General features: G+C 35.3%; 1 protein-coding gene, 1 non-coding gene and 1 pseudogene across 5 annotated transcripts; 2 read left to right on the forward strand and 1 right to left on the reverse strand.

Moving 5' to 3' along the window:
- Nucleotides 1-25,087: 25,087 nt before the first annotated feature.
- LOC107031070 (pre-mRNA-processing factor 39) lies at nucleotides 25,088-41,487 on the forward strand. 4 transcript variants are annotated; one of them, XM_015232273.2, is made up of 14 exons: nucleotides 25,088-25,267; nucleotides 26,082-26,535; nucleotides 27,031-27,134; nucleotides 28,114-28,343; nucleotides 28,958-29,125; nucleotides 29,656-30,007; nucleotides 30,496-30,639; nucleotides 33,876-34,028; nucleotides 34,121-34,237; nucleotides 35,477-35,557; nucleotides 35,644-35,793; nucleotides 37,935-38,231; nucleotides 39,328-39,444; nucleotides 40,988-41,487. In XM_015232273.2, exons 2-14 carry the CDS (start codon nucleotides 26,097-26,099, stop codon nucleotides 41,111-41,113), a joined length of 2,478 nt encoding a protein of 825 aa, XP_015087759.1. In that variant the 5' UTR covers nucleotides 25,088-25,267; nucleotides 26,082-26,096; the 3' UTR covers nucleotides 41,114-41,487. The 4 variants fall into 4 exon arrangements, with proteins under 4 accessions (XP_015087759.1, XP_015087760.1, XP_027775330.1 ...); XM_015232274.2 differs by having other exon boundaries at nucleotides 26,086-26,535; XM_027919529.1 differs by lacking the exons at nucleotides 25,088-25,267; nucleotides 26,082-26,535; nucleotides 27,031-27,134 and adding an exon at nucleotides 28,653-28,810 and having other exon boundaries at nucleotides 28,202-28,343.
- A 2,093-nt stretch (nucleotides 41,488-43,580) lies between these two features.
- On the reverse strand, nucleotides 43,581-47,675 carry LOC107031068 (annotated as a pseudogene).
- Nucleotides 47,676-61,085: 13,410 nt separating this feature from the next.
- Nucleotides 61,086-61,192, forward strand: LOC114074113. Its single transcript, XR_003574595.1, has one exon. It is a non-coding gene; the product is annotated as a small nucleolar RNA R71 (small nucleolar RNA).
- Nucleotides 61,193-62,387: the final 1,195 nt, after the last annotated feature.

Here is a 62,387-nt window from a genome sequence, read left to right on the forward strand (position 1 = left end):
TATAACAATCATGCCTTTACAGGGCACAGTAATCCCTGATTGCATATAGGGGGCGTAACAGTGACCACGGTCCGTCCGATCGTCCTATGAAGGTCTAGTTTCCTTGATCAATCATATATGAGTACGCAACAAGAATTTTATACGATCCAGGATAAAATCCAAACCACAACAACAATGTTCCCAATAGATTTCAGTCTTTGACACTCAAACAAAGCAACTGTGGTGAAATCCGTTCAATAAATTAAGTAGATTCGGAAAAAAAAATCAGCTGAGTTATATTTAAAAAGGTAGGTCAGATCCATTGAGTTGGGTCAAAAATTCATGTGGACTAATACTTTAAACCCACGTGTTTAATTTAAAATTTTAGTTATGTCATATTATAATTCTGTTAAAGAAGGGCATTTTTAATCTTAAAAATAACTTTAAGGACATTTTTGATCTAATAGGTGGAAGGAGGGCATTTTTAATCTATTTTCGATACGTTAAGGGCATTTTTTACCCTTTTCCCAATAGAAAGAATAGTGGTAATAGTGAACGGAAGCTGGTAGGATCCACAAAAGTTAAATTAAATACGCAACACAACAGAAATGAAGAAGAACTATTTTATATTAGAATGCGATAGCTTTTATCAATTTGAAAGTCTAAAATGCTTCCATTATAATGTCAAAAAATTCCCTAATTTAATGTGAATGTCAAGAAGCACACATGTTGACGAACACATGTGTGCTTCAAGACTCTTATACTATAGTAAAAAATATAATAACACTAATAAAGGAAGAGAAATTAGTAAAGATTGTTATAATATAGTTAGCTCATAAGAAAAATTAGTAAAGAATGTTATAATATAGTTTGCTCATAAGTGAGCTGATATAAAAATTTATTTGTCATTTATTTTTTTTAATTTCAATTTCAAATGGCAAATAGATGTGTTAGTGAAAAAACTTACAAGATAATAAAATTGCAAGATTACAATTGAAAATAAAATGAAGAAAGTAATCTCTTCAGGCTGAGGCGCGGATATCTCACACTCTTTAAGGAGATTCAAGCCCACTGCAGCAAATGTTTTCACGGGTCCAGCAGTAGTCCTCTTTGACTTGTCCCCTCCAGGATACAACAACCTTCACAAAGTATAACTCAACAACTCTGGACAAGAGTTGAGTCCAAAGCTCCACAAAAAAGAACACCTCCCTTCAACTAATAAGAACTCTCTTTTAGACTAACTCTTTCACTCTTTGTTTTCTCTTATGAATTGTGTGTATCAAAAACCAAATGAAGACTACCACTATTTATACTACAAGAAGTCTTCCTAGCAATGAATAGGAAGATAATGGAGGTAGTAAATAGTGAAGATAATGGCCTTAGGAGATTCATAAGTTACATAAGTTACAATGGGAGTTACATAAGTTACATAGGTTACAATGGGAGTTACATAGGTTACAAAGAGTAATGGAGGAATTAAGAATGAAATACATTGATGGATAACCAATGCTAATGGATGATGTAGAAGTCATCCATTCCAATGTTCATTCTTATAACTCCAAAATAAAGCAATTTAATATGTTAAATATTAATATTAAAATGCTAATAACCTAACAAGATGTAGCAATGAAACTGAGGTAGAAATGAAATATATTGTTCTTAATTTAAGTAAAACTAAATAGACTGGAAGTAACATTAGGGCTATCAGTAGGATAGTTCATTTGGTTATTTTTTTTAAAAATTATATCATTTCAATTTTTCAGCTATTTTATAATACATAATCAAAATTAAAATTTTGAAATCATCACAATCCTAATTTATGTGACACAAGCAATACAAAATTAGCTTTTTCTTGTTGTCTTGTAGATATTTTATATTATTAATTATTGTAATTTAAAGCATTTTTTATCTAATTTTTAATAATATACGTTATTTTCTATATTCGAGAGTTAAATCAATTTTTTTGTGTCTTTTATATAATTATTGTGATCTTTAGTGAGTTTTAGGTTATTTTTAAATAATATATGTTACTTTTTCAGTCTCATTTATGAAGTTGAGAGTCAACTAAATTTTGATTAGCAAATAAAGATTGACATTCACAAGAATGATATTTAAAGAACTTACGATTGGAGGTACTAATTGAAGTTGGCCCCAAATAATTATGCTACTTACTACTCCTTTCCACATTTATTTATCATGTTGCGTTTTTTCAAAGTCAATTTAACTAATTTTCTAATTTAAATTAGATTATTTCATTTTTATATTTTAACAAAAAAAATAAAAAATACTATAAATTACAATTTTTCACATATCAATATGATTGAAAAATATATCGTAAAATATTAGTCAAAATACTTATAATTTGAATCTAAAAAAAATATCATAACAAATAAAAGTTGACAAAAAGTATGTGATAAAACTTAAAATTGGCGGTAGAACTGGCAAGTGAAGTGTGCCGTTAGAGAATAAATGTGAAAAACTTACCATGTATGTTGAATGACAATTGAAGTGGGCCATAAATGAATGTGAATAAGCAAGCAAGCATGTTAATGGAGTGTTGCTTGCTTATTCACATTGCTTAAATAGTAATGCTCGTGTTGTGCATGGGCCCAAACGTCAAGATTAAATTTTAAAATTGATTTACATGTTTTAACTGTCAATTTGTGGAATATATATATATNTTGTCAGATTTTTCTTTTTAAGAGTAAAAAATATGAATTTTGATTAATATTCTAAGTATTTTTTAATCATATTGAGATGAAACATATTGCAACTTATACTACTTTTCATATAGTTTTTAAATGAGCAACTTTCATATATAGCAAATAAAAAATTTATATTTGTATGTTATAGCAAAGTTTGCATAATTGCGCTCCATAGCAAACATAGAAACTGTATAATTCGCTATACATATACAGTTGAAGCAAATTGTATAAAACGAAGTGTATAAAACAAGAAAGAGAAAGACAATTGGGCAGAGAACTGTATAAAAACAAAGTGTATAAAACGAATTGTATTATTATAAGTGTATAGAACGATTATATACAATTTGAATTTGTATAAAATGAGAAAGAGAGAAAGACAAAAGAGGCTTGACAAGGAATATACAATTGAATCGAATTGTATAAAACGAGAAAGAGAGAAGTTAGATACAATTTGAAAATTGTATAAAACGAAAAAGAGAGAAAGTCAAAGAAAACTATGAAGGGGAGTATTTTTGTTGTATAATTATAAGTGCATAGGACGAAAATATATGTACTTGCATGTGTATATACAATTTTCTCACGCTTGATACAAACAGAAACGCAATTTATACATTTCGCTTCTGTTTGTATAAATGAGAAAGGCGAGGGTGGCGAGCGAGATTTGGGAGAGTGGCGAGCGAGATCTCGAAGAGGGGAGATAGGGGAACAAAAATATATGTATTTTTACAATTTTCTCTGCTTTATACAATTAGAAACAATTTTTATACACTTGTGTTTGTATAAAAAGTGAGGAAGCGAGCGAGAGATTGGATGAGAGTGGCGAGCGAGATATTTGGGAGAGAGGCGCCTAGCAATTTTTTGCAAACGTTTGCTATGGAGCACAATTAAATCAAACCCTAGCTACTCCATTTATTTTAGGTTATTAGTTTGCTATTATATACAATTTTCCCTTTTTGAATATATAAAACTTTTATCTAAGATATCGAATTAATATAATCTAATTTAGCCTTAAAAGTTAGAGAAATTTTTCAAAATGTCAATATTTTAACATTTAAGAGGGCTCATAGCAACACTTTCAATATTTAGTAAAAATGTCAAATTTTAGTTTGTTATGTATCTTATTTATGTTTTTATTATTTGTTTTTATAAAATATAATTATTTAATAACAAAAGGGAGAAAATCAAGGGAGAGAATATTTTTAAAAAAGGTAAGGATCACTTAATTTTCTTATCAGTTACATTTTCAAATAAAATTTAAACTTTGTTCTTTTTTTTTCTCTAGAATTTTTATCTTTTTGAAATTGTATTCATTCCACAATATATTCTGTTTATGTAAATTATAGTTTTTTATTAGTTTGTATTAATTTCAATAGGTATGCCGAATGTATCTATATAGTCATTTAAGAAATATATTTGTATTTATATTTTTTTTCCCTATATAGTTATTTTTTCTTCAAAAATCTTGTATGTATTCATTTCAATATGTATTTTATTTGTATTTGTATTTATTCTAGTTTTTATTTAGAATTTTGTATAATAATATATAAAATACAAAAAATTAGTATGATGAAAAAGTGAATGAAATATAAAATTGAAAAGAAATAATTGAATATTTGGTGTAGCCAATCTTAAATAAAATATATAACTAGTTGACATACCTTTAGAATAAATACAAATTAGAAAAAAATGTCAAATTCAGAAACAATGCAACATAATTTTTGAATGAATACAACTATTAATTGTAAAAATACATTCTGACTAAAACAGTATCAAAATTCAATATATACTTCCAAATTTATGAATACAAAAAACAATAAAACTATGAAATACAAAAATAAATACTAACTGTGGTAATTGACATAACTATCACAAAAAAAAACAGAATTCAAAATGAATTAAATAAATGAAACACAATTCCAAATCTATGGATACAAAATACAATAAAACAATGAAATACAAAAATACATACTGACTAAAACAACAACAAAATTCAATATACACTTTCAAATCTATGAATAGAAAAAACATTAAAACTATGAAATATACACAATCAAATTCATATAATGTGTTACATTGACATAATTACATACAAAAAAAAAAACAGAACACAAAATACAATAAATATATGAAATACAAAAATAAATACTAACTATAACATAAAAAAAATTCCACATACACTTCCAAACGCATTGTAACATGAATTTTTTTGAATCTTAAAAATTACTAAACAAATTAAACAAAACATGCAAGACACAGAACATGCAAAAAAAAATACCTCTTCTCCAACAAATTGATCTTCTTCAGCTTTATGGTTATGAATTTGTATGGAATTTTGCACATTGACGGATTCAGCCATTTTTCCCCGTCATATATGCTCCTTAGATTTAGAAGGAGAGCCTACATTGTTGTTTAATTCTTGAGTGAAAAAAAAATAAATGATGGAAAATCGGAAGAACTTTGATTATTTTGTCCAATACCTCTAGTAACTCTCTTGAAAACGTCCATTGAAGAAGAATTATGTAGTCTCAAACCCTAAAAAATGTTTTAAGAACAACAACAAAACAAAAAAAAACACTAAAATCAGTAAGTAAATAAATAAGGAATCTGAAAAACATAATACCCAAATCAATGTTAATCTTCAAATCGAATCTTGCAACGAAATTAAATAAGAATAATAGAAAATATGAATATATTGAATCGAAAATCTGTGAAATTGATTTGGAAGAATGTTAGAGAAAGAAATTGAAAAGAAGCGTAAGAAAAGAGAGAAAAATTTGTGGATTTGATTAGGAAGAAAGTAAGAGAGATAAATTGATAAGCTTAAGAAAAGAGAGAAAAATTAAAATAACATTAATATCTATCCAATTACATAAATATAGGAAAATGTGTAATCTATGAGAGAGAAAAAAGAATGTAAATAATGAGAGAGAAAATATTAATAATATCAGAATAATTATTTATTTTTAAAATAATGACATTTTTGACATGTTTACTAATATTATTAAAGTATGGATATTATCACTAAATAAGTTGGTTTTTTTTGACTAATTAACTAAATTTCCCTAAAAGTTAATCAAATTAACTTTAAAAAACGCAAGATGACACCTAAAAGGGGACGGATACAATAATATTTAAGATACACTTAGATAATAATACAAAAGATATTGTAAATTATATTTGCTATATAAATAGTATCTTTTAAACATAACTAATACATAATATTTTGTTACACAATTTATATAGTATCTTTTAAATACGACTAACAATATTTTGTATCTCAATTTATATAGTCTTTTTATCTTGATTTAACATTTTTGTGCGTAATTGATTAAGAAAGGAAGTTACTTCTACTTTCTATTGAATATACATTTATATATAAGGTATTAGGATGTATGATATAATTTTATGAGTAGATTAAGTTGAAATTAAACAAATTGTAATAATCGATTCATCACACGCTATATTGAAATCAAATTTAAAAATATCAAATTATATCGAATTAATTTTTAAAAGTCATTCTCTATTCTATGAGTATATATAAATTGAAAATTTGAAATTAAGTTATATTTACCGATTTACCATATCGCTAAAATATTGAAATCAAATTTAAAAATATCAAACTATATCAATTTAATTTTAAAATGTCATTATTCTCGATTCTAAACATAAAATGAACAAACTATAATTATCGATTTACCATATTACTAAATATTGAAATCAAATTTGAAATGAAAAAGTAGGTTCCGCACATGATTTGAAGTTTGAAATGAAGATACGGGTCCCACACATTATCACAATATTGTGCTGCAAATGAAATTCTCCTTGAAATGAAGAGAGTTAGCAAACAGGTGAAGCACACATGTTGACGATGTGTTGCCTGCTTATGCTAACTCTCACTTATTATATACACATATATATATATACATATATATATATATACATATATATATATATATATATATATATTGTTCGCAACAAATTTTCATAAGTGAGGAAAATTAACTGCAAGCAAAATAAATAAAAGAAAAATGTGATTTTATTAATGAATCGTGTGAGTACAATTCGGTTGTTCTCTTGATTCTTCTCTTTTAAGTTTCTCTGTGATTTGAGGGCCTTCAGTAGCGTATTTCTTGAATGTAGGATGATGTAGACCTCCTTCAGATGTATTTGATCTCTAAGAACGTCAGAAGCGCTTCGTCGTTGCAAGTTGATCTCCGGAAAGAACTTTGTTGATCAATCTTTTTAAGAGCTATGTAGTTGATGTTGTAGCTTATGTAGACCTCCTTGAGATGTACTTGATCTTCGAGAATGTCGGGAAGCACTTCATCGTTGCAAGTCAATCTCCGGGAAGAACTCCGTTGATCAATCCTTCGAAGAGCTATGTAGTTGATGTTGTAGCTTTCTCCAATTGAAAAATGTTTGTTGAAGTCTTTCTTCCTTTCTCTCCTTTTGAATGTCATGTACATCCCCTATTTATAGTTGTAAGGGGTTGGGCAAGGTTGCTTGTGATTGGCCAAAGGATGTCATTTTGACACTTGGCGCATTGTGATTCGTTCTTGCATTTGACAGGACTACCACCTCATTTGGACACGTGGCGTCACCTTGTTGGTCTCGGATGCTTAGTCATTGTGACACGTGGCGTGGGTTTGGACTTCAAGGTGAAATGGACCTTGGACTTGAATTTAATAAAAATGAACTTATTTATTTGTAAAACTTATCGTTCTTGGTGACATATCCAATGAGGTAAGCAAATCCTTTGTGAAAGGTTACATTACACTGTCTTCCTTCGAACTGACTACGTGCATCTAAAGCACCTTTTACTAAGATCAACAGCGCAGAATCGTCTTGAAAACAGCAGAGAGGAGACTACACAAAACGAAGAAAGTAGAAAGAAAGACAACAGAAACAGAAAAAAAATTAACCGCAAAAGCAGACGATTTGGACCTGCCGTTTATACCAAATTCAACCCAAATAAACATGGATTTAATCCAAACTTTGTATGAGTTAAATCCAATAAAATCTGTGTGTCTACAGATGCCCCCTACTTCAAGCCTTGTTGAAGTGTAGGTTTGCCGATACTTAGTGACAAGACTTGAAGTATTCATGAATGTGTTTTCATTTTTTTAGACTTGTCAACATGTAGGCTTGTTGAATTTGTCGACGAGAGTTGAAGTCTTCATGAATGTGGTTTTTTTTAGACTTGTCAACGTGCAGGCTTGTCGAATTTGATGACGAAAGTTAAAGTCTTCGTGAATGCATTGTTGAGAATTCAAGAGTATTTTTTTCTTGTCATCGCATTCTAACTAGGTCACTACAAATGATTTGTTTGTAGTGATCTCAAAATTTTTTTGTTTAAACATTTTTGCTTGACAACCACGTGGATCCTATATATTAATTTCAAATGGATGGGTCTAGTGAGTAGTAACATTGTGTGATCTTCCTTTCAAGGTGTGAGAAGAACAAGAAGATTGATTGGATCTTGAATCAAATAAATGGAATATTAACTTTCCTTTGGTTGATTTTGTAAGAATCATTCTTGACATCTCAAGACTTATTGCTTTCTTTTTGAGTGCTAGCAACTTCCATTTAGATGGTAGAATTAATATGATTTGCTTCTTCCAATTTTACCAAAACTTTTCTTGTACAAGAAATAAAAATTGTTCAAAGGAACTTCTATATAAGAATCTCCCATGTACAAAATTTTGATCAAAGAATCATTGGAAAAATAATTATTCTAACCAAATCAATGTGGAACTCCAAATTTTGTGTCTTCTTTTCTCAATTTCATGCAGTCCCACAAAATTTCATTTTCTTAGTGTAGAAATGTTTGAATGATGAGCATCTTCGTTTGGAAGAAACAAGATTCGTAGTACTGCAACCTATCCAAAAATCAGCCTTAAACACCTTCCAGATTGTTGGGAATCAATTTTTGAAGTCGAATCCCAAATCTGTCAATTTTTCTCACAGCTATGCGCGATCTAGCCAAAACATCAGTTTCTTAGTGTAGGAACATTCAAACGATGAGAGGCTTGATTTTGGAGAAACTAGACTTCGAGTACTATGACATATCCAAAAATCACAGTTAGAAACATTTTTGATCGACGGGAATAAATTTTTGAAGTTGGATCCCAAATCTGGACGTTCTTCTCACGGCTATGCGTGGTCTCGCCCAAACACCAGTTTCTTGGTGTAGGAACATTCAAACGATGAACAGATTGATTCTGGAGAAACTAGACTTTGAGTATTACAACATATCCAAAAATCAAAGTTAGCTTTCGGATTGACGGGAATCGAATTTTGAAGTTGATCAAATATGGAAATTTCCCTCATAGATTTGCGTCTTTTGGATTTTTCTTGTTTCTCTTTCTTGAAGGTAATGGTTGTGGTTTTGTATCTTTATTTTGCATTGACATGTTTCTTAAACAGGGGAGATTGATTTTCAAGATCCATTTTGACCGTAATTCAAAACTTTGTGCTATTGGCACCGCTATGTCGAACAAGATTGTTGTGCTGCTGCTCATGTTTGTCATGTCATATTGAAGTGTCATGCGCTTACTACATGTGTTATCATAAGTATATCAAACAATAAAAATTGAAAACTTTGTGCAGTTGGCACCGATGGCTCCAATTTTATTTTTTTTCAGGTTTCCAAAGGAGAGTCACCAATCTTGACATCTTGTCAGAAAGATGTAAATAACATTCGTAATTGCAAAGGAACATGTGATGTACCTACACTTCTGATTGTAGTTTTTTCATATTACAATTTAGCGCGGCATCTACCTTTTCAAACAAGGATTTGGCAAACAGTCATTTAGTGTTTCAGCTTAAACCTTCATCACAGAGTTGGTTGAGAAAATCGACTTCTTAGCTTTCATTGGATACTTAGCCAGACACTACTTGGAGAATTCACAATTCTTGCGGCATTGGTGGAATCCACTTGTCACTTCGAAATCAGCTCACAATTTTATCCTTCTCGACTTTTCAGCTTGGCGCGTCTGTACTATAAAATTCACAACACAAAGTAGGAGTATTGAAATTGTGATTTTCTTTTTCCAATGAGAAAACGACTCAAAGAACTACACTATCAAGTAAAAATCACGACCAAAGACTTTATAGATTGGTTTAGATATCGCTTCAAAGTCACCTCACGGTTCTGCCTCGCTCAACTATTTAGCTTTAAGAAACTGTGAAAGAAAATCTATAACTTGGTGTAGGGACCTAGAAATGATCTGATTCTTATTTCATTGGAAGTGTTTATTTAGTTTTATTTTTTTCCCACCTTCAGAAGAATAAAGCATAGGCATTTCGACTAGTGTTAGAATTTTCTGAAAGGGAACTAACTCACAGAAGTACAACATATATAAAAATCACGGCCAAAACCTGTACGGATTTTCACAAATATGTCTCCTCAGTTTAATTTCGAAATCTGATGGTCTATTTCGCAGCTTTGAGCAGTCGTGGTAGAAACTTCATAACTTGGCATAAAAACCTCTGAATCACAAGCCAATTTTTACGTTGCGAAGTAAACTCCAAGAATTACAGTATATGTGAAAATCATGGTCAAAACCTTTTTGGATTTTTACAAATGCGCCTTTGAAGTCATCCAAGATGTCTTGCTCAAATCTTCTTCTTTGCTCATTTGTGACACATTTGAACTCATATGCTAGCTATATGATTTTAAAGAGCTAGTGTGAGGATCCTGCAATGACACGAAATCTTTCTTTTTTTACTCATTTGTGTGAGCTTAGAGTGATTACTCCAAGCGCCTACGTACCTCGGTGAAGAGGATCAAATCATATCGTAGTTCAAAATGATGAGTTTTATTTTTTTGGACCATACACAATTTATCCTCTTGCAGGCCAGGAGTAACATGTAGTTTATGCTCATACCTTAAGGAGCGTTGTAACTTGTAGTTTAGGCTCGTATATTGAGGAACATTTTAGGGAAGAATTCCATCAATGTAACTGGTCTTCTAACCTTTTGTGATGAAGCATTAATGTACTTCACTTTGGAGTTGGATTTCATGCTTTCGCATTGCCGAAGTTGATTCATAATTGATTTTGTGTAAACTTTTGAAAGTAGGAGTTTAGAAGTACCTTGATGCTTCTGCCTTTTGCGAGCGACCAAAGTCCAAGTGTCATCACTCTCTTCATTGAAGAAGGCATCTACCTTGGATATGCTTGTTGTTTTCTTCAAGGCGGAAACTTCAACCGGTTCAAAGCTCCCAAACTGCAGTATGATGCTCTTCAATTTTTAGTGATGCCACAGGATGTAGAACTTCTAAAATTGAATCATAATCTAGTTTGACACTAGCATAGTTTGTCTCAGTTATCCCACCATCGTCAATTATGATCTTTCCCTCTTGTACCAATGTCATGATCTTTTCCTTCATAGTGAAGCATATTGTGATGTGATGCCCGATGATGCAGCGAAATTTAAAATACATAAAATCATCAAATTTATTGGAATCTTCTGGTCGTTTTTGACACTGAGAGTGCAATGACTTTCTTGGTTAGCAGCTCGTCCAGAATCGCAGGAACGTCAGAGTCTGGAAAGGGATACTCTTTTGCTTGTAACTTCTTCAAGGTAGATTGATTTTTCACTTCTCGCATTTGATGATGTGCTACAATCTCTTTGAAATTTTGTCTCCCAGAGGCTTTCATAGAAGTTGAGGCTTTCATAGAAGTTGTGGTTACCGCCATGGACTCATTAGTTGTGTAGTCTAACGACTCTTTGAATTGTATATCTTCTTTTGTTTTTATCAATGACATGTGATGTCTTTCCATGGCTTGCAATGCTCAAATCCATGTCATGAGCGTGCGTAGCTAATTCTTCAAAAGTTTGAGGCTTAATCCCTCGAAGGATATATACAAGGCTCCAATGCATTCCTTGTCTACAAATTTCGACTACAGAGATTTCAGAATGTTGATCCTTGCAATCTAAGCTCGACATTTGCCAACGATTGATGTAGTCCACAACGAGTTCACCCTTACCTTGTTTTGTGTTTGTAAATCCCATCATGCTCACTGTACGACGGGTACTATAGAAACGATTGAGAAATTGATTTTCTAGTTGTTCCCAACTATCAATTGATTCAGGCTACAAGGCCATATACCAATCAAAGGCGTTTTCTTTTAAAGAACGGACAAACTACTTAACAAGATGATCATCATGTGTACCGGCGCTGCTACAAGTCTCGACGAAATGGGCAATATGTTGCCTTGGATTTCCCCTTCCATCAAATTGCTGCACTTTTGGTGGTTGATATCCAATTGGCCCTAGTAGTACCCTCGATTCACTTAGAATACGGCTTTGAATATCCTAAGGAACTTTTTAACGGAACACCATATTAAGATTTAATTGTGTTTGTGATCATATCTTGTAGTTCTTGAACTGTTAAAGTGAAAACTGAAGCAGACTGTTTTGCGCTTTGAGAGTCAACTGACTTGTTGAGAGAATCAATATCAACTTTCTCTTGAGTTTTTAGATTGTTATGTGACTCTCTAGAGTTTTAGAGATCTAACTTGCTCATAAGTTGCGCGATTTGAAGATTTTTGTCATCGATAGACTTCTTCAAGGCTTTAATGGTTTGCTCCATCATTGCGAACTTCTCGTCCATGTCAGTTGTGTCAACCATAAAGGAGTTATCCTTTGTTGAAATTGAAGAATTTGTTGAACTTTTAGATTCACCAAAGTTGAAGCAAGATTGAGAAAGTTCATCAAAAAATTTTGCCCCCAGGGATTGCAGTTTTGAGTATTATTCGAGACTTGCTCTTTCTTAGAATCTCTATAGAGGTGAAATATTCAGAGCCATTCAAGGCAATTGTCTTGAACTCGCGTCCAGTGATTGGATCAACATCACTAAAATCAGAAATGTGGCAACAGTAAAATCATTGCATGAAACATCATTGATCTTCTTGAAGGCCATGCAGAGTTGAACTTGTTGTTTTTTTATTTGTAGGAGGAAGAGATGAAGAGAAGAATTGGTCCCACTGGGCGTTCCAATTTGTTCGCAATAAATTTTTGCAAGCGCGGAAAATTAACTGCAAGCAAAATAAATAAAAGAAAAATGTGATTTTATTAATGAAATGTGTGAGTACAATTTTGTTGTTCTCTTGATTCTTCTCTCCTAAGTTTCTCTGTGATTCGAGGGCCTTTAGTAGCGTATTTCTCGAATGTAGGATGATGTAGACCTCCTTCAGATGTATTTGATCTCTGAAAACGTCGGGAAGCGCTTCGTCGTTGCAAGTTGATCTCCGAAAAGAACTCTGTTGATCAATCCTTTGAAGATCTATGTAATTGAGATTGTAGATTATGTAGACCTTCTTGAGATGTATTTGATCACCGAGAACGCCGGAAAGCACTTCGTCGTTGCAAGTCGATCTCCGGGAAGAACTCCACTGATCAATCCTTCGAAGAGCTATGTAGTTGATGTTGTAGCTTTCTCCTATTGGAAAATGATTATTAAAGTCTTTTCTTCCTTTCTCTCCTTCTGGATGTCATGTTCATCCCCTATTTATAGTTGTAAGGGGGTGGACAAGGTTGCTTGTGATTGGCCAAAAAGATGTCATTTTGACACTTGGCGCATTGTGATTCGTTCTTGCATTTGACAGGACTACCACCTTATTTGAACATGTGGCGTCACCTTGTTGGTCTCGGATGCCTAGTCATTGTGACACGTGGCGTGGGTTTGGGCTTCAAGGTGAAATGGACCTTGAACTTGAATTTAATAAAAATGGACTTATTAATTTGTAAAGCCCAAATTTAATCATTCAACCCAAATAAACATGGATTTAATCCAAATTTTGTATGCATTAAATCCAATAAATTTGAACGTATGCTTGACTTATGAGTCTATACACACAAGCCATGGGGCTTTATTCATAGTTCGTTAAGTGATTCATACATTCCTAAGATTATGTAGTACAAGACTTATGTATGGTGTATACATGCCAAGATCTTGATTTTGATCTAAGTAGGTGGCATTATTCTTTGATATTTTGTTCACGTATGACTTATGTATCAATACGGAAGTTTGGGCAAGGAAACCCAAGTTCGAATCACTTGGATAGCATTTACATTTTTCATTTATGTTATTTTTAATCTCCATGACATTGGGACTCAAGATTGAACCCCAACATTAACATTATAAATTTAATTTTCTACTTGGTTTCCCTCTTAAATTGGCCGAAGGGTTGTGGGTTCGAACCCCCACAACCTCTTCCATTTTATTCTTTAATTTTTGCTAGGGCATTGGGAGGTTGTGGGTTCGAACCCCCACAACCTCCTTATTTTATTTTTTAATTAAGTTCATTAGGCTAGGCGTTTTGGCAGTGAGGTTGTGGGATCGAGCCCCCACAGCCTCACTTTGTTTTCTTATTTAATTTTGTCATTCTCCTTTCCAACCTTGAGGTCGTGGGTTCGATTCCCACGCCTCACATTTTCTTTTCTTTACTTTCTGTTCCTTCACTCACTACCTGGAGGTCGTGGGTTCGATTCCCACGCCTCCCATTTATTTATTTTAATTCTTGTTCTCTTCCTACTAACCCAGCAGACCCAATTTCGATTCCCCAGCCCCCTTTTTTCTTTTTCTTTCTCGCGAAATCCAGTAGCCAAAGGGTGAGGTCACAGGTTCGAATCCTGGTGGCCTCACCTCTTTCAAATGTATTAAATTTCCAGATTTCAACCCCCTTTTTGAACGAAATTTAAAGTACACTAAGCTGGAAATTTATTCATAATTTTTAGCTTTCTTTCATCAACCTTTTCATGTTAGTTTCATAGGGCATCTCACCAAGCATTTAGTGCACTGTTAGGTGTAGTTTAGTAGTTACATTAGTCAAGTGTTTTCACTCAAAATTTGTAACTTCACACACCATATGAACATCACATTGTGCACAGCTTTAGCACATAAAATATAAGAATTAACATGCCTTTACACGTCCCAAAACATTGACTACTTCACTGCCACACATTGCACACACACATCACCTTTTTCACATGATTTCGAACAACATAATCATCATTCACACAATTTCAAACACGCATAAACATAAACATCACGAAAACACATTTTATCCCTACTTTGTACCAGCAAACATACCCAACCTAAAGTTCAATGGGAGCTAATGAGAGAGACATGAAAAAGGGGGAACAATCCTAGTTTTCGGAATGAATATCTTGAATCTTATGGGGTCTCTTGGGAAAGGGACCAAGAGGAAAGAAACCCATACCTTAATTAATGTTCAAAAGATGAATTTTCTGCCCAAAACCCTCTCCAAAATCAGTCCAAGCTTCCTCAACGTCCACACTACTCGACGGACAACTTCTCTTTGCCTTAACGTTCTTGGTTAATTTGTTTTTCTTAAAATTATGTGAGTTCTTCAAGTGTGAAGAACCCTTAATATTACTTCTCTTCTTTGTTGTTTTTGGCAGAAACCAACGTGAGAGAGAATGATGAAACGTGAGAGAGAGATCGTGAGAGAGTAGTCTAATAATATGAGTTTTAGTTTGGGAATTAGTCAAGCTAAGACTCCTTATTAATTTAAATAAAAACCTGATTTAATTAGCTTAGTGAAAGGACCATTATGCCCTTAAAATATCAGATTATAAACATTAATTAAATCACCAACTTGTTGCTTCTAATGGGGCTCGAACTCGGGTAGAGTGGCCCTTGCAAAATTGACCATTTCGGGTCAACCTGAGCCTAATTGGTTCTTTATTTAAATTAACTAATTAATTAATTAATTACTTAGAGTAATTACGATATTACCCTTGGCCTGGAATAGACCATATTACCCCTGGGCCATCAAAACTTAAGATTTCTTCTTTTTAAGTCCGGTAAAGACTTCTTCGATTAAATCTTCCTTTTCGAGAGCCTTACTTGGTTGGTTCCAACATTTCGAAGCTCAACTAACTCCCCAAGTTAGTTGGCTTGGTCGTAGTAAGGGTTCTGAGGTTTGGTTCTACGCGTATCAATCTGTGTGAACCTTGGTCTAATCGCAAGCATTCTTAACACCTTAAGTATTTATCTTATTGGGTTGTTATAAAAATGCAGGGCAATGAGCAAATTAAATTCACTCGCTCTTCCAAGACAATACCATAGGCTAATTTTTTCTCTCTAGTCGTTTTTTTTTAATTAACTTTTTCGGTCATTGGAGATAAATTACTAAAGCCCAAACAAAAAATTGTTCAGCCAGTGGCCCCAATAATAAAAAATACAAATAAAATGAACTCCTAAACTCTATCCTTTGTTGACTAGAATTTCGGTGTACTTTCTTCCGACCATTCATCTTCCTTTAGCTTTGTCGGAAAGTGATGCCGCTATATTGGAGGTGAGTTTCTCGTCCCACCATTATTCTTCATCATCTTTTTAATGGTGTTATTGATATCATACACTTGCAGATCCAGCGGTTGTTGCGGAGTTCCAGCTAACAATAACTCGATGTTCCACAATCACAGTCGTTTGTTGCTTCGGAGATCAACCTATAAGATATGCGTAGCTTCCTTTTTCCTTTGTAAATGTTGCTTTCTATCTTCAAGAATAATTGTTTGCTTGATGTCATGAATGTTGATGTTGCCTTTTTATTGATCTATTCATTTTCCTCAAATTTGGAAATTGATTTTTGTCCATGTTTATGTGCTTTCTGATTTTACTTGGTATCTCTTTGAAGCTGTGATATTACACTGTTATTTGTATCTCCATGACTTCATTAGCTAGTGCATCCCCAACCATGTTCCCTTCCCTATAAATGTGCATTTGAGAACTGAGTTGTAGTTTCTCCTTTATCTTTTCAATCCTTTCCACCATCTCCCATGCAACTTTCCATTGCTTTAGAATCATCTTTTTTACAACCAGTAAATCAGCCTCTATAATGACTTGTCAAAAACCTTTCTCATAGAAGTAGTTCAATTCCTCATAAATGGCTAGAGCTTTTGCTTTTGTGTTGGTTGTCATCCCTATGTCCCTAGCCTTAGTAAACAGTATATCCCTTGTGTGGTTTCTTAGACAAAAACCATATGATCCCATTCATGGGATTCCTCTACAGGCTCCATCGGTGTTACATTTTAGGCTTCCTTCTCCAAGTGGACATTATGTTATAGTGTGGTAATACACATGAGGTCTGAAGTTTGTCATGAGCCGAGCCAACACCCCGAAAGTGACACGACATTCAAGAATTCAAAGAGCCTCATAGCATTCATAACGTTCGATATAAGGAAAATGGTACGAAATTAAAACTTTTCCTTAAGTCCATACAATCAAAAACTTCATTTAAAACATAGCAGAAGTCTACTAATCTCTCATTTCCATCTATACAATGTCTTTGAAACAAAAGTAGGGTCACAATCCTTTGAAATCGAAAGTCATAAACAAAGTTTAGAAATAGTCTATTACAAGAAAAGACATGAAACATCAAATACTTGTCCTCAGATCCATGTGGACATACCAACTACCAAGTCTTGGAGAAACTCAATCCAAGACTTTGAACTAGAGAGTAAGCAACTCATTTGTCGATACCTACATTTGTAGTAAAGAAAGAGAAATATAGGTTAGCATAATTAAGTACTAAGTATGATAGCCATGCTAAAATCATGCTTAAAAAGTACATTTTGGTTGGAAACCATCCATATGCTAACTTTTGGGAAAACTTCATGAACATAAGCATAAGAGGCATAATATACAAATATAACCAACATACAAGTCATATATTCACATTAGGACATAATCAACATATAAACCACTTCATCACATTAAGTTTCACCTTAAGTAACCCTCATGCTATACTTTGTGCAATGTATGAATGGCGTCCCATACGACCATCCACACCAAGTACCACATCAAAGTCACCAAAAGTGAACTTATGATCATTCATAAGTTCCATCTTTACACAATACTCATACATAAGAAACATAAACATTTCAAAAGTCATATCAATACATTAGGACCATCATCTAGGGTAACCCTAAGTCATACTTAAGCAATGTATAAATAGCATCTCATACCACTACTGACATGAAGTACTCCTTTGAAGCCATCATATATAAGACATATTCATATTCAACCAGTCAAGACAAGGAAGTAACTCATAATACAATCCAAGTAATGCATGCATCATTTCATTAAGTACATAAGTCAACCTATTTCATTAACTTCATTAAGAGAACCTTCATTCATTACATATTAAGTCAACATTCTTATTAGCATCATTGATGTGAGGCTAAAAATATATATTTTAATTATTATTTAAATCACATTTATTATTTATAATTATTCTTTTTCAGCATGAATTTAATGAATTCTATTGAATAGTTTATTTTATTTGTAGGAATAAATTGGAATAAAACTGAAGAAATTGGGAGCTAAAACGAATTAAAGATGAAAGATTGAAGAAGGAAAAAAAACAGGCAGCTTAATGGATTAAATTGTCACGACTGGGGTCTAGACCCTAGCCGAAACCGGCGTCGTTGACCTCTCAGAGGTCGCAGACAAGCCTACTTACGTCATCATTACATTCGTTCAGTTAATTTTAGCGGAAAAATTGGAATTTTTTGTTTTTTTTGAAGTGTACATAGACTTCATAGTTATAGCATGCATACGCGTATAAAGAAGTTCATTACTCATGTATATTAACCATATAATAAAGGATCATTCAATCTTGAAATAATAGTCTTATAGCATAAGTAACAATTGCCAAAATGGCACCATTACATAAGTCTGAACAAAATAGGAAAGAAATACTAGTGGAACATGCTCCACTAGCCTAAACCTATTACTAAGCTAGAAACACAACGGCAGGCATCCTCGAATACATGAGGACCTACCAGGTTCGGATGAAAAGCTCTGATGTCCGAACAGTTGTAATGAAGGTCTTCAACACCCTCCTGACACGTAAAATAGTATAATGTATGGGATTAGTACACACTTGTACTAAATATGGATGTATTCAAGTACACACCAAGGACATACATGATTAAGAAGAGCTCTCTCCTAATGATATGAATTGTGGAAAGCCAAGTCAGTCAGACTTGCCAAATCAGATTAGGAAAGTCATGATATGAGAGTAACATGCATAATCATTCTTTTCATATTGCACTCAGCACATAACATATTTCATATAGCATATACATATATAACATATCATTCGTTTATATACCATGAGGCCTTGGAATCACAGATTTAACATTAGAACTCCCCAAATGAGGGCTCAACATATGGGACCTCAACTTGGGAGACTTCTTTAGCAAACACAGAGTCTGCTTCTTTCATTCATATGTACGTCACATTATTCATTTCATTCATTCGTAGGCTGATATAAACACCAGCTATACCTAGGATAAAGTTTAAGACTCTAATCGGGATCATGAAGTGCAATGACCAAGAATGACCTAATGTCATTACCTGAATCTGGTTTCATCTCCTGATTGTCTTGTACATACATCTTTAGTATCATTCATTTCATTATCTTTCATACTTTGAGAAACTTCAACTTTAACCGACATAGATCATGTGAGCATTATGAAATCTGGTGTCTTCCCCACACCAAAAAGAGGTGGAGTCACTGGCCAAGGTGAAACCAAAACATCCCTAGCTCGCTTAGGTGGAAAACCATTGGCTAGTTCCCTATGTTGGCAGCATAGTTCAAAGACTAGGAGATTTAGGGAGACCCATACCCACCTTGGTGGACAGTCTCATCTCATGAGAATTATGTGAACCTCTGCCCTTCCCAAAAAAAGGCATCACCACTCATAGCTAGCCTATCGGTGCTCCGTTTAAAGTTCCTATTTACATTCAACTCATACATCATCGAAACTTGCTTCTAGCATGAGGTAGTCATAGCTCATTAGATGATTTATCATCTCTTCTTTACGTATTAAGTGTGAATTGTCCTTACACTTACATATAGAGTGTGATTAAGACTTGTCTCTTAATATTCAACACTCTCTTAGGTGAGTACTTTTGGTGACATTATATTGGCATAGGTACAACTTGTCTCACTTACACTAGCCTCATATTGTGGTGCCAACCTGTTCTTTCTTAACATCTTTTCATTTCATCTTTACTCACCTTTCATTATTTGTTCATCGGTTAACATAGATATGCTCTCTTAGAAATTGCATTTAGTGACATTTGCTTTTTAGGCGTAGATGCAGCTTGTCTCACTTGCACTAGACTATCATCATGTAGTCACTCTTTTCTTTACATATTAACTATGAATTCATTCTTAACACTTTCTTTTGGAATATGCTTGGGACTTGAATCTACATCATTCTACACTCCCATATGTGAGTACGTTTGGTAACATTTACTTAGGCTTGGTTAAGACTTGTCTCACAATTCATCTTACCCTCTTATCATGTTGTCACCATTTTCATTAGCATCATAGTTACTATAACTACTCACCTCATTACGTGAATGTTCACTTCTTAATCTTACTATTTACTCATGGTAATACCCATTTCGGGTCACTCATATTTGGCTAAGTGTTTCATGATAATCTAATATGTTGTGTAAGACTTATGCATTTTACACATTCAGCCAAGAAACCCAAGTTCAATCCCTAGTGGTTGCATTTTATTTAATTATAGTCTCACAATTGCAGCCAAGAGGACCCATGTTCGAATCCCTTGGGCAACACTTTATTTTTAATTATTTAAAGTGCTAAGTATCTCTATAAATTCGGCCAAGAAAATCTGAGATCGAATCCCAGTGGCCTCACTTTTTATTATTTTGTGTGTCTCACAATTTCAGCCAAGAAGACCCATATTCGAACCCCTTGGGCAGCACCTTATTTTTTTATTTATTTTATTTTGGTGTGAGATTTATGTATCTCACACCCTTGGCCAAGGAGCCAAGTTCGAGCCCCCTCCTTCTCACTATTTTCTTTTTCTTTTATTTTAAGGCTTCTTTCAATGAGCCGGGTTCGAATCCCCTCTATCTCCCTATTTTCTTTTCTTTTAATTTAAGGCTGATTCTTTTAGTGCTAGGACCTTAAGGTCATCGAGATTCACCCCCAAATTGCAGCTACTATTTCCCTTCATCCATACTAGTGACTAGCCGAACCCATGTTCCATTAATATACAATTTTAATTCACTTTCTTACTCTTAGTCTAGGCGTTTAACTCATAGTTTTACATATACTTTTAAATAATTCATTAAGGACCTTACTTTCACTTTCTTATTCATGAACATCACAATTTCTTTTTGCATGTTAAACACACAACATTTAATATCACATGATTTACCATTTTCTGCAAGTGAACCGTCACAATACAAATTACGAAAAATCAGCATGTTGGTGCACACATGACATTCAATATTCGGACGTAGTTAACAATTCATAAACAGTCCAAAACACACACATTTCACACAATCACAATCATTCCTAAAATCATCTATCAGAGGTCATACCAACGCATGCATCAATTCGTTCATAGGATTTAATGACAGGGGCATGCAACGGGGACAACCTTAGTTTTTCGATTGGATTTAAACTGAATCTTAGGGGGCTCTTGGGAAAGGGACCAAGAGAGAAGAAAACCCATACCTTTTCAGCCTTGACAACCAGCCACAACCACACGCCCCAGCCCACACACAAACCTTTCTTCCGAGCTTTGATTCTTGTTTGCAAGTAAAGTTCTTTACTTAAAACACTTAGGCATACGAACTCTTCCTTTTGTTTTTTGATGGATGCAGCCAAGAACACTTTTAGAATAGTGAATTTCACATTTATATTCTGTTTTTGAAGTGTGGGATAAGGCTAAAAACATTTTTTGGAGTAAATTAAAGAATTAAGAGTGGGCAAGAAGCACACTCCTAGTGGGAGTTGTGCGCCCTTTTTTGTGGGAATTGTTGTTGACTTATTCAACACAATTTTGATTATAAAAATCAGATTATAATTATATATTAAGTTATTATTATGCCCCTACTTATTTTCTCTAATTTTTAATCCTTTAATTCGTGCCTCATTATGCTTCCAACTCGGTTCAAACCCGAGTTGTGGAGGTCCGGTCAAACTCGGGTTTGACCACCGAGATTTGACCCATTATGACTAATTAATCCCTTATTCAATTAATTAAATATCAACCTAGGGTAATTACCATACTACCCCTAGCCCCGAAATTACCTTTATACCCCTAGAACCCTTAAAACCTAGGACTAACCCTCTAAGTCCGATTAAGACTCATCCGGGTGAATCCTAGTATTCGGGCAACCAACATGGCTGGAACCAACCCTTCCTAGCTCAACTAACTCACCAAGTTGGTTGGCTTGGCTGGTGCATAGGTTCTGAGGTCTGGTTCCACGTGCATCAAGCCGTGTGAACCCGGTCTAATCTAGGCATTCTAGGTACGTTTAGGCATTACTTCGCATAGTCATTTTCGGGTTGTTACAGAAACTTAATACAATAATATGTAATATAGAAAGGGCAAAGATTGCAAAATGCAAATTGTTAATCAACAAATAGAAAGTTTTCCATGTGTAATCCTATGGAACAAGGAGCTGCGCACAAATCTTGGAAGTGGCGAACAGAGCTACAGCAAACGGGTTTTCACGCGGAATTCAATTTCCTTTTGGTTTTGGATGCCTAATTTGCTTTGGACTCAATTATTTTATTAGGGTTTACTACATCTATAAATAGTACATACAAATAATTATTTGAGGCATTCAATTATAGGGGGAGTTACTTTGGAAGAGAAAGTCGTCAATACTTTTTAGGGTTCTTTCCCAAAAAGGGGGAGAAGTTGGATCTGTCGTTACACGACCATCACTATCAAACTCGCAAATTTTCAATGTATCTCGTTTATTTTGATTCTTAAAATAGCCTTTGTGAGTGTTATTACTACTCTAATACATCATTGCTATAGTAGCCTTTGTTTTATGCAATATATCGTATTCATATTTAAGGTATTTATATCTAGAAGAATATCTGATAAAGTTGTAGGAAACACATCTACAAACTCTCTTACCACCCGCGTGGTCTCAAAAGAAGATGGACCCTTGGTAAGATCACAGACATGAGCAAAATATGATAAGAAACCTTTTCCATAATACAATGATCAAAGATAAAATATATCACTCCTCTCAGACACAGACTCTAAGTACCCTTACACTCTAATCAAGGTAAATTGGGATAAACTAACATCAAGGTCTTAGCAAAATAGTCTAGAGTCACTTGTGTCACGACCCAAGGTACACCCTAAACGTAACATGACATATAAAATCCCGCGAGGGTAATTAAAATTTTTGAATGTAGTAAATTTTTGGATTGAAACCCTAGTTCAACCTTGCTAACTGAAATTTAGACGTAGGGCGTGAGGAAGTTTCTCACTATGATAGTCTTATATACCTTACTGATGAATCTATAAAGAAAATGCTAACATATGAAGTGTGGGGAAGAATTTTTGATTAAAAACCTTAGTTATCTTGAAGAGAATCTTGAACTCAGAGCCTTTAGATCTTGCGAAATTGGAGAAATCACTTTCTTGGAGTTCTTGATCTTTGGAAGAAGGCGAATTAGGAATTTTGAGATTTGATATATGTATAATCATGTTATTAGGTTATAAGATGGACTTAGGAAAGTTGATTGGGGATAAAAGGTCAAAAATACCCTTCTAGAAATGTAAGAAGACCATACAAGTCGAAGGGAACAAACTTTTTAATGAATCTCGTTGACAAAATCGGCGATCTGAAGGTCTAATCACCAAAATACTCAATGGATCACCAAAAAGGGGCTTTACACCTATATTGGTCTCATATTTTAAAGGGATAATGCACAAGTACCCCCTCAACATATGCCCGAAATCTCAGAGACACATTTATACTTTACTAAGGTCCTATTACCCCCCTGAACTTATTTTATTAGTAATTTTCTACTCCTTTTCGGCCTAGGTGACACTATCTTGTAGGCTCAACGCTGGTTGACTTTTTTTTTTCAAGATAGTGCCACGTAGGCTGAAAAGGGGTAGAAAATTACTTATAAAATAAGTCCACGGGGTGATAGGACTTAATATAGTATAAGTGTGTCTATGGGATTTCGGGCATAGGTTGAGGGGGTACTTGTGCATTTTTCCTATTTTAAATTTTATTTTGTTACAACCTTGTCGGTTCATATAGTTTTAACAATTGGCCAATTGGCCTAAGTTTTATAGTTAAGATCTTCTACAATCTGTTTCTCGATTCAATTAGTATCGAGGTTAGTCACGCCCTTCGCCAACTTTAAGGTATCACAAATTCGGTATCAAGGCGAAGTCATGTTATTAGAAGTCTACAAAGCTGTGTCTTGCCGATTCTTAATTATGGATATGTTGTGCATCATACTTGTAGTAATGGCTAAAAGACATTTAGGAGTATTTCATGTCTTTCATTGATAGTTCGTGTTATAAAGCAATGTCATTAGGTTATAAGATATTGATTTTTGTTATTATTCCAGAATGTCGAATTCTAAAATCAAGCTTCAAAATTTTAATGGTTGAACATCGAAGAAAACCAAAAAGAAAATGAAGAAGGAAGAACGATAACAAAGAAGAACAAGCCATTAATGGCCATAAGAAAAAGAAAAAAAAACAATGTGCTATATTTCGAGAAAATATTATGACCAAATCATTGTTTGTAATCATCCAAAAAAAAATTTTACAAATATGTTGAGAGAAATTATGGCCGGCATACCTATTTTTATGTAAAAAAAATTAGAAAAGTTCATTGTATGTGACATATTTTAATGGAAAAAAGGTGAAAAAATAAGTTAAATGCGTAAAAATGTCCTCAATAACTTTTTTTTTCCGTAAAAGGATAGACCCTCAATAACTTTAAGTGTTCACTTAAGAATAATGTATGATTTTAGGGGATATGTTACGTATTTTCTCGCTCTAACTAGAGTTATCAGAGCAAGATGATAAGATTCACCGACCAAGTTTTTTAAAATAAAAATATTTTGACAATCACAATATATGTGCTTGTGGTTCAATTCCAAAAGTTATGTTTTCTACATCGGTGATTATTGATATAAAAATGACACAAGCTAAGATGATATCTATACCAAATCAACATCATAAATTTATTGCAAAGGATCGACTGACAAGAATGAATATCTAATTTTACATTCATTGATTATCAAAATATTATGCCATGAAATTAGCGATAAATTTTGTTATTTAGCTACAAAATAACATTCCATTACGTACCAATCTTCCACTTCCTAATCCATGACTTTTACATCCTCCAATCTACAACCATATCCTCAGTAAAGTGAAGCACCAAAGAAACATATAATGAAAGAATTATTATTTTGTAGTAAAATGTTAACGTGCAAGAGACATTTTGCTATGATGGTTGAAAAAATTAAATCAATCTTAGAATTGGGATTAAAAACGTAATTTACACTTCTCATTACGAAAAAGTGCAAATATCCTAGGCAAGTCACTCGCGCTCTATAGACAGACTACCGCATCGTTTATTTGCCCTAATCCTTCTCTTTCCTCCATAGAACTGAAAAACCCCGAAACTCGTAGAGAAAACCTCTGCAGCTTTTCTCTACAACGATACGAAGAAGCCTCTCCAAACTCTTCGTCGACCTCTCGTCCTCCGCCAGGTTAGTTCCTTTTTCCGGCTTCTCCACCGTCACCTTCTACGTTGTCGGAAACAACAATGCTCACCTTTTATTTTTGTATTCTTATTTGTTCGACGTATTCCATCTGTAGGTTATCCGCTTTTAATTCTTTATTTATCCGAAGTTCTATGCTGGCTGGTAGGATTTGTACCCTAAACCGTAGTTCATTGGCTTGTATTTGCCAGGATTTTGTAAAGTTTTATACATTTTACGAGGTTTAGAGTGTAGATTTGTGTTCTGATATTTGAAATTCTGGTCTGTATAGTCAGATTGAGGATTATAAGTAGTGGTGCTGCGTACCGCCAGTTGCAATTGGTGCAATTTAATGGCGTTTGTGGATATTTTTTTAATTGCTAAGTTCCAACTGCGCAGTCATCTGTCTTTAAATTTTAGCTTGTTTGCCCTAATAGTAGGATAAGAGGGGAAGTAACTTTTTGCTTTGACTAGGTTTAGAGTATAAATATTTTATCTCTTTGTTGTCTTGCCCTCTGTTCTTATCGGAAGTGACTTATAGATGGTTGAAATTGTGAAGTTTCTCATTAGCAAACAACTAGAGTAGACCTGATGTTTAAGGTGACTTCATAAATATAGAAAGAAACAAGTAAAAGGAAGAGGAGGGTATATTACATTTTTCTCAATACACATTTTGTGATATTATTATGTTCAATTAGTCATTGTACTCGTTCTCTGATCTATTTATATGTATATGATAGGGAGCAAATGTGTATAATGTTTATTTTTTCTTTGTTTTTTCTAATATCAACTGCTATACTAATCAGTTTTGCCTGTGATGTAGAAAGGTTTCAAAACTATGGGCGAAAGCGAAACTGTTGTAGCTCAAACCTCGTCAGTCACTGATTATATGTCTGCTGCTTATTCGTCAATAAATCCTGATGATGCTGGTGCCCACGCTTCTTCTGATGCTGGAAATGCTGGGGATCTGGCCACTGCATGTCCAAATGGCCCAGGGGAGTCAGCAGCTACTAATGTAGAAGCTGGAAACACTTATTCTACTGATGAAGTGTCTACCCAGCAAGAAGCTGCAACTGCTATGGCATATGACGTGAGCCAGGATCTTGCAGCTCTAGCAAATGCACCCGCAGGCTCATCCCAAGTTGCTGATTATGAATCTTCTGCAAATGGTAATACTGCTGAAGCAAGAGACATTGCAGCAGCTGGAATTGCTGAAAATGGGATTGCAGCAGACGTTCATGGAAGTTCCAATATGCATCAGCCAGAAGATGGCTTAGGTATAACTTTTAACTGTTCGGTATCCTTGTGTCATCATCTGTTGCTACTCCTGCAATTATAAACTAATCAAGAACTTCATTAGATGTTAAGGGATGCGTGTTATCAATTTAATTAGTCAGAAGAATCATAATACAAATGCATGATTCTAATGTAGATCTTTTTGTAGACATTTGGATTAACTAGTTGATTTCCTATACAATATCTGCATAAACTGAAAAGTTACGCTAGGATGCTACCATAGCGCGTCTCTATGTGAATGTCTTTATTGGTTGGTAGTTGTTTGTTTTCCTCAGTAGTCTTTCACATTGCAACCAGCTGCTTTCCCCAGTCTATTTCCTTTTACTTCTTCCTGCAGCATGGTGTCTACTCCATCAATTTTGTTGTCTTTCTTAATCTTTCATTTTTTTAAAGTTCGAAATTTCCTTCTATGTTTGTCCTGAATGTTAGTTGCATCAACAGGTAGTGTACTTACTAGCTATATTTTCTGTTAGCAGCTTTATCTCCTGAAGAGGAAAGATTATGGAGCATAGTTAGGACAAATTCTTTAGACTTCAATGCTTGGACTGCCCTTATTGAGGAGACGGAGAAGATGTCGGAGGTACTTTAACTGACCTTCTGTTAAGGGGATTTGTCATCTCGGCTTTCTTCATTTTCTGGTCTTCGTTTTTGTTTATTGAGAAAAGGGAGTTTCTTATCATTTATATTTCAATTTGCTTTGCTTACTGTCCAACTGGTAAGAAACTATCTAGATAGGTACTGTCTTGTCTGATATTTTGCAAGAATTACACCTGACTTTCATGCTAGGGGGGAGGGTAGCGTGTAGCACAAAATTTCTCAAGTACATATAATTTGGGGTACTATTCCTGGCAAATAGTTACTAAGCTATAAATTAATTGCCTATGCAAATTATTGCAGAAGCCGTGCCAAAAGCATTTTCTTGCCTTACCTTGTATCTTTTTATGTTCTATAACTTCTCGTTAGCTAAGCTGAGTCTCCTGTTCTCAAAGAACAGAGCACTATGGTGTTGGTGGTATTCTGACTCTCTTCCCATCCATACCATGTGTTAATCTACTTGGGAATTTTTTTGGTGGTGTCCATGTCTTAAGCTAAAATTACCACTGTTCCAGGATTGTAATCAGTGACACATACCATTTTTTCATTAGCAAGAGATTTAACAGTACAATAATGGTGGTGGTGTTAATGCTCTTATTCCCGTTACTTTATGCACTTCCCTTTTTTGGTCCCTGAAGATTTGATCCATTTTCATTAATTAAAGAGCTTTTTATTTCCATGAAGTCAAACTAGTACACATTCATATAATTGATTTTAATATGGTGTATCTTGGATGAGTTGCCTAACATTTAGCATGACTTAGTCATAGACTCATAGTTAAATTTCTTAATCTTTACACTAAGCAAACAAGCTCATATACAACGTGGAGTGTATATTGTTCTTTTGTAAGCAAATTTTCTATGGGTCAATTTTCTTGCTAAAATAAGCTTGTGGCTGTGATATCGCACAACTTGTGGTTACAAATTTCCTCAATGCTGGTTGTTTTGCATTGTGAAAATGTGTAGGGCAACATTTTGAAAATTCGGAAGGCTTATGATGCATTCTTGGCAGAATTTCCTCTGTGTTACGGTTATTGGAAGAAATTTGCAGATCATGAGGCACGTCTTGGCTCTGGTGACAAAGTTGTGGAGGTCTATGAACGAGCTGTTCAAGGTGTGACATATTCGGTAGATATGTGGTTGCACTATTGTGTTTTTGCTATAAGCACTTATGGAGATCCTGACACCATTAGAAGGTAATGCCATTGCTGATTTGATTTGTTCTAGTTTTATATGGGAGATCATCAGCACAAGATGCTTATAAATTTTTTCTTTGTACCAAACTATATGATCTTTCAATGCTCTCTGACCTGATTTCAGCATGTCTGCAACAGCTCTTGTTCATCTACATGGCGTAAGGTTTGTTTGGATTGCACTTCAGAATTGTATGACTGATGTGCAATCCACGTGATTCTATGGCCTGCTTAGTAGCCATATGAGTTTTCTTCAGGATTCAATTCAATTTTATGGCCTTATTCTCCCCCTTATATTTTACCTGTCCTTAGGGCTGTGTATAGTCCTGTAGTTCTCCATGATATTTTGCTGTTATTACCGTCGCACATGAGATGTATCAATAAACACATTGCTGCTGAGAAGATCTCGTCAGTAAGGCTAAGATGCCCTCTGCACCTTCCATGGACATTGTAAGATTGTTTCGAGGAAGGTAAATGCAGCATATTTGTGGGAGTGTCTGCTCTTTGAGTGAATTAGTACTTTAGCTTGAACTCTCATGTACTGCATTTTCTAGAGCCCATGCAAAGGCATGCATGTGTTATTAATCTTATAGTACATTGTTCTGTTGGTTTGTTAGGTTATTTGAAAGAGGATTAGTGTATGTTGGAACAGACTACCTGTCCTTTCCACTTTGGGATAAGTACCTGGAGTATGAGTACACACAGCAGGCTTGGTCGAATGTTGCTGCTATCTACACACAGATATTGCAGAATCCAAATCAGCAGCTTGATCGCTATTTTGAAGGGTGATTATCTTCCTTGAAGCTTTATTTTGCATTTCATATTCATTCAGGGCCTTCAGATTATCTCTGACAGTATCATTCTGCTTGTCTTGTGGAAAATACACCATTACTTATTTAATTATATAAAGAAGCTTAATCGTTAGCGGTGTCTTTCATTGGTTTTACTTGTATAAACATATTTCTTTTGAAAACTTATGTGTTCAAGTATGGCAATAAGTTTTTGTCTGTGTGAAGGAATATTGTCACTTACTAGCAAGTGATCAATATAGCATATAATGCTAACCTGGGCCTGCTCTTACCTTTTAGTGAGAAACTGTGGAGAATTGAAGTTCCATGCTAGTTTTTAAAAATCCACCTGTAGGAGCATCAATCCTAGCTAATTCAGCTGATGGTCTTCAAATATATTTCAGACAGGTCAACATGTACTATTTGAGGGTTTAATTATATACAGTTTCAGTGTAGTGAATTTTTTGTTGATACAAGAAAAGTAGTTGATGTAAAACTGTTCCTTTCCTCTGTAATTCTATCTGCAGTTTCAAGGAGTTGGTGGCTAGTAGGCCTCTATCAGAGTTACGAACTCCTGAAGAAGCTGCAGCTGCAGCTGCAGTAGAAGCTGGGGATGAACAGATTGAGGGTGAGGATAATCCTGGTTCTGAGCCTTCTAAACCTGTTAGTGCAAGCTTAAAAGATGCCGAGGAGTTGGAGAAGTATATCACCATTAGAGAAGAGATGTATAAGAAAGCTAAAGAGTTTGATTCTAAGATCATTGGTTTTGAAACATCTATAAGGAGGCCATATTTTCATGTGAGGCCTCTGAATGTCGCAGAGCTTGAAAATTGGCACAATTATATTGACTTTATAGAAGGAGGAGATGACTTCAATAAGGTACTTGGGTTTGGTTATTTTGTGGATTTCAGTTTCTCTTTATTTGTAGCTTTAGTTGCCTTGCTATACATTTATTTACAGTTAAAAATAGTATCTGCTGCCTCATTTGCTATATTGGCTAAATCATCGGAATGAAGCATCTTTTTAAACGGGATATTGAACTTGGACTAACGCATGGGCCATCCATTTGCTTTCTATACGGCTAAGTACTTCAAACCCTCATTTGTGAGTCGACGTTCTGGGTTCATGATCTGTTGTGTAGTGGAATATTTGTTTTGAATTTCCACTGTTATGCATGCAGGTGTGTTCTTATCTTCCTAACCATGTCAGGCTAGATAGGTCCCACCCTTTTGTATTAGAGGGGCCCTGTTCCACCAGCGGAGTACTCCTTGTGCATCATTCTTTAGTCCTTTCAGTTTTTTGTGTAATTTCTTTATTGTGGTAGAGTGTAAATCTGTGTTAAGCCATTTGTTACTTGTGCAAGTTAGGTGGTCAAGCTGTATGAGAGATGTTTGATTGCGTGTGCCAATTATCCTGAATATTGGATTCGGTATGTTTCTTGCATGGAAATAAGTGGAAGTTTGGATCTTGCCGATAATGCCCTTGCTCGTGCCACTCAAGTCTTTGTTAAGGTAAAATCTTGGTCTCTTCCAGCAAGATACACTCTTTGCTTTTAGGGGTCAGCTTCTGCATCATATGCTTGATAGTTTGTGTTTTTTATTTGACAAATTATTTGTCTCTTTGCTTGCCTGGTTTAGCAGTTTAGTGGTTATTAATTGTTCATCTCAAAGTTTAGTATTTAAAGATATTGTAAGATTTTTCTTCCCTCATAAACTGTCTTTTCTATTGATTGAAATCAGTAAATATCTTTTGAGAGGTTATATTTTTTTTTTATATACAATGAGCACAAAGATCATGCCAAAAAACTTACAAGCAACCTCAATTCCTTTACATTACTGCTGGAAGCTGAGAATTGCCGACATTCTATCCACCATTGTGTTTACATAAGTGGAGACCAAAAAAGCTAAATAGGAGATGCATCTACATATCAAGATATGAATGTTCTCGTATTTGCTTTAAAAGCATCTTTACATTCTTTCCTTACATATCACCTCTCAAATGCAAGCTGGGATCGTATTCCAGATTCTATTCTTATGTTTCCCAATAACTTTTCTGTTCAACATTAATGAAGCTGCCTAACATATTGAAACCTGATATGTGAGCTACATTGTGACCATAAATTATTAGCATCCTCCCCATTCTTTTCACAAAGTAGACGTCTCGTACAAAGGGGCATGCCTCCTCTGTAAAGACTGTTGAGTGAATACAGTTTCATGAGGAAGTGTCTAGCAAAAATGAGCTACCTTGTATGGTTCCCTAGTCTTCCAAATAATTGGATCAGTATTTCCCTCTTTGTTTTTTTTTATAAAAGAAATATCTTGACATAGAAAGGTTGAGCTCCAGGGAAACCAACGGTGGCTGTAGTATGGAGTGGCTGCAATCATGGACAGAAATAATCAATAGTTCTTCCACCTCATCAAGTAAATTGTTGATTCATGACCAAAAAAAGGTGTGCAAACTGTTGCCCCTTGGTGTTGCTTGGTTGCTAAGTTGCTCGGACTCGGGTGTGGGCTATGTTGCTCGGACTCGAGGGCAGGTATCTAAGATGGGTGCGAATCTGAGAGTTGGATTTGGCAAACTATAAATTTTAAGTTTTGGGGTTATGAATCCGAGTATGGATACGGTGGCGGAGATTCAACTAAAATGTTCAATATTATAAAAATAGATTATGAAGATGTTCTAAATTTGAGAGATATTTGTAGAATCCAATTTGGAGTCAAATGTAGCAATACTTATCCTAGTCTTATCTCCTAACCTATGGTAAAGCTAAAAAAATTATGTTTAAATGATAATATTAAGATTTATTGTCCAAGTCATTAAGGGATTTTTACATTTCATAATAGTCCAACAAAGTCCACAACACTAATTATACAAAGATTAAGCCTATGAAATGTAAAATGTTATAAGAAGTTGTTAAGCCCAAATGTTTAGTTGCAAACCATGAAGGGTAAAGAAGACATTAAAAAAATCTACCCTAGTTTATATATCTTATTTCGTTTTCCTCGCTAGTCGCCACTGACTCTACGAATACAACAAGACCTCAACCCTAGCTCATTCATACTCTCTCTCTTTGCAAAGATGCTACTGAAGTTTGATCCATCTCAGGTCCCCTCTCTCTCTGCCAAAATGCCGCCAAATTTCGATTCGTTTCAGGTCGTCAAGTTTTTTGAAATTCTCAATTTCCCCCCAAATTTGTTCTTGACTCTGGTCAAAGTATCCGAATGGCATTGACCGAACCCGCACCCGCACCTGCACCAGTGTCGTGTCGAGACGGGTTCGACAGCCAAAATGAATAGTCTGTGCAACATAGTTGGATTTGGCAAATTTTAATTTCAAGATTCAGGGGTACGAATACGAGTATGATATGGGTGTGGGGATTCAGTTAAAAATATACAATATTATTTATATAGTTATGAAGATATTCTAATTTAAGAGATATGTAGTGATAAGCTTACATGTAATGATTAAAACTATTTAAAAGAATATGTAAAGATTCTGATCAAAGAATAAACAATTTAATAAAAGGGTTAATTATGTTCAATTAGTCATTTAAAGGTATAAATTAATTATCAAAATTGACATGCTACTAATGAATTTTTAAAATGATTACTCCTTTTATAAGAAAGGAAGTCATAAATAGGACTTCAATATTTACTGTCAGTTTGACGATTTAAGAAATAAAAGCCTTAATACAATAAAGATGGTACAATTCATAATTAGAGTCATGTTCGTTTCTTTGTTATTTTTCAAGATATTATCTTTCGGCCGGTTCTCTTGTTTTGGCCTAAACATGAAGCAAACCCTATGAAAAAGTGGAATCAGATCTCGTGGCTTTAGAAGCTTGTCGCTGATCTGAAGACGTCACCGGCAAAGTACCTCTTGGCGACTGCGACTTCTGTTAGCTATTCTCTATCAACTTCGTCGGAGAAAATGTCGTCAACTTTCAGCAGCGATGAAACTGCTCTCTTCTTTCCCAAGTTTGTTCTCAATCCAGCACCCGTGCCCACACCAGTGTCGCGTCAAGATGGGTTTGGCTGCAAAAACGAAGAGTCCGCAACATAGCTTGGTTGTCTGTTATCTTTTAATTTTAGCATAGATTAGAGATGACCTGTCAATATATTTTCTAGATCGGGTTGGAGATTGCTCCATCTGAATAATCTGAAATGAGCAGCTCATAATGCTAATGCCGCAGTGTTGCACTGGTCATCTGCTGATAAGCTGCTTGCTTGTCTGTCATCCTGTAGTCTCAGCATTGATATTGCTCTTCGTAGATTTCTTAGCATTAAGAAGGTCTGGATTCAATTTAATGTGCTGGTTATTCTAGTTTACCCATGAGGTCGTAGGCAATCTTCTCAATTGAATTTTCTTTCAATGTTGGTGCTGGGAATAATGGAGATAAGTTAAATTAGTGGAAGTGCTATTTTATTATAATTTTTGTTGTCCTTTGACAAATTTACATTTTTCTTACAAAATAGGTTTTTGAAGTAGTGAATCAAGTAGTCGTCGTTGATGAATTCCTTTTGGTTTCTAATATTTTTTCACTCATGCTATATGTGATCCTCAAGGATTATAATAGGCTGGTTTTATTTGCCAAGAGTTTGAACTTGAAAGGGTGGAAACAAGTTGCTTTAGTTTCTAATGTCCATGAAGTATTTAATTCTGTGTACTGTTTAGAGCTGTTCCCTTGAGTGTTGCCCCTCAAACCTACTATATTGTATCATCAAGCTCGTTTGTCCATCTTTAACAGAGGCAACCAGAGATTCACCTTTTTGCTGCTCAATTGCGGGAGCAACGTGGCGATATTACTGGTGCTCGAGCTGCATATCAACTTGTGCATGCTGAAATATCACCTGGGCTTGTAGAAGCAATAATTAAGCATGCAAACATGGAACGTCGACTTGTAAGTTTGTTTGGTCATGTACTATGGTTTCAGTACCAGCTTTGATTTTTGTTGACTTGTCCGATGTATCGTTTTCTTGTTTTTTTTTGAAGGGGAATCTTGATGATGCCTGTTCCATATACGAACAAGCTATTGCCATTGAAAAAGGAAAGGAACACTCACAGTGTCTGCCATTATTGTTTGCACAGTACTCTCGGTTTTGTTACTTGGTAAAGTTCTTTTTGTCTTGTGTTTCCAGTTTTTATATTTTTGACTCAATTAATTGGCTACTGCCATTTCAATCTTGTTGTAATGTACCCCTTCCCAGTTGTGGCAAACAGTTACAGATATTGCTCTCTTTCAGATGTTTGTGGAAATTGATATTAATATTTTGTTTACCAATGCGCCTCTTTTTTGTTTCTTTAGTGGGTGGGAGCACGTGTCATTATCATATCATATCTCTCCATTTCAATTTATTTGGCTTACTTTCGTTTTTAGTTGTTTGAAAGAATGTTTCTTTCTGAATTTGGCAACGCTTTAATTCCAAAATCCCACAAGATTAAGGCTTTTGGTATATTATACGATATTTAGTTCAAGACTATAGGATTTACAAGTCTTATTTACTTTCTTAAACTCCATGCCCGGTCAAATTAAGGCACATGAATTGAAATGGAGGTAGTAACAGAAATATGTATGTATTTTCTGCTCATTGCAGCATATGAATGTGAACATTCCCTGTGCACTTTGTCGCAGGTGGCTGCCCCTCCTGTGGCCTTGTATATAACCATATGGAATGCTGTTAGTTGAATTGGTCTAGGATGATATATGGAACTTCTACCTTGGAATGTTGCATTCATCGTATCTAGTTGTGGATATATGAGACTCCTGTTCTTTAAAATTGCAGCATATATTTCCAGAAATATGGAACTCCTGGTCCTTTCTTGAAATTTAGAAGTTATGGGTCAATATTTTCTTGTTCGTTTTCTCAATACTGTTATCCTAATTGACCAGTTCTCTCCTTTTTTAGTATAATATCTAGATGCATTTCCTTATTTTGTTTAGCTTAATCTCCAAATTTCCCTATTCTACTTTTCATATTACTAAAGATATCTGTTTTGTGGAAGTGCATCAACATAATTTATGGTGCAATAGCAACCTATAATAGTGAGACAGTTATGACCATAACCTGTCACAATATTCTACTTATCAATTGATTCTCAATCATTTTAGTGATTTGTTCACTTTTACACACTCTACCCTGCCCTTGTCGAAGGCTTTCCAGTAGAAAAAAAATCAGAATAGTGTAAGTGCATGGAGAGTCATTAAGGGGGTTTCCTTGATACCCGGTATTATTGAGTGGTGATATTGTGGAAAATATTCTTCTCTCTTCAATGTTCCTCATGAGTAAAATCATTTAAAATTTATGTATTCATCCTCCTTTGGCTCACTGTCACAATTTCTGTTGGAAGGTTTCTGGGAAGGCGGAAAAAGCTAGGGAAATTCTTGATCAAGCAGTTGAGAATGTCCAGCTGTCAAAACCACTTCTGGAGGTTTGTCTGTCTTTTCTCATCCAAGGGCATAAACTGTGGAGAAATTGGTGTTTCTTATTGATATGCTCTTTTCATGTAATATGCAGGCACTAATCCATTTAGAATCCATTCAGTCACTCCCAAAGAGAGTAGATTTGTTGGATTCATTGGTTGATAAGTTCTTAGTTCCATCTCCTGAGAACCCTAACGTTGCAAGTGTTGATGAAAGAGAGGAATTATCAAGCATTTTCTTGGAGGTACAAACTGTTACATTTGGGTACTTGTCTGTTCTTTGGGTCTGTGATGTACTCTTAATGTTAAGAACAAATATGCATTGTGTTGTTCTCATGGGAACCTGGAGTTGTTTAAATTTCTGATCATGGCCAAGTATTCTTAGAAATGCTTTCAGTTAAATATTTCATGTGCTGGACTAGCTGGTAACACACCCTTGAACTAGTATTCCTGTTGGATGTTTGCCTAGGCTACAATATGTTTTATGCCTTTAGATACTTTTCCAAGTTTGCAATATTGTGTAAAATGGAGTTAAAATTGTCGTACAAATTTTGTTTTTAGAAAGGGACACTGTTGTCTGACCTCCCAAAAAGTAGCAGGCCACTATCTTTGTGATGTACGAAGTAAATACATATCAAGTTCAGTATGGAGTTTGTGTACCATGTTGCATTTGTGGTCAAAATATCGAGTTTTAGGATAAAAACATCCTTAAACTATGACTCAAACATAAAATACATGCCCGTGTTATTATACTAAACAAAACACGTCCCTTGACTAATTTAAAGGTTGCAACAATCACCCTTCTGTTTAGTTTCTGTCAAAAACATATGCCTCCACCTCAAATATCCCTATTCTATTCTTCCCTTTTGTCTTCAGCAATCTTTTCTTTCCTTCTTAAAAGCCTAGAGCTTTTCGATGGAGAAACGATATGCTCAACTCTTTACACCATTACCAATTGAAGAGCTATAGCTTTGACACAATTGTATTCTATGCTATATATAGTTGTGCTTCACAAATAAAAGCAAAAATCAAGTCCATAATTTTTCTCTATTCCAACAGTGTTTCAATTGGTTAATGTGATTGATGAGTGACATTAATTAATTTTTGTTCTCTTCATCTTGAAAGAGATTAGCTTATTTTCTGAACTACAAATAACCACACAATACCAAATATCTGCTCAGCTAGTGTTAAAATGCCTTTTACGTGTTAGGTAAAATGATCCAATGAAATTGAAAGTGTTGGTATGGCTATGTAAAATTCACTAATTGTTTCCATCATAAATCTTTGCCATTTGTGTTGATTAAAAGGTCTGGTTGTATTAAAAGAAAAAAAAGGAATAAGCTGAACGGTATGTATGTTTTAAACCGCAGACGAAGAAATACTCCTCCCATCTTTTTCCTTTTCATTACACCTTAGTGATTCTTTCCAATTGTGCATAATGAGTATTCATGTGATGAATTTTCTTTAGCCGTTTAAAAAATATATATGAATGCTTTTTACATGGACTGAAGAAGGTGAAAGATGGTTGGACACCGAGGGACATAAATTGAGAAGTTAAAAGTGATGTGGTTTATGTGTATGTCATTAGTTTTTTACAGAAACTAAACAGAAGGATGATTGTTGCAGCTTTTGAATTAGTTTAGGGATGTTTTTTGTTTACTATAGTAACACAAAGATGTACTTTAGGTTTGAATCATAGTTCAGGGATGTTTTTACCCTAAAACTCTCAAAATGTCACATGGTTTATATTTGAATCATATGTATGTACTTGTTTTTCTGAACGTTGCTAGTTGTGGTTGAATTAATGATTGTTGCAATGAACAGACTACAGTGTCATATGGTGGTTTAAATCAAATCGTATGATGGTTAAATTTGAATCATATTGGGATGTCTTGATGATGCAATGGGAGGTCTGGAGAGAAAGTTGTTTTATGGGGAATTATGTCTCTTTACCATTTTCCATTTAGTCTTTGAAGTTTAACTCTTTGGAATGTCTGTTTTTAGGATTTATTGATGATTCTTGATCCTTCACAATCTTGCCTTTTAGACCTTGAAGTGTAAACATTTTGGAATATCTTGGTGCAATGGGGAGTCCAGATTGAGATTTGCTTTACTGGGAATTTTTCTGATTCATGAGCTTTCATCATATTTTTAGTTTTTTGAAGACTGAAGTGTAAACATTTTGGAACATCTTTTGGGTGCAAGGGGAGGTCATGGAAATTTGTTTTCTTGTGAATTATTGCAGTCTCTTGTGAGCCTTCACTATCTTTCTTGTCTCTTTAACTGATAGTGCTTTGTGCTAATTGTTTACCACAATCCTCTTGTTGTGGCTGTTCACTTTTGTTGCTTTTGACAAATTGTTCTGAGACGGAGAATGTGTTTGCAGTTTCTCGATCTTTTTGGTGATGCAGTCTCAATTAAGAAGGCTGATGATCGGCATGCGAAACTCTTCTTACGCCATAGAACTTCTTCAGATTCAAAGAAACGTCAGGCTGAAGATTATATAGTTTCTGAGAAAACAAAGTTGGCAAAGTCTGCTGTTGCAGCAACCAACCCTTCAGCGGTTGGTGCATATCCTGGAGCACAGAATCAATGGCCTGCAGGTTATGGTGCACAAGGTCAAACCTGGCCACAGGCTGCACAAGCCCAATCGCAGCAGTGGAATCCTGGTTATGCACAACAGGTAATGTTATGATAAATATTTCACAGTTTCACTAGAGATAGATTGCTACCTGACTCAAATCTCTTCTAAATTTAAAACCCTGATGTGAATCTCAGAGCAATGCAATGTGGGACCACTATGTATGTGTTGCTCCGGCTTTAACCAAAATGTTAATTTGGGTTAAACTGGAACTTCACCATGGAAGAAAAACAATTGAACTTCTTTATTCAAATGGATTTTTTTTCTTTTGAGACAGTAACAACTTGTATTCTATTCCAAAACAAAAACCAGAACCTGCCACAATAAGTTACAGATTTCTTATTACAATTCTGGAGAGTACCAGGAAGATCTTTAATCCTATAGCAAACTTTACAAGGAACCTAAAACATCTTTGATTGATTCTAGATCTACCATGTACTCCTGTTTACACCAAAAAAGAAACAAAACTAAGCAGTTCATCTTAATCTTCTGGATGGAATTGCTCTTGTTCTGGAAGCATATGAGATTTCTTTCTTTCCACACGGACCACTAGATGCAAACCGGAATGATTTTCCATCTTTTTGAAACTTCTTTCTCTTTAATGTGAATCAGCGCTCTGTGTAGTTATCTTTTCTGTGGAGAAATGTTTAGTACTCTGCTGTCCTCAATTTTCCACGTCACATATTTCCTATCCCCTTCCCATGGGGATCCTTGATTGCATGTGTTTCAGTTTTTCATGTGGCCACTAAATCATGCAGGGGTTGATGTGCATGTCTGTGGTTTTGTATTTTGCTCAGTCTGTATGTTCTTTCAGACAATTATTCATTTGCAACAACATATACATAGTGTAATGCACAAGTGGGGTCTGGGGAGGAGGGTGTACACAAACATTTACTCCCACTTGTGGAGATAGAGAGCCTTTTTCCGATAGACCCTGGGCTTAAAATAAAGCATTTCCAGGCAGTTTGAAAATGAATATACGAAAATGAGAGCAATAGCAACAAAATAATGTGAAATGGGAGCAGCACATGACACAATTATTGTTAGTTACTTATTTCTTTTTCTAGAATATACTCTTCAAAGAATCTATGCTATCAGTGGATTTTATTTAAAAAATCTTGTGTTTGTTGAACTTTAGGCGGCATATGGTGCTTACGGCAGTTATGGAACTGGCTATGCACCTCCTCAAGCGCCTGCAGCATCAGTGCCCTCCAGTGGTGGTTATGGTGCTTATCCTTCAACATTCCCAGCCCAGGTATGTGGAACGCCTTTTATGTATCAGCATTTTGTTGCCCGTTTGCATACTGTGTCAAATTGCATTGTTACGCCTTTTATATATCTGCATTTTGTTGCCTGTTTGCATACTGTGTCAAATTGCATTATTTTTTCGGCAGGGATACTTTTATCAATCATCTGTATTGCTTTTATGGTTCCTTTTTGTTTTTATTGTTAACATTGATGTCCTTGTATGCTAATAATGGTTTAGCGTGAAGGTATAATTTGATTTCTGGTAAGTTTCCTGGTTTCCTGTCTGAAAATGTCAGTGAGGCCAAAAGGCTTTCATAACTTATTTCATCCCCCAAATTGTAGCATTTCAGTGTTCAATTTCTAAATTGAATCACTTTATTTCCATTTTGATACTGAAATAAGTTGCCAGTTGAATTAGGAAGTAGTTAAATCCAATCTCTGTTATGTTGATTTCGGTTGGTCAAAATTACAAGGCGCATTATACTTTGTTCCTGTGTAAGAAAAATATTGTACATTTTATTTTATAAAAAAATTTTTATTGGTAAAATATCTTTTAATCTTTAATTTTAACTAATACTTAATTTATTTAATTTTTGTCATTGTGAAATGTTTTGTCCATGTGGAGTGTGATGTGTCAATATTTTAAGTAAAAGAGTATTACACACACCTTGATGAGAGTGTTATAAAAGAATGTGTGTTTCTCAAATTAATAAGTGATAGTTTAGGTATACACTCAAAATAGTTTAGGTATGAAAACCAAAAAAGGATATAGTTTAGGTGTGTTTATGACACTTGTCTCTTTTATAAATGATTGGAAGAGAAGTATGTAGAATGATAGCGTGGTATACCAGGAGAATGTCCCCTCAACATGGACAATTTGACGGTGAATGTAAGGTCTTATTAAGGGCCTATGAGCATTGTGAGGAAGAAAAATCAACAGAAGTTCGTGTTTACATGAAACTAAATGCACCTATTTCTTTGTATCAATGCATATGAATATAATGATAAATGAGGACATGATTACTTATTATGGTATTGTCATACTTCCTCTCACAATTAGTCGGACCTTTAGAGCTACAATTAGTACTACGAGTATAAGATATCAATCCCAGTTAGTGTCTGTGGTAGCTTCTCAAATACATTGACCATTGGGGGAAATACATTGGCCATTGGGGGAAGTTCAATCTAGTGGACACAATAGCAAAGCTTGAAATTCAATGGATAATCTGCTCAGAAATTAATCTGATATGTTAATTCGTCTCCTTCTGATGGTGTTCCTTACCTCGGAACATTTCAGTAATATTTATGCTGCTATGCTGTATTGAAATTGATAATGCCTTGTGTTTGAATCTTTCTTTTTATCAGTGAAATGATGCACACTTGTACTCAAACCCCCTTTTCTAGCACCCCACCTTCGCTGGGGGCCGAGAGGGGAGTTGTTTTGTTTTCATATTTACTTTATATCTCCATAATTTCATGCTACACGAGTATATACCCTTAGGCGTTGATTGTTTTTTGTCACTAAGTAAAATTTTGTTATAACTTGTCAGGCCTTCCCTCAGCAGAATTATGCACAGCCAGCGGGCGCGGCCGCAGGCGCTGCCACTGCCGCTTTGACTCCAGCACCACAAGCTACAACTGTTCCTCCTACAGCATATTACGGCAGTTACTATTGAAATAACAGTTCTCTGCGTCAATTTTTTGCTGGATGTAGTTTGTATCTTCCCCTCAACGGCCAGAATATGTTGCAATACCATGAGTTCTTCTACATGGTTGTAATTTGATTTAATGAGCAGTCGGATAGGAAATTAAGCAATCTAGTGATGTCTTACCTTAGGCTGTTTGCTTTTCGCTAATTAATGTACCATACTTTTGGTTTTAACATATGCTAGTATGCAGGGTTGCAAAGATGTTATGTTTTCCTTGTGCGATTTCTAGTCTCTGTGGGAGTAATTTTATATTGGAGAGTGCATGATTATCTGCTACCAGGAGAGTGTCAACTAATGTTACTGTATTCTTCATTTCAGAAAATATCTTTGATTTTTTGATAGCATGAAAAGGTGACTGGCTTATAACCGGTTCGCTTTGGTGCTTGTTTGGCTATAGCTATGAAAGGCAACTTGATACGTTGGAAGAAAGTAGTTTTTAGTTTTGGGAAAAAAACATAAGCACAGATAGTATACTTTTTTCAACCGGATTTGATTTTTTATTTGATATTTTGAATCAATTAAGTTGATGTTCTAATGAAAATAATGCACAATCTGCGGACTTGGTTAACTAAATAAAATACGTTGCTATTGTCCTTCTTGTCAATAGATACTTTTTAGTATGTTTAAATAGTACAGGATTCGATTTTTATTTGATATTTTGAATCAATTAAGTTGAGAACAGTATGTGTGTAAATATATTCCATACACGATAATATTCAAACATGTGTTTTCTAGTGTTGGACAGAATGAAACGGTTTCATTTGGGTATACAAATTGTATTTATCAATTATCGTACAGCATTAAAATAATATTGTATTTTGCATGCGTATTAAATAAAGAGTACTATCTTGCATATTAAAAAAGATTTTGATTTTCAAATTAAAGGAAAACTTAGTGGAGTCTTGAAGAAAGAAAAAATACAAGTGGGATATTGCGAGTTGATAGGAAATCATAATAGGGTGAGCCAACGAATTTGTGAAAGAGAATAACCAAAAAAGGGGAAATAATCATATTATTGATTGAACAACGAAATTGGAGAGATTTGGAAATTAAAAAATTAGCTTGCCTAAAAGAACATGTTATATCCTATATATCTACCTCTATATTGGATCAAAGGTAGAAATAGAGTCTGCCCTTGTTGTATTGGCCAATGAAGAATCACATGTTCAGACTATGCATGTTACGAAAATGATGATGTTAGAGATGGATGTATATTTGGTCTTCTACTGATGGAGTTGATAACCAAAACAAAGTTTGATTTATTTCAGCCTTTCTTTCTCAATATTTGTAAACCTGACTCTTTTGTTCATAAATGAAATGCTTCGAAGATGTTGATTATCAAACTGCATCTGATAACACGGAGCTAACTTGCCGTTGCATGAGTCTTGATCCAGGTGAAGATGGTTTTTTTCGATTTGGAAAAACTAAGGACGAGAGTGAACGTAGGGGGAAAACGAAAAAGAAATGAAAATGAGTCCACAGTTATCCCTTCGTTTAGCTAATTTTGAACTTTGTAGGTACAAACTAAATTGCAAGATTGTTGCAATGCAAGTGATGGAACTTTATGAATGATATCCCTGATGAGTTTGTTTTACTGAACTATGAATTGGAGATTTTCAAATTATTAGCTATCACGGTATAGTTGAGGTCTATCAGAAACAACCTCGCGATAGGTTGTTCGACATGCATTAACTACCTACCAGGTTTACGATGAATAATGAATCTAGAATGATTGTTTGAAGTCTATTTGTCCTTTCTCTTCAACTTCTCAACTGTTCTTAAATAAGTTCATGTTAAATAGAGCTGTCAATAGTGGAAATGTTTTTATGTGTTAAAGTGGGGATTTAGTTAGTAATGGTGACAAGATTGTAGTGGTACAAAGTGGTTTCTATTTGGTCATATCTGAACCTTTGTGTAAGTTTTTCATTGATTCCGAAGATGGGAGATTTCATTAAGTCTATCCATAAGCTTCGGACTATGTCATCAGTCATCACGTGCGTGAACACTTATAGGAGCTCCTATGTCAATCACTGTCATTCCTCTCGTTAGACCTTCTGTAGCACTCATAGCTACAGCCCTAACTCGGATCTGAGCAACTTAGTCCATAAGTGACCATTTGAGATAGTATTTCTGTTTCTTTTGATTGAACTGTGTCTTGATCTCTGTGACTTTTAAATGACTCAAAAAGACCATCCTTTGTTTGTTTGGAACCTAAGAAATAGTGTTTAGAATGGTATATAATATGAATAAAAATATAAATTTCTTATTTAGAAAGTTACTCTTCCTCTTCCCTTAAGTTCACAAATATATAATTTTCATGCAGTTGGAAATTCACATGCTTGGTTCAAGAAATTGTTGTTCTTTAAGTTACACAAGTCAGCATATAATTTTCTTTTCCATGTGTTATTAGCTTGTTTTAGGTAAAGTGAAAGAAATTGGCCAATATGATATTTTTATTCATTTGCTTTCCAATATGATTCATCTGCAAAATGGCAATCCATTTTACTCAGCAAAACATTAGAATTGTGCAATATAACACTAGTACTACAACAATCTAGAGAATGAATAGCTTTTTGGTGATAAGTCTAGCATGCACGCGACACGCATGCCAAAAGATTTTAGTTACTACAAGATATCCTAATACCCTCATGCATTGCTGCATCACAGTTATGTCAACTGTATGGAAGGCTTACCTGTAAGAAGAACTACAAATAAAACTAACTGATATGCACATTTGGAATGTGAGCAATTTTGTTCCAGTCCTCCCCTATCTCCTTTCCCGCAGCGCTTTGCCAGTTCTGGACAATAAACAATTCGCGACGCTTGCAGATTCTTTGTGTCCATAATCCCAGCTGGAAGTGATTGCAGGCGAGGGCAATGCCAGATCACCAGTGATTGAAGAGAGTGTAAGTTTTGAATCCTGAAAGGCAAGGTCACCATCTCTGGACAAAGAGCAACTACTAGTCTTGTAAGGGGGTTGTTAGGTGTTGCAATCCCTCTGATAGAGTTTTTAGCATCTCACAATCCTGAATGATTACTCCGTGAGTGAAGTTAAACCTTCCAGTACTTGCTCAAGGAGACTCTCTAGTGAATGACAACTTCGAATATCCAAATGCTTCAAAGCAGTTAGACTGGCCATGCTGGTAGGCAGCTCTTTAAGTTTTTTGAAGGATGAAATACTCATGGACTCGAGATAGGCAAGGTGTTTGAACATCTCTTCTGGGGTGAAGTCTGTTCGGCGTTGTGACTAATATACAACGAGGTGAGAGTGCTAAGATCAGATATGGAGCTCAGAGTTGTTGCATCTGTCTTTGCCCCAAACTTGACACAAGCAAGGGTTGGAAAGACGAGCATAGGGCAATCATGAATCTCCATTTCCTCGAGTATGGGAAATTGATCCTTTGCTTCCTTTTGTAGCAATCCTTTCAGGTTCGGAAAGCCTTTTATGACAAGGCATCGCAAGGATGGAAACCTTCCACAGTCATGAACATTGTCTTCAATATAATCCACAGACCCGCCGAATAAGCATAAACTTTCTAGACAAGGCAGATCTCCAAAGGGTGGAAGGCATAAACAGTTTTTACAGCTATCAACATCAATAGATTTTGACAACATTTTTCAAAACTGAACCGGGTACAGAGACCTCTGAAGCCAGTTACTTTTAAAGATTTCAGATTGGGGTGTGGTTCGAGGGACTTAAGCACTTCCTCATCCAAATCATTTTCTGATTCATATCTATCGGACCTATCCCAGCTCATACATAAAGAGTAGAGATTTGCTTAAGCAGATAAATTGGCTTCTTTTGCATCTATATCCTTCCTCACTCTTTTAAGATGCGTGATTGAAAGTGAGCCACCAAGGTTTAGGCTTCGTAGTTCACCAAGTCGATAACCTTTTCTCCTGCCAATAACAAAGCAATCTAGAGTCTTAAGGCATGTCAACGATCCTATTCTTGGTGACATAGAGGTCAATGGACAGTAATCGAGCAGAAGATTCCGAAGACTACTTAGTTACCTGTTTGCTTTGGCAGAAAAGAAAGTGAGCGACAAGATTTCAGATTAAGAGTCTGGAGATTTTGAAGCTTGCATAACCTCTTAGGAAGACTACGAATTCTAGTGCTAGACAGTTTTAGGAGCCTTAAATGTATTAGATTTCCGATGGAAGATGATAATTGATATACTCTCGAGTAACTCATATAAAGCACCCTTAGTGAGACAAAGGTTTTCAGGAGTGAGGGAGAGTAAGAAGACACTGTTTTAGAAAAACCAATGGACAATATGTTATTTTCCTCTCCTACTTGACGGATATTGCTGCTTGATGTGTTTGCTGAAATCAGAGATGTAGCCAAATCATGAATGACGTCATACATCTTGAAATAAGTTTTACCAAATTCATCCACTACAACCTCTTGGAAAAAGGACCTCATGTATAATTCTTTCCGTACTTCATTACCGACATCCTCTAGCTCCAAATTTCCTTTCGATGAAAGAAAACCATGTGCCATCCAAAGAGCGATTAGATTATCCTTTTCCATTTTGGTGTCCTTTGGGAACACTGCACAATATGCAAAACATTGTCTCAAATTAAATGGAAGGTGATGATAACTCAACCTCAGGGCAGGTAGAATAGAACTTTCATCTTGAGGCAAATTCCAAATCTCATTATCTCTCACATGTTCCCTTTCACTTACTTCTCTCTTGAATCGTAAAATAACTCCAAGAGTCTTCGCCGCTAAAGGCACACCACCATATTTCTTCACAATTTCCTTTCCGATGGCCACAAGATTATATTTATTTCTCTTTTTTGCCCAAACACGCGTTGCATAATCAACAGTACACCATCATGTTGAGATAAACTTGAGAAATGATATGGTTCTAACGTTCCCATAATTGATCCAACCTTTTCAAGACGAGTAGTTGCTAGAACAGAAGCACCTCTTGCTCCAACCATCAAGACTGCTCTTAACTTAGCCCACTTATCTTGATCATCACTCCAAACATCATCTAAGACAAGCAAGTATCGTTTTCTAGTCAATAACTCCTCAAGCTTCTTCTGAAACGAAGCCAAGTCCTCAACATCCAGAGACCTTCTTTCAATATTTCGTACAATTGTCTTTATCAACCTCTTCTCATCAAAATCATCTGAGACACAAATCCATATTTTGGGATTGAAATGCTCAGTTACTCTCTCATCATTGAAGATCATTTGGGCAAGTGTCGTCTTTCCTAGTCCCCCCATACCAATTATAGGTAACACAAGAAGTTCTTCGGCAACATTAACATTGTTGATCAGAATTTTCACTATCTCATCCTGCTCTTTGTCCCTTCCATAGACTTCAGGTTCAGTCAAAACGAAACCTGTTGGAAAATTTTATTGCAATTGATATCATTAGAAGGAGTCAGCAAGAAATGTAAAAGCTTTTTGCAAAATAAAGCAAATTAAACACCACTAAATTATCACTTTTTTCACTAGTTTCATAACCCAACTATTCAAACTCCCTTTTTCTACCTAAACTGTAACACCCTTTGTATTATACCTCAATGCTAAGTGAGCCCAATGTTTGAAATGACTCGATAATAGGTGTGCGGGGACTTAAAACACCCATAAAAATTGGTCCATATAGCATCTACAACAACCAATCGAGCTTAATATATTTTTTTTCTATTTCCTTTAAATCTTTCATTTCTTCACCTTTCTTCTTCACTTTCCCATCATTTCTCAGATTTTCTTCACGGTTTTCCTCCTTCATTTCCTCATGAACCCTAGAACTTTTTACACAACCCTATATTTTTTTTTTAGCACAATCAAAAGTTAAACGAAAAACATTCAGAAAAAATCAAGGCTGACAATTTATACCTGTTTAACTCAGATTCTAGAACCCTAATTTGATTTTTTAACCTACCTTTAACTGTTACCCATTCAATTAACACCACTAATAAACATCCTAACTAGATTAGGTAGACAAAATTAACCTATGGAAGTGCTACTTGACACTCTATTTTTAAATAAAAAACTAAAATAGAGCTGTACCAGATGCACCAACAGTTCAGTATTGAAATGTGTTCGTATAGTTGAGATCTGAAAATCGCGAAAATATAATAGTTTAGATGTACTCATACCTGTTTCCCCAATTTTGTGACGGAAAGTGATAATCCCTTGATGATGAAACCCTAATCGAGATTGCTCGAATCTTGTTGCCTCACTTTTACATTCGTCCAATATGTCATCGACTTCATACGCAGCACCGTTGAGTTTCTGCAACCAATTCTCTATTGCCTTGTCCTTCAATTTCTTCTCTTGAGCATCTTCAAGCACAGCTTGAACTGTCGAAAACATGCTTGAGAGCTTTTCAAATTCCTTTTGAAACCGAAGAATAATACTAGTTTATCATAGATGAAAGAAGTGAGATTGTCTAGCAGGTATTGAAGGAAAGCTTCTGCCATGGTTTAAAATGTAGATATTTGTGAACTGGAACGAAATATTGGGCATTTTAAAGGCTTTTTCGTGTCCCAAACCCACAATGAAGTCAGTTTATATCTGAATAACACGTTACAAGATTCATTCAAAAGATTATTTTAATAAAATTTTCTTCATATTCAACATTTAAATTGGACCTTTTTTTTTATTAAGAGTGAAATAATGTCACCGCTCTACTATAATCCGGAACAAAGTAAAGTTGTTCACTAGTGTGAGTGCGTTGCACCTATTTTTATTTTCGAGTTCAATAGGTAAAACGCTTTTTAACAAAAAATAATTCATATCGCGAAAATTTGAGCCCGAGATTTTAATTAAAAATAATGACTATTTATCCCAACAATGATGTGGGATGTATTTCAAGAAAATTGCAGATGCCAACACTTTTTCTTTTCATAAAGGGCAGCTTCCTGCTGGTCCTATCAGTCTGTCAAATTGGTGGAGCATGTATGCTTTTGAAAAAGAAAGCGTGCTAATTGTTATAAACATATACTTTGAAATTTGTGGTCTCTAAATAAAATTAAAATAATAATATGATTATAGTTTATTTTATCATGAATAAAATCAAATAATTAAGGTTGAATTATTTTAAAATTAAGTATGATGCTATCTTTCAAGTAAATTTAAAATATGAAGTACCAATCATCATATCATATCATCATATCATAGATCATATCTCGATCATACCATATATTATATATTATTATAAGTGAAAAACTTAAAAATTGAATTATCATTCTATCCTTATTTTATCCCTAAACTAAATTAAATATTACTCCATCCATTTAAAAAATGATGGTCTAGTTTGACTTGGAACGGAGTTTAATAAAAGAAAGAAGACTTTTTAATCTTGTCATTTTAAATTAAAGTTCTGTCAAATGTACCAAAATGCCCTTTAATTATGTGGTCTTAAACATGTCACGTGGAAAGTTAAAGTTAAAGTGTTGCCAAAAAAGGAAAGGGGTCATTCTTTTTGAAACAGACTAAAAAGAAAATAAGGTCATTCTTTTTTAATCGGAGGGAGTAATATATAATTAATTTAATATTAAACAATAATTTTATTTAAGGGGTAACCCATCCTCGGTCCCTTAAAGTTGGTACTAATTTTCACTTATATGCCTTAATTAGGATTTGTTCATTTTAGACACTTATAGTAAGGTTTTATTGTGTCAGTTCGACACTTTTTGCTGAGTGCATATTGTGTAGAATGCACCCGTTTGAGCGCGTCGGAAGCTTAAATTTTATTTTAAAATTTTTTTTTATTTAAATAAGAAAATACAAATACTTCAAAATATACTCCATCTTCTCCACATTTTTTAAACAAAAATCAAGTTGGTTGATTAATTCTTCTCCTCATTTTACCATAAAATTCAACAATCTCTTCGTTATCAACAACCAATATAAAAGAAACACATAAAATACCTTTAATCTTAACTTAGAAACATCAAATTTTACAATCACACAAAATTATAAACAAAATATTAAAGTTTTGATATAAAAAAGGGGCATAATACATAAATATGCCCTTTAACTTGGTTTCAAATTACATTTATGCCCTTCAACCTTGACGTGCACAAGTAGACGCTTAAACTTGTTTAAAGTTGAACAAATAGACACAAATGTCCTACATGACATCATATATGTCATTTTTTGTCCTACATGGTATCCTACGTGATAGTGTCATATAGGACATGTGTGTCTATTTCACTAGCATCACACATCAGCTCGAATGGGAGCTCCCAATTTGGAGCAATCAAAACAGGTGCTTCAATCAATTTCTGCTTCAGCATCTCAAAAGCCTGCTAGCATTTTTCATCAAACACAAGTTTCATCTCTTTTCTCTAATAAGCTGCACATAAGTCTTGCAGTTTTAGAGAAGTCCTTGCTGAACCTCCTGTAAAAGCCAGCATGTCCAAGGAAGCTTCGCACTCCCTTCACTGATATAGGTGGGAACAACTTCTCAATCACTTACACCTTTGCTTTATCAACTTCTAGCCCACTCTTGGAGATCTTGTTTCCCAACACAATTCTTTCTCGGACCAAGAAGTGACATTTCTCCCAGTTCAACACCAAATTAGTCTCCTCACACCTAGCAAGAACTCTGTCAAGATTAGTTAAACATAGTTCAAATGACTCACCAAAAGCTGACAAATCGTCCATGAAGACTTCAACATGGAAGATTGTCATCATACATCTCTGAAATGTGGTTGGGGAATTGCACAAGCCAAATGACATGCATTTGAACGTATACGTTCCATATGGACAAGTGAATGTCGTCTTCTCTTGATCCTCTGATGCAATGACGATCTAGTTATACCCTAAGTAACCATCAAGGATACACTAATTGTAAGACCCCCAAAATGAGTTAGGGTGTCTAGATCATAATATGCCCGTCATAAGGTTCTAAGGTCCTAAAATGATTTATAATATGGTATTGAGGCAGTGTGTAAAGTTAGAGGTGATTTGGAAGTCGAACGTCAAGGGACGACCAAGACGTTCGACGACTAGTCGCCAAAGGGGCCTTAGATGCTTTTATGTGTTTTTGAATGTGTCATGAGCTTATGAAGTCTCAAAATGATTTATAATGATGTGTATAAGCAGTGCATTGAGTTTCATGAAGTTTAGAGGTCAATCGTCCAAGACGTTCGAAAGATAGGCCTTGAGACATGCATGTGTGTATCTTGATGGTGCCTAGCATGTTTGGACGTGTTGCGTGTAATTGTTTTGGGTGAAACTGATGTGGAAGTTCCTTAACTTTTTAATATTCATATTTATGTTGGAAACTCCAGTACAACTTCCCAAGGTCCCCGCAAAAGGGCCCACAAGAAAGACACAAAGGCTGTCGAGACACTGCCTTGGTAGTGTCAATCGATGAGCTCAAATGACGCCCCGTTGGTGGACTGAAGCCCCGTCGATGGGGAGGCGTCGATGAGCACTTAACCTGGAGAATGCTTGGCCACATGACAGCCTCAGACCCAAACGACGGAAGACATAGAACGATCCGTCGATGTAGGCCTTGTGTCACTGCCTGCGCACCGTTTCATTAAAGGGGTGAATGAGAAATTCGCCCCACGTCCTAAACTGACCCTACTAGGTTTATTTAGTTATTTTTGGGTGTATTTAAGGGATCAAAAACGTGATCAACCCATTCCCAATTCAATTCACTGAAAATAGACTTTCCCTACAAAACCAAATCTCTAAAAACCTCCATTGAAGTAAAGCTCAAGAACAGCTTGGAGCTTGGATTTACATGGATTCTTCATCAAGTTTTAGAGGTTTTCTTCTAGATAAAGTTATGGCGATCCTTCATCTCTAGTTACCCTTCTATCTAGAGAGTTAATCTCAAAGTTTTCAAAGAGAATTTCATGATCAAACTTTCAATATTTCAATCTAGCCATGGTTCTTTATCAAAACATTTTCAAAGGCTTAATCATGATGAATTGATGATAATGTATTGGTTTTAATGTGAAAAATAATCCAATTTCATTGTGAACCCATGCTCCTTCCCAAACTCGATTTAGACCTTGCATGGGCATTGTTATCGTGGCTTGTATTGGTTGAATTGTAATTCTATATGTTGAACTGCTTATGTCTGGGGATCAATGTATGAAGATTTGAACATGACTAGCCTATGTCTCTATGTGTTACAGTGATTTCGATTATAGAATAATTGTGTGGGATTTTGATTATGCAAATATCATTGTAACTACTGCCTTAAGTTAATATTATGGATGAATTGTGGTTATAAATCCTTGATGTTCAAATTAAAGAAGGCTTACATGAATTGATATAGAATCTTCTAGTCTATGGATTGATAATGTTATGTACATGATGTAATCTAAGTTCTAGGTTAGACAAAGCATGATTTAGTCTTGATTATTGTGTCTTTAGCTACTGCCCTAGGTTGGTATTATAGGTATATTATGAATGTTAATCATGGTGATCAAAGTAATTAGTAAGTGATCTATGACTTTCTACCTTCTATTATATATGTGATGCCTTGTATTATGTTATAGTATGATCTTATAGCGACTTGTACATGGTTTCTTTCATGATTAAATGTATATTTAGATACTGCCCTATAATGTATTGATGATGAAAAAGGTGTATTGATCAATAATGATCAAAGGTTGATGAATTGGTAAGAATGACTCTTCCTCTCTACTTTTCTATATTATTGTAGTTGATGAAGCCTTATATGACATTGTGTGGTATGTTACATTTTATGATGGCGGGGTTTACTTTATTGTCATTATATATGTGTTGACCATGGCCTTGAAGGCAAATTGATGAATATATGAATGTGTGGTGATGATGACCATCTTATGTGTAACTTGTGCCTAGTCTTCTCCTTTAGTTTTGAATCTAGGTTATGTTACTATTGTTATGAGCATGAGAATGATTACATTAGGGTTATGTGTAGGTGTTGCCATTAATGAAATATTAAGGAATGATGCTTCCTACTTATGTACCCCTATGTGAATGCATAAATAGCAAAAGTTAGGAGTCTTAAGTGTAATATGAAGTTCGCTTGCATCCTATGCTATTATGTGTTGTGTGGTCTATGTTTGGTTGTGGATTGTGGTCCTAAGAGGGTGGCTGCCTCAATGTGTTGTTGATAGCTATTATGTGATCATATTGACCAATGTACACATACCCTCACTCTACATGCATGCTTACAAGTAGTATAAGATCATAGTGTTTAATGAAAGGTTGTTCTCATATTCTTAGTGTCTACTACTATGCATGTTAAGATTATGTCTATGAAAGTATGATATGTGTTTCCTTAACTAGGATGACTTGATAGGTGTGCTAGTATGGGAAAGAGTATGAGACCTTGTCTATGCATAGCACATGTGTACCTTGAAAGAATAGTCCTAGGTTTACTCTCTTATGTACATGGATATGAATGCATGAGTATGTTATGAACATGTCTTATATGCCATAATGTGAAGTATGTGGTATGATGAAGTATGATTATACCTAGTGTCTAAATGTGTTTATATGAAAGCATGGATCATATAGTTACACTTGTACACTTATGCATGAATGAAGTAAAGTACGAACATGTGTGGTCTAAAGGTGTTATGTGAAAAAGCTCAGATGTAGGTAACACATGTATGATGATCTAGTCAATAGAGGGGCTCTTGAAAGGTGTGCTCAAGAGAATCCTAAACTAGATAGATGCTTACATATGCTATGTCCATGTGAAAGGTTTTCTCATATGGTATAGGTTGATGAAAGGACTTCTCATCTATAACCTATGAGCTAAGCATATGGGGAGTGAATCTAATAAAGCCGACGTTTTACAAAGTAATGTAATTAGAGGCCTTTAATGAAGGGAGCTTAGCTTAGCACCGAGTGAACTTGAAGATGAGGGGTGTCCCTTCCCATTGTAGGAAGATAGGTCACCATAGACCTCACAGGGTGGATAGCCTCATGACCCAAAAAAGGGTGTTAGAGTGATGTTTCCATGATGCCCCCAATTTTCCATAACTATGTTGCCCCATAGGATCTAGCAAGTGATATGACTTAATATGCTATCATGATACTCATGTCTTACTTTGGCAAGTAAGATACCCTCTTTTGGTGTGAGGGGATGACACAAAATTCCATGTTTGGCTCACATGGTCTTATTTTCGGTTAAGGCTATCGTTTTCCTAAAGAAAAATGGATTATGGAAGTAAATGACTAAGACCCTAACTAGGATGACCTAGGGGAGGTTACTTAGGATAGGTGGAAGTAATGAACCCACCTAGACATTGCACAAGTGGCTTCTTAGGGAGTTCTAGGAAGGTGTTCTAAGGTGTATGATTATGTATATGTTCCTTATGCATAACTTTGTATTAATTGTCTACTTGTTATGATGAAGTTCATGGTATGAGTCCTAATGGATCTAAGTGATGTGGTCTTGTCCTTAGATGCACTAGATTGGTCTTAATGACCACATGATGAAGGTTGTTGACATGAATGAAGTTGTCCTCACTTGCTATGTTGATGTATGAATTTAATATTGAGGTTTGTGGTCTCATGATCGGTCTACTAAGTATGTGTGAGGTTATGGGGCTTCACATGTACATTTCACTAGTAGATTTATATTGGGATTATGAGTAAGGTTTCATAAGGTTCTATGTGAAGCAAAATAAGTATATATGCATAATGACAAGAGCTTACTGTAATGTTCTTATGTCTTAGCCTAAGTATGTCTTTTTTATGTATTATACTTCTATGATGGTATGAGTTGGCTTATATAAGTTGTATGTATGGTTTTCCTTGTGACCTTAAGGTGATTCATTGCACCAAGTATCACTAAAGGTTTACTTGGGAGGTTAATGACTTAAAAGAAGAATTTCACTGTAAAAGGAAAGTAGTTCACTGTAAAGCGAAAGGAGCTCACTGTAAAGTGACCTCAAATGGGGCTTAAATTTTATATGTGATTTTATATGATGTTTGGCCTTTGAATATGTATATGTGAAGTATGTGAGTGATATAAATGCTATTGTATAAAGGTTTTATGAAGTTTTCACAAAAAGGCATGAAGTATGATTTCAAAAAAAATGTCCCTTTTAAATGCATGGTTGTCATACTTAGTGCATTCTTGTACTAATTCCATTCTTTTCTACTTTTTACACAAATTGTAGGTTATGGATGCTTAAAGGATGTCTATATGATTGAGGAGCTTGATATATGATTCTCAACCTCAAGGAAAGGAATCCTTAAGTCCAAGGATGTCCTAATGTTTAGCTTACTGTAAAGTCTTATGAATTGTATAAGTTTACTTATGTATTATGTCGTAACAGTCGTGTCCCTAATGTACTCTTATGATGTTGAGTTTATGATGGCAAAAGAGACTAGAGTCTTTACCTATGTATGATAATATTTTATATATATATGAAGTAATGTTTTAGCATATGATGTGCTAAGAAAGTTTTAAATTTTCTGCTAAATTTACCTATGACAATGCGATGAATGATAACTATGGGCTTGTATAAGACCTCCGAGAGGTCAAGTACGTAATGTTACTTCTAGGGGGTGCTCCCCGGATGTGACATTAATACTCTTGGCCGACTAGTCTGTCTAACATTTGATCAATAAAAGGCACCAGATAGTGGTCCTTCCTGGTGGCTTCATTGAGTTTCGTGTAATTCATGCAAATCCTCCACCCAACCACTATTCTGGTGGGTATCATCTTATTCTTTACGTTGTCACAACTATCATTACACTCTTCTTTGGCACACGCTGCACTGGACTTACCCATTTGCTGTCAGATATCGGGTATACAATCCCTGCATCTAACCACTTAATCATCAATGAATTTAGCCTCCGCTGATGTTGTGCACTTGCATTGTACCCTTCTTCCATGTATATTTTATGCATACATAGAGCAGGGCTAATGCCATGGATGTCAAACATTTGTCATCCCAGAGCTGCTTTCCTTCTTTTCAGAATCAGCAGCGTGACTCCCACCTGTTCGTCAGATAATGTTGTACTAACTTTATCTACACCCAAAAATGCATAAATGAGGTGGGTTGGCAATGCTTTCAGCTCCATTTTGGGGGCTTCTTCAATTGAGGGCTTGGGTGGAGGACCCAACACCCTATTTAGAGGGTCCCACCGATCTCCAATTGTCACTATAAGTGAATATCAAAGAACTGCACAATTTCTTGTGCTTCAGCATCCCCATATAAGTTATCACCCACTAACACTTGCTCTAGGGAATCCTTGGCTGCAATATACTTAGCTTCTGCCTCAATATCAATTAAGGTTATGACAAACAACTCCTCATACACAACTGGCATTTGCAAGGCTTTATACACATCAAAAACTTATACTTTATCATGAGCTCTCATAATAAGCTGCCCAGTTTCTACACCAATTATTACCCTCCCAGTCGCTACAAAAGGTCTTCTTAGAATGAAAGGGACCTCAGGATCAGGCTCAAAATTCAACACTACAAAATCTATTGGAAAAATCAAAGATCCCACTTGTACCAACACATCTTCCACAACACCCTCAGGCCTAGCCGTTGATCTATCCGCCAACTGCAAAATTATGGTAGTTAGTTTAGGACTACTGTCACGACCTAAAAGTAAACCCTAGAAGTTAGAGCATCCTTGTGTCATCACACGGCAAATGAGACTTCAAGAAGTCTCATCTAAGCCACTCGTATCATTCATTGCATAATAAACATACTAAAATGAGTAAGAATTTAAAACTTTCTTCACACATGAAGAACTGTTTACATAAACATTACACAAGAGGAAGACTTTCATTGAAAAGCATTAAAACTTTACAACATCTCTTGGAACCATCTAAACTTTGGAGTATACAACACTTGGGACTAATCCCTACAAGACATAAAATAAAGACTAGGACGTAAAAGAACATGTGGATATTATCCTCGAATCGATGAGGACTCACCAATACTTCATCTTCATCCCTTAAGGTATCCATCCTCCATGGCATATGAAGACTTCCAATTCCCTACACTTTAGTCAAAAGGGAAAAGAAGGGGTTAGCACATTAGATGTACTAAGTATGGAAGCCATGCAAAAACCATGAAAAATGGACATTTAGTAAATAACATGCTTTTCATGAATTTTGATTAAAACATCATACTATAAGCATAAGAACAACATTTAACAACTTAGAAACACATAAGAAACCATTTAAGCAAATAGTCACATTTTTAGGAAATGTTACAGTGAACTTCTTCACTGTTACAGTGAAGTTCCCTAGCTTCACTTTGCACACCTTTTAGCATATAATCCCCTCACTTAAAGCTATCCTAAGACTCACTTAAGTAAGACAAAGAGATACCGCCCATACACCCTCTATAAGCACACCTAAATGATCCTTAAGACCACTCATGATAAGATCAACATACATTTACAAGACATCAAACATATGAACATGAGATCCTACTACCAAAGGTGATTCTAAGTCTCTCTTGAGTGAGTCGTGAAGCGACCGTCCATAAAATCCCTTACACACACTTAGAGTTCCTATAGACTACCTAAGATAGAATTATTCTCACTTAATACATTAGTATACATAAAATATGACATTCTCCCTACAAAGGTTATCAAAAGACTAACTTAAGTAAATCAAGAAGATAACGTCCATGCTTGACCTCTTCAAGATTACCTAAATAATCTTTGAGACTACCTAAGTTTGGATTATGTCTACATAATCAACATCTTCCCTAACTAGAGTCATTCTTAAGACTTATCTAGGTAAGATACGAAGTGACCATTCCTATGCCCCCTTCATGCCTTAACTAGACAACCCTTAACTACTTTAGGTAAGTACTTATTCAATTAACATACTTTCTTAACTTAAGTCATTACATTCATTAGTTCATTTAAGACTCATTTATCACATAAGGACATTCAAGTAATGGTCTTGGACAAGACCTAGGGACTCCAACTAACACCTTCAAAGCCTATTGTGCAATGTCTAGATAGCATCCCATACCACCACCTAAACTTCGTAGAACTTCTCTAATGCTAGTAAGTATCCCATATGATGAGAATAGGAAATAACCGACATAGACCATGGTAGCAAAACATGGAAACCAGAAATCTAACCTACTCCGATAAGAGTGTTCTACTTGCCAATGGTAGAACTTGGACACATCACATGTAGGCACATGGTTAAGGAATATGAAGGGCGTGCTTTGTACTCTAGTTTCATCCTTTAACTAGAACTACTTCCCTTACCATACTCACTCGATGCTAGACTTTGTTCTCATAGAGTAATTTTCATTAAAGATTTATATAAAGGGGTTCCATATCAAGTTCATAACCCAATTACATTTACCCTACCAAAGAAAGGTCCACTAGGGCTACCTTACAATGGCGACAAGAAACTCATCATGACTTTCCTAAGGATTAATATGATGTCGTTCCATCCAATTAACCTTAAGTCTATCATTTCTTTACTTTGAAGGATACCATTACGGCTTACAACTTCAACATTAATAACCTTACCACTAGGTTCAAGGTTTCACATAAAGACCCTCTTAACATCATTCCAGGTCAATATCACTCATGCATTCAAAACTAAGAGGTTTTAGCATCCTAAGTCAAGACATCACATATTCACCTTCATACATGCATCAAGTAAGGGACACAAGTCAACCAAGACAAGACACAACATACTTCACTTTAACACATATCACATGTCATTCTTTAAGGCACTTAGGAATAACGATTATCATCTTTAAGTTATCCTATACACTACCATATCATCATCAATATAACCATTATTGACTCATATAGTCAAGTAGGAACAACCATGCATCAACCCTAAGACTACACATAGAAGCACATAGTCATAGTCTACATGATTTCCTAACATACATAAAAAGAACACATACTTTCACATTACTTCACATATAGATAGATATGTCCATAATTCACACAAACCAACTACACAAATCATCATAATACTTCAAATAGTGCCGACAAGGCCATGATCATCATATTGCATAAAGTAATGCCGACAAGGCCACATCAATTCACATAGCACCGCCACCATAAGTGGAACATACCAATCACAATATAATTGAAGTCTAATTAACATGAAATAAAGGGAATTAGGGCAGCATACCCCCACTCCATCTTACCACTTCGATTCCAAAGCTAAAATCATCCGATTCGATACCATAGGCCCTTACCCATGACCATGAACATCAATTCAATACATAAATCATAATACTCAGTGAATCTAAGTCAATTCAATATAGATTTATCAATCTAATACCAATTAGACATCAATTGAATACAATTATTACATCAATCAATAGCCCATTAGAACTACACTAGAATTCATAAGCCTTAAGTCAATATCAATTCAATAGGCCTATTATTGAATAGATTTAAGAATATACAATACTCAATTGATAAAATTGAAACAGCCTATAAACCAATTAATCATAACCTGTACACGAAACAAAAGTCCATAACAATCTACACTTGAATTCATTAATATCAAAGCATGATCACATAACCCATATTTTAGTCAAATTAAGAGATTTATGAAGGTCAAGGGTTCATGTAGAATTTCATTGGAAAACATCAATTAAACATCAATATTATCATATCTTAGTGTTTGAAAACGTTTCATGAGAAATTGGACTTTTTTCATCTTTGAAAATCATCTTTGAAATTGGCTCTAAGGTGATAGCAAGCCTTAGATAAAGAACTCCCATAGCTTATTAGAAGAACCCAATGATAATTGAACAATAAACTTCATTGAAGAACCATCTTCAAGCTCCATCTTCACCTTGAACTCTCATGGAGGTTTTTGAAGAAACTTTGGGAGGGAATGTGTTTTGATTTGGGTGTTAGGGTTTAAATGAGAGTTTAATGACTTATATACTCTTAAAATACCCATAAACACTCAAAACAACCGTCCTCCTATTTAATAAGACATGGGGTGAATTTCCCAAAAACCCCAAGCCTTAACAGAAAACTGGCAGGAAACACAGCACCATCGACGCCAGCATCGACGGTCCGTGGTCTCACCCATGCCCCGTCGATGGGGTATTGTTGGTTTCTAATGCAACTCCTCAACCTGCAGTCCAAGTGGTTCCATCTACGCCACCCATCGCTGGGCCGTCGCCTGGTCGACTGGCCGTTGTTTGGGGCAGTCGACTGCTACTGCCTGGCAGTGTTGAGCTCCAAGTTGAGGTCCTCCTTTAGGGCCCCTTTTAGGTCCTACATGGAGTCTTACCCGAACGTTTCCAAACCAAATATGCTTGTATACAATTTTAGGACCTCCCACATGAATTTCATCCAAAACAAACATGTAAAACTCGACGAAACATGTATAGACACACAAGGTCGTTTCAAGGCAAACCTTTCGAATGTAATGGACGTTTGACCTCCAAACTTCATGAAACTTGACACACTGCCTATGAACACCATACTAAATCATTTAAGGACCTTACAACCTCATGAAACACACAATTAAGCACGTAACCACATATGAGGCACCTAGGTGACTTAATCGTCGAACGTCTTGGTCGTCCCTTGACATTTGACTTCCAATGCACCTAAACTCTTAGACACTACCTCAAAACCACATTATAAACCATTTTAGGACCTTATAACATCTTGACAACCATGTTAGGCTCTAGATTCATCTAAGTCATTTTCGGGGTCTTACAACATCCCAACCCAGGTTTTTGTACAAAGAAGTTGGCATTAAGTTATTACTAGCTCCCAGATCACACAGTCCTCTAGCATGAATGCTCTGCTCTATAGTGATCTGAACATTGAAATATATTTCAATTTAATAGGCAACTTGTTCTGGATTTTGGAGTTGCACTCTTCAGTAAGTGACATAGTCTCATACTCTGTCAACCTTTTCTTGTTCGCCACAATCTCTTTCACGTACTTTGATACTTAGATATACCCTACAAAACATCTACCAATGGAGAGTTAATGTAAACTCGTTTCAAGAGAGAGAAACTTACCAAAACATTCGTCCTCAATCTGTTTCTTGAACTTCTGAGGGAATAGAGGAGGTGTTCTCACCATTGGTTGCACTTTTTCAGCTGGTGCAACTGCTTAATTCTCTTTGACCTCACCCTTACTAGGTTCGCTCTTCTTGTTTACAACTTCAGTGTTATTTTTCTTAGGATCTAACTCCTCAAATTGCAAACTATTGTGTGTACTCACTACATTAACCTGTTTAGGATTTGGGTCAGTGTTCCCAGGCAACCCTTCTCGTGGTCGTGAATTTATACACTAGCAAATTGTCTAAATTGTTTCTCCAAGTTATTAGTAGACAACTGACTATTTCTCACATATGCGGGTAATTGAGCTTGATCCGCCAAAATCTTCTTCAACATATCCTCAACATTCATGTTTCCGAATTGTTGCTTTGGTTGCTCACGTTGTGCCTGTGGTTGGTTCCCATGAGCATTACCTTGCGGCCTATATTGGTTTTGTCTTTGGCCCTAATTCTAATTATCCTACAAGAGAAATTTGGAAGGTTTTGCCAACTTGGGTTGTATGAATTCCCATAGTTTTGTTGGCCTCCTCCACTCTACGCATTGCCCACAAAGTTAATCGAGTCTGGGTTTGCACCCCATCCTTCTGCACCGTGATCACTTCCTCCAAAGATCTCACACCAAGATGGTGGTTGTTGAACTGCATTGACTTGAGTTGACTGCTGCCCCAAAGCCATGTTGCTAAAATATGTGTTCATCATATTCTGCATGGCAAAAATATGAGCAGTCAATGAGTGACAACATCTACTTCCAACATCCCTATAGTTTTTCATATTATAGGTTTCATTCCACTCTGGGTTTCCCTGAGAAATTCTATTCAGCAAGGTGAATAGTTCGGCATAAGTCTTCTATAAGGCCTATCCACCTGCAGCTACATCAAGTAAAATCTTGGTGTTAGGCTTCAAACCTTCAATGAAGGAATGGACTACCACCTCATTAGATTGATGATGATGAAGGCAACTTAACAGCTACAACTTAAACCTATCCCAAGCTTGATACAAGTTCTCTCCACCTTTATGCCCGAAACTCAATATATCACTCCTCAATTTAGCTATTTTCCCAGATTGAAAAAACCTAATGAGGAACTTCTGTGCTAGATCGTCCCAGGTGGTGATTAAATTCGCAGGCTCTGAGTTCAACCATTTTTATGCTTCCCCAAGCAGAGAGAAGGGGAATAATGTGAGCCTCATGTGATCTTTGTTCACTCCAATTGAAGTGTAGGTATTACTGATCTCGAGGAAGTTTTGAATACGAACTGTGGATCCTCATGGAAAGACCAGTGAATTGCCCATTTGTGTGCAAAATTTGCATCATGCTCTGCCTTAGTTGAGATCTCCCAACATTTTCAAGTTTCTGAATGTAAGACGTCATATTGGTGGGGCGTGGGATTGACACATCTCTGACTTTCATCTCAACAACAGATATTGTCTCATATTCTTTCTCTCTTTCCTCTATTTTTGTAACATGAGGTGGTAGTTCACCAATTACTAGAGGAATTGGATATTCAGCTTGTCTACGCCTTATGTATATGAATCTTTCAGGTTCTGAGAGAGGCGACAATAATTCTTGATCGTTGTCCAGTTTGGAGTTTCACATCAACCTGCAACAATGAAATGCTAATATTAAGTTGTCAACACTTGCGTTTTACATAAAAAATCAGAAAAAATCAAATATTTCCTAATTCTTATGTCCCCGGTAGCGGCGCCAAAAACTTGTTGCATCCAAATCGTACACGCAAGTGCACGTGGTCGTACAAGTAATAAAGTGACTCTTTTTAAGAGTCGGGTATCGTAACCACAAAAAACTTACGAATTAGAAACTAGCAATTCTTCTAACTTCCAGTTCAACACAAATGCAATTTCGGATTTCAAGAATTCTTTATTTTCTATTGCTAACTTAAAACAAAATATAATTAACACGATTCAGTTTCAAGGTTTCAAATAATGATTAAGGAAAGATCCAGGATTGCGACATTTATAGGAATCATGTAATCAATATCATTTTAATGGGTATTACTAACTATTGAATCACTGAATCATACGGTTAGATGTATGATTATGGTCTCCCGACCTCTAATCGCCTACGATAATTAACACCCTAACTACATCATTGAACGGGATAGAGATTTTAATTACCGAGATTTAAGTTATCTTCCTATATCGTGACCCAAGTGAGTTTTCGAGGTTTCTAGGTATACTCGTACCCCCACCACGCCCGCATACCCCCTTACCCCCTATCCCCCTT

Source organism: Solanum pennellii, chromosome 9 (assembly GCF_001406875.1).
Source record: "Solanum pennellii chromosome 9, SPENNV200".
NCBI lineage: Eukaryota > Viridiplantae > Streptophyta > Magnoliopsida > Solanales > Solanaceae > Solanum > Solanum pennellii.

Bases quoted from the DNA above. Each gene is read 5' to 3' on its own strand.
- LOC107031070 (XM_015232273.2), top strand. From the start codon at position 26,097: ATGGGCGAAAGCGAAACTGTTGTAGCTCAAACCTCGTCAGTCACTGAT. The intron at 35,558-35,643 runs GTTTGTCTGTCT...TGTAATATGCAG, and splicing joins TGTCAAAACCACTTCTGGAG to GCACTAATCCATTTAGAATC. The intron at 39,445-40,987 runs GTATGTGGAACG...ATAACTTGTCAG, and splicing joins CTTCAACATTCCCAGCCCAG to GCCTTCCCTCAGCAGAATTA.